Raw genomic sequence first — 72,089 nt, 5'->3', positions numbered from 1 at the left:
TCTACTTGAAAACTTGTTTAGATGTGCATTGTGAACTATTTGTATTAATTATGGGTTTCGAGAAATTTTGCATTGCCTAATTGTGAATTGAAATTTGAAATGAAAATTTGCTTAATGTTTGAATGCAATGTTTGAATAACTTAATTTTGAATTGGTTTTGGATTCACACTTAGCATGACAGTATCATTGTATTCCTCCTCCATTTATAGGGTTGAGATAGACTATTTTCCTCCCTCTCTGGCTTGCCAGTTGAGGTTGAGATCGGATGAGTACTCATATAACTAGCTAGCCACCTCTCTCATTGATTTCGATTAGTGGGGTTGAGATTGCTTTGTCGTGGTGTACAACATGGCATTGATCGAAAATTTTGTGTTATAACCTAAGTTGTGTATTGATTGGTAACCCTGTGATTTATAAATTATTTTAATGAAATGATATTGTAAAAGTTGACACTAATTTCATGAAATATGATTATGAAAGGATTTAAGGATGTGTTTCTCAATGTATGCTTTTATGTTCAGTTACTTTAAATTTTTATTGTGCACTACTGAGTAAAAGTTACTCAGCGATGGCTTTTATTTGCTATCGCAGATAGAGGAAAGGATAAAGCAGCAGAATGAGCTGCTCTGAAGGTAGGAGGATATTTTGAGGATTTTCGTACGGGTATATTGTTTATAGCCTTGTAATCACTTTTAATGTAAATATTTTTGTTCATATATATCTTTTGTATTAGTTGAGCAGTTGTACAGTAAAATTTGTAATAATATTATTTCTAGTTTTCTTTCTTTTGAACTGAGACTTTTGTATGTAAATTAAATTAAATAAAATAAATTTGATATTTATTCCAAATGTGTTGAATTAAGAATTGATGAGTATTGAAAACGTATTAAGTTGTATTGATTGAAATGAATTTTGTGTTAAATTGAGGATTTTTGGAGTTGGGGTTGTGAAATGAATATTGAAAGTGTTTTCTTTTCAGATTTTGAAGAACTGTTTTCTCTAATTACAGCCGGTACTCTACCGAAATTTTTATAAAATTTACGAAAAATTATAATTATGAAAATATTTGTTTATGACATAAACTCCAACTAAAGGTTTTTAAATAATGTTTTAAAATTACTTTATAATTTTAAAATGAATTGAATTTGTTTAAAATCCCTTGTAGTGTATTTAATGAGTTATCGGTAGGTGAAATTCGGTAATTCATTAGGTATACTACGAGATCATGTTGCGCTTTATGGAGGGGTAAGGTGTGACATATTTTAGTGGTATCAGAGCTGTGTTTTGAATGAGTTTTGAACTATGTATTTGAATTTTTTACTTGATTAGTACAACTGCTCAATGTCATTTATTGATACATATGATGCATTTACATCATGAATATGAACTAATGGAGATAATCCTCCTTGTGTTTGTTGTCAGGGAATAGATAATCTCTTGGAATTGAAATTGAAGAAGGGGATCATTCGGTTGAACAGTCTGTTGAGGCTGAGGCACAGGAAGAAGCCACAGCTCTCCAAAATGTGAGTGGGTTAGGCACTCCAGCTCCTCCAATGCCGCAGTTTCCTGCCCAGTTCGCTCAGCAGATGGATGCACTATTTCAGCAAATGGCTGGAGGTATACCTACCCAAGCCCCAATTCAAACCCCATCAGTACAACCATAGCCTTCAGTTAGGTAGTATGACAAACTAATGAAGTTTGGGGCTATTGAATTTAAAGGGACTGTGAATCCACTGGAAGCTGAGCAATGGATTGAAAGGATGGAGAGAGTATTCAAGAAATTGCATTGCACAGAAGAATTGAAATTTGAGTACTCCATTTCCTTACTGTAAGGAGATGCTTATGAATGGTGGAAAACCATCCCCCACAGCTTAGTTGAGCCTCCAATCCTCACATGGTCTGATTTTCTGAGGGAATTTCGACAGAAATGGGTCCCTGACATGTATGTTGATATGAAATTGCAAGAGTTCCTGAGCTTGAAATAAGGGGACAGAACAGTAGCAGAGTATGAGAGAGACTTCTCCAGGCTGAGTCATTATACTGGAAGCCTGCTTACCACTACCCAAGATTGGTGTAAACGTTTTGAGGCCGAGTTAAGGCCTAATTTTAGAATCCAAGTAGTGGAGTTCCGACATCAGAATTTCTTAGAACTAATCTCACAAGCCCTGGAATTAGAGAGGATTAAAAAGGAAGGAACAGTTAAAAAGGGTTCTGAAGAGAAAGAGAAAAGTGGAAAGGTTACTGGTCAAGCTCCTGATAGTGGATCAGGAAAAAAGAAATATTTTGGAGGATCCAATTCACACAAGTCGAGTAGAGGCAGATCTTCTGGACAGAGACCACTCCGATCTGATCAGCAAACCCAGCAGACACCCAGAGGTGCACTATCGGTCCGTTTATGTGAGACATGTGGCAGAACACACAGTGGAGTATGCTATAGAGCCACAGAAGCATATTTTAACTATGGAGGGACTGGTCATTTTGCTAAGGACTGTACAAGTACACACCGTTCTGGACCATCTGCTACATTCGAAGGATCAGCTCAAGTTTCTACCGAGGAGTTCACCATCAGTTAGTAGAGGCAGAGGCAGAGGTCGGGGTAGTACACCTGAAAGTCAGAGTACTGTGAATCAGCCAGAACAAGGTGATACTTCAGCCAGAGTGTACACAATGAAACAGAGAGAAGAGGCTGAGACTTTTGACATTGTTGCTGATAATTTCTCAATTTTTAATTAAGATGTACATGCCTTGTTTAACCCGGGGTCTACACATTCATATGTTAGTGCTAGCATTGCTTGTCTTACTGCTGTTCCGTGCATGAAAATGGATTTTGAGGTGCTGGTAACAAGTCCATTAGGACAAGAGGTTAGGGTTAACAGAATGTACAAGGATTGTCCTTTGGTGATCCAAAGATATACTTTTTTGTCTAATTTGATAGAAATGCCCTTTAGAGATTATGATATTATCTTGGGCATTGATTAGTTAGCCAGGCATCACGCTATGATTGACTGTAGACTAAAGACAGTCACTTTTGGTCTCTCTCAGTCTGATGATGTGGTAATAGATGGGGAAAGGCAGTTATTGCTATCAAACCTTATTTCTACTGCACTTGCTAAAAAAATTATCAGAAAGGGGCGTGAAGCTTACTTAGCTCATGTGATAGACACTCAAGTAGAGAGTCCCACAGTGAGGGATATTCTTACAGTATGCGACTTTTTAAATGTGTTTCCTGAAGAATTACCAGGGTTACCTCCGAAAAGGGAAGTACAGTTTGAAATAGAGGTTATGCCTGGTGTGGACCCAATCTCCATTACTCCATATAGAATGGTACCTGCTGAACTAAAGGAGTTGAAGGAGTAGTTGCAAGAGTTGCTTGATAAGGGCTTCATTCGCCCTAGTGTGTCACCTTGAGGAGTGCCAGTGTTGTTTGTTAAGAAGAAAGATGGTATTCTCCATCTATGTATTGACTACAGACAGCTAAATAAGGTGACAATAAAAAACAGATATTCGTTGCCCCGCATAGATGATTTGTTTGATTAATTGAAGGGTGCAGCTGTGTTCTCTAAAATTGATTTGAGATCGGGCTATTATCAGTTGAAGGTGCAAGAGCAGAGCATTCCAAAAACTACTTTTAGAACTCGATATGGCCATTATGAGTTTCTGGTTATGCCATTCAGGTTAACCAATGCTCCAGCTGTTGTTATGGACTTGATGAACACTATCTTCAAGCCATATTTAGATCAGTTTGTGGTGGTATTCATTAATGACATTTTAGTGTATTCGAGGAATTCAGAGGAGCATGATAGGCACCTGAGGATTGTGCTACAGACCCTAAGGGAAAAATAGCTATATGCCAAATTGTCGAAATGTGAATTTTGGCTGAAGGAAATCTCCTTCTTGGGTATATTGTGTTAGCTGAAGGGATTAAGGTAAATCCTAGCAAAATAGAAGTTATCCTTAATTAGAAGTTGCCTAGGACAGTTACTGAGATTCGTAGTTTTCTGGGTTTAGCTGGATACTACTGCCGTTTTGTTAAGGGATTTTCTATGTTGGCATCTCCACTGACCAAGTTGCTTCTAAAAGATGTGAAATTTAAGTGGACTGATAAATGCCAGCAGAGCTTTGATGAATTGAAGAGATGTTTGACTGAAGCTCCTGTCTTGACTTTGCCTACTCTGGGTACAGAATATACTATTTATAGCGATGCTTCTCACAATGGGCTAGGCTGTGTACTAATGCAAGACCGAAATATTATTGCTTATGCATCACGTCAGCTGAAACCACATGAGAGAAACTATCCTGCACATGACTTGGAGCTTGCTACCATTGTCTTTGCTCTGAAGATCTAGAGACATTATCTGTAAAGAGAAAAGTGTTATGTCTACACAGATCACAAGAGATTGAAGTATTTGGGCACCTAGAAGGAGTTGAATTTAAGGCAAAGGAGGTGGTTAAAACTGATTAAGGACTATGACTATCTGATAGACTATCAGCCAGGGAAAGCTAATGTGGTAGCTGATGCCTTGAGCCGTAAAACTATGGCAAGTTTGAAGATTTCTCCTTTGTTTATGGTGCATGAATTGAGAGCACTACATGCTAGTTTGGAGATTAATGATGAAGGACAAATGATAGTTGCATGGTATTTATAACCAGTGTTGGTTGATCAGATTAAAATGATAGTCCAAAATGATGAAAAATATCAGAAATTGATGGATGAAGATCGGGATGGCAAGAAGCCTGGATTTTCAGTAAATAATGATGCCTACTGTTGCACAAGGGTAGAATGTGCATTTCTAATGATGTAAAATTGTGACAATTCATTATAAAGGAAGCACATGAGTCTCCTTTTGCTATACACCCTGATGGGACCAAGATGTATAGAACCTTGAAAGAGCATTATTGGTGGAATGGGATGAAGAAAGAGATAGCAGAGTTTGTATCCAAATGCCTAACTTGTCAGCAAGTAAAGGCAGAGCACCAAGTGCCAGCAGGGTTGTTACACCCATTACCAGTACTTGAGTGAAAATGGGAAAGAATAATAATGGACTTTGTGATAAGACTTCTGAGAACACAGAAGAATCATGATGCAGTGTGGGTCATAGTGGATAGATTAACCAAGTCTGCTCACTTTCTGCCCGTGAGGATGGACTACAGTCTGGACAAATTGGCTAAAAAATACATTGATGAGATTGTGAGACTCCATGGGGTGCCAATATCTATTGTGTCAGACTGAGATTCTAGGTTCACTTCTAGATTCTGGGGTAGTTTACAAAAAGCCCTAGGAACTAGATTGAACTTCAGTACGACATTCCATCCACAAACAGACGGCCAGTCTGAGAGGGCGATTCGGATATTGGAGGATATGCTACGGGCTTGTGTAATTGACTTTGAAGGTAGCTGGGATATACACTTGTCTTTGATTGAGTTTGCCTACAACAACAGCTACCAATCAAGCATCGGGATGCCTCCATATGAAGCTTTGTATGGCAGAAAGTGCAAAAACCCTCTGTGTTGGGATGAGGTAGGTGAAAGGAAGCTGATAGGCCCAGAGATTGTTCAGCAGAGAGAGGAGAAGATTAAGTTTATCAGAGATCGATTCAAGGCTGCGTTAGACCGACAGAAGTCCTATGTTGATCTGAAGAGGAGAGATAATGAGTATACAGTGGGTGATAAGGTATTCCTCAAGATTTCCCCTTAGAAGAGGATTATGAGATTTGGCAGAAATGGGAAGCTTAGTCCTCGCTTCATTGGACCTTATGAGGTTCTGAAGAGAGTGGGTCCTTTGGCATATCGATTGGCACTACCTCCAGAGTTGGAAAAGATACATAACGTCTTCCATGTATCTATGTTGAGGAGGTATAGATCAGACCCATCTCATGTACTACCAGTAAAAGAGATAGAGGTGAATCTAGACCTCACATATGAGAAAGAGCCCATAAAGATTTTAGCACTTGAGGTGAAGCAGCTGAGGAATAAGCAGATGCCACTGGTTAAGGTGCTGTGGAACCATCATTCAGGCCAGGAGGCTATTTGAGAGCGTGAGGAGGACATGAGAAAACAACACCCACAGCTGTTTAGAGACTAATCTTAGGTAAAATTTCGAGACGAAATTTATTTTAAGGGGGAAGAATTGTAACACCCCTATATGCATAGTCTTGTATATTTTATTGTTTCGGTGACCAGTGTTGATCCGGACAATCAAGAGGCTTAGAACCAGAATTAAGCCATCTAGAAAAGCCAAAAACAAAAATTAATAGCCATTACATGAAGGTAAAATAGAAAACAAGAAAACTAGGTATAATGGGTTAAATGAGCCAAGGCCATAGCGATGGATGATCAAAACGGGAAGTGATTGCGAGGTCAGTCGCTGTCCTATTTTCGAGTGAGACATTGTGGCACCCCAGGCCTAAGAATTATTGCGAAGCTAAAAGAAATATGAAAACCATAGAAAAGAACCAATAACCAGCTCAAATACTTAAACTAGGATTCCAAAAGCAATTAATTGCTATTGGAGAAACGGATCAAACCAGTAATGGGCAATTTGGTCAATTCACTCTTAGAGGTGACTTTTGGCCTAAATGTCCAATAAAATGTAGGAAATTAAAATATTGAAAATTTAATTCAAAGAGAAGACGTGAGGGAAAGAAAAAGAAAAAAGAAAAAGGAAAAATTCAAAATAAAAAGTTTTATGACATCATGCATGACATAAGCATAATGCAATAAATATTAATATTTAAAATTAGAAATTTTGGGGATAAATTCTACCAATTAAAAAATAAAAATAAAAAGAAAAAAATTTGTGGTCTTCACTTTATCTCTTTGTCGTCTCCTATCTCTCTCATCTCTCTCATTTCTCTCATAAAAACCTCCATTAAAACACACTTGAAAGCTTCTTAAACCTCAAATTCAGCCATTAATCCCTTAGTTTCCCAGATTAAAACTTAGTTTTGAGTCTTGAAAAGAAGATTTGGAGCAAAAGAATTTGGAGAAATTTGAAGATTTGAAAGATTAAAGAGAACACCACTAAAGGTAAGTTGATTTAAGTTTTCTTGTTATATATTGATTGAAATTGAGTTCAAACATGTAGAAATAATTTAAGAAAGCATGAAAAATCACACCTATATAGAACCCATGAAATTTGGCCACCTTGAGTATGTGTAGGGTTTGAGGGATTTTGATAAAATTGAAAGTGTATTCAAGCTTAATTTAGTATGTAAATGAAATTGATATACTTTGATTTCATAATTTGATGCTATTAAGGAATTAGGGTTCTTAAACCATGGGAAATTGGGAGAAAATTTGGGGGAAATGGTAAATTGATGTAATTGACCTAATTGAGGTTGAAATTGGTCAATTGGTATGATTTAGAGCGTGATTGAATGCATGGAATGGAATTGAAATTGTGTAGGTGAAATGGCCAATTCTGGCAGCTTGACCCTTGCCCATTCAAATGAGTATAACTAAAAATTAGTTGTTCCAATTGATGTGAGGCCAATTGAAGATGAAAATTAAGACCCAAAGCTATAATTTTTATGTAAAAACCCAATCCTAAAACTGAACACAAAGTAGTGTAAAATTATATCAAATCCGAGTAATGCACACTGCCACTGTTTAAAAATGACCATATGAACAGTACTTGTTCAAATAGTTATAACTTGGTCTAAGAAGATCCAAATGACTTGAATTTTTATACCATTGGAAATCTATGACAATGTACTACAACTTTCATGAAGAAACAAACCCAAATTCTGCTCATAACCAAGTCAAATTGTCAACCAAAATTGGTTGCTCAAAACTGCCAAAACCAAGAAGGTACCCAAAATTTTGGGTTTAAACCAATCAGGCCAGCTACCTTAGAAATAGCATAATTTGAGCTACAAAACTTCAAATTGAGGGATTCAAAAAGGAAATTAAAGCTAAGACATTAAAGAACAACTTTTATGAAGGAAAGTTGGCCAAATTCCCACTGTAAAAAGACCAATGGAACAGTACAAGCAAGTGACCCAAAACTAAATTTTTGAAGTTTCACTTAGGGAGATTAGAAATTTAATTGGCAATCAATGCCAACATAATTGTGACAAAAAATGTAGTATGTGGGTGTAATTAGAGTTAACAAACCTATTTAATATGAAAAAGTCAACATTTTGACCAATTAGTCAAATGAATATTAATCATCAACATACCACATACAAAGAGCTCAAAACTTAGGGAAAAATTATAAGAGAAATTTAGTATGCATATAATTAGTGTTTAATTAATTGTGGGAAATGGTTTAGATGAGTATTGAGACGTTTCTAATTTTGTGTTTCAGTAGAAGAAGAGACCAGAAAGGATAAGGAAAAAGTGAGTCAAGGTCTAAAGGCAACTCGTAGGAGGTTTGTGCACAATAAATTTTGATTTATTGTTTTCTTGTGAAAACCCATATACAATTATTATTTATTATTATTTTATTTTAATTAGCTAGCAATAATTTAATATATTATAAAAAATATATATATTTTATTAGATGGTCTGCTTATTTATTTTTAGATATATAAATATATTATTTTTGAAATTAAATATATATCTGCAATCTGAACAACCCAGTTCAATAATAACTCTTATCCCATTCTACACCTAATAGAACTCTCGAAATATATATATACCCTAATCATCTCTGTCGACACCATATTTTGGTCGATCCCCAAAATCAATAAAACTTTGAAACCGATCCCCGGTACTAAGTCTCCTTTGGACAGCTAACCACATTTCCGATCCCTCTTTGATAGGCAGTTACAATTCCGATCTCTCCTCACAAAGAATTAAATCAAATTGTTAAGTTCTCGCATCAGTCAAAGTTTTACCAGTCTATCGCTCATCGATCTCTCAAACCCATTGTCGAAACTCAGGACCCGTCAAGTATATTCCTGATAAACGAAATGAACTGGCACTAGATCTTTTCTTACCAGTTTTATTGCCGATCTCCCTTTCGAAAGTTTAAGAGCTAAGGTTTTGGTTCGGTTTAATGAGGATTCCGATCTTAAGTGTTCGAGTTAAATTTTCAGTTTTAATCAAGTCCCATTCAGCATTTCTTCCCCACCGATCTCATGCTTATTGTGCTTTCCGATCTCTTATACTTAGATTAATAATTGCGTTTAGTTCTTGTTTCACTATGCTCATACAATCAAATACTTAGGCAATTCAGAGATTTTCCAATCACATCCATTCATTGAACAAAAGAGACATTCCATTTCATTTCATTTTTTGTACAAGTTATTCAGCTGGAGGATCACCCCCAGCCCGAGTTACATTTTGCTCACTCTCTCTCTCACCCTCGGCTTCCTCCTCACTGTCCTCATCGTCGCCCCCAGGAGCCAGGTCGGCCATCCAAGAGAAGTCCTCCTCTGGGTAACGCTTCTGGAGTTCGACCAAAAGGTCCTTGTGAGCATTCACATAGGCTCCGGCTATTCCCGTCACCATCTCTTCGTCTTTCTCCTTAAGCTCCTCGATGAGTTGAGCGACCTGAGCAGCTTCGTTGGCCTGTAGCGCCTGGACTTCTCCGAGAACCCGATTCCTTTCAGCCAGAACAAGATTCAGTTCGGCCAGCCTGTCCTCATAAAACTTCGCCCGCCCCTCAACTTGAGATATATAATCTTGAGCGGATGAGAGTTGGGATCGGAGGGAAGCCACTTCCTGATTTTTCTTCCCGATCTCCTTACCCAGACGCTGAACCTTTTCCCGAACCATGGTCTGATTCACCAGGCACTCCACGTTCAGGCTCATGGATTGAGTCAAGATATCATCAAGGCTGTTCGGGGATAGCCTGTCCCGATCCTCCTGAAGGAAGATAGAAGACCCCAAGACTTTGGCAAAACCGGGGTTCTCCCGAACAGTCCGGTTATTCTTCAGGGAATCGATCAGTATCTGAGCGCCACGAGAAGAGGCCCTCGCAGAAGATTGGGAAGGACCCCCTTCCGCACTAGAAACAACTGGAGGAGGTGGAGGCTGCTCTTCCGATCTAGGAGGAGATCGGACAGCTTCTGCGGTCGGCGGGCCCGAGGGTTGAGGCAGGTCCCCTTGTACTTCCCCAGGTTCATGACCAGGCGTTCGAAGCATTTCCGAACGCTTCATCTCCTTTATTTTCCGGGAGATCTCTTTGTCCTTCTTCCGCTTCCTAGAACCCTCACCGCCCGCCATACCTGCACAAAGAAAAGGTCAGTGAGATCGCTAAGGTCCTGAGATCTGAGATATAGAAAATACCAATGCCGAGGTCAGAGAGCGGAAGTTCGCGGTCTTGGCCGGTGAGCAGTTGAATATTCCAATGGTGCAGCTCGGCAGTCACCGCATCCAAACAAGAATACTTTTGAGTGGCAGCCTGACTCTTCAGATCCATCACTATTAAGCTATCCTCCTGGTTTAGGGTAAGGCGCTTCGGAAGCAAGGGCCCCTGGTGCCACCAGCTACGGGGGAAGTCCTCAAAGCAGCTCGGATCTTTGCTCCTCAGAATGAAGAAACGGTTCTTCCAATTCTTAAGGGACGAGGGCAGATCTGAAAAGAGCCCGCAATGAGGCTTCGCCTGAAAGAACCAGTGTTCGTCATCCTTTCGGCGAGTTAGCCTGTGCAGTTCGGCGAACACCTTAGCCGTAGGTCTGATTCCCTTAGCTCAGCATAGGCCTCGGAAGGCTACTAAGATCCTCCACGAGTTAGGGTGAACTTGAGCAATGCACACTCGGTGAAGTTTTAGGACCTCCTTGTAGAAGTCATCTAGAGGGAACCGAAGACCGGCCTTTAACTGTTCCTCGTACACCATAACTCTGTCATTCTCCTCAAAAAAGTAATCGGCTCGGTGATAGCCGTGACATCGGATAAGTTCATACGAATCAGGACGAATACTGTACTCCTGGCCAAACGATTGCAGATCGGATTCTCGAAGAACCGACGGTAGCTCGTCTATAGGGAGAGTCTCCCTCCCTGAAGGAGGTGCACGCCTTGATGGTATGACCCGCCCCCGACCTGGAACGGAGACCCTAGGAGGTTCTGTTTGCGCGCTCGGCCCGACCACTTCTTCTTCGTCAGACGACCACGAGAACTGAATCGAGGGAGGACTTGCCGCTCTTTGACCTTCGGCGCCGCTCATTTTCAAAAGAAATAAAGAACTTAAACTAAAAAGAAGATCAGAGCCCTTACCGGAGTCTGATCGGCGTCGGAAGAAACTTGAGAAAATGAGAGAACTTCGGAGTTGCGAGCAAGAGACTGAAAATGGAATGAAAGAACAACTGGCTAACCCTCCACCCCTATTTATACTAGTCCGAGCATTTAATGCTCGCGAGGTTCTAGGCAACGCATCGATTGGTGGGACTCGACAGCTGTTCTGACACTTCTCTCAAATATTCGAATGTTCCGAGATCGGTTAATTGGAGATCGGCATAATAAGTTGAATATTTTGAATAAAGGATCAGTTAAGTGTCATTCAGGTAAAGAACCAGATCGGATAATCACATTAGATATCGGAAAATAATCAATGCAAAAATAATAAGATGATAATCGACAAAATAAAGTCTTTATTTTCAAAAGATCGGATTACATCATTTGGGCGATCTTTAGGGATCGGATTACACTAAAATTGGATTACATCATTTCTGTGATCTCTAGAGATCGGATTACATTGAAAACAAAATACATCATTTGGGCGAACTCTAGGGACCGGAATGTCACATTGTGATCGATCAAAGGTGTCACCGACTGTAACCGAGGCGCTGTCGGAATACCCAATGTGGAGGAAAGCCGCTGTCGGAACACCCAATGTGGTGAGAAGCCGAATAAACTTGGGAGAGCAACCGTCAAGGGCCGGCGGAACATCAGCAATTTGCTCGGCCAAAATCGATTCACCGATTATGCCAGTTGAACGACTCGAGATCGGCACGATCGAGGTCCGCAATCCAGATCGGTTAATTGATTCAGTTCTCTCACCATCATCAGATAAGGTTATCGCTATTATCCGATCACCGGGATCGTAAATTTTCAGTCGAGGAATAAGGAAGTCCATCGGAGAGGGATCAAAAACCACCATCATGGTTTAACGATCACGAGCAGCTAGAACAGGAAAAGTAAGAAGGAAGAGAGGAAAATCAGATGAAGGAAATGTCTCTGTCGACAGGGGTATATATAGGGGAAAATGAGCATTTATTGCTGAGCAGAAAACGAAGCGAACGCCTCGAGAATCAAGGGGAAATTAATGCTTTGACCAGACCGGACCAGAGAAAAGGAGAGATCGGAATAATAGATCGGAAGACGGGAGATTAACATGAGAGATCGGAATAGGAGCGTGTCAAGAAGAGGGATCGGAAGACAAAAGGAATAAGACAAATCCCAAATAACCGTTGTCAGAATCAGAGCCGAGGTAGTTAAAGCGTTGCAGGCGAGATCTCCACCGCACGCCTAAGAATCGCCCGCAATGCTGACAGGTGCCAGGGTATGTCATGACAGTCCTGTACATCCCAATCCCCACCGTTGATCTCACTTGTAAGGACAAATCCGGAACCCTTGGATCAAGAGAGAAGACGACAATACCAGCGCCTTTCGCTCTTAGCCCTCAGATCGTTCCGGACAAGAAGATTTGGGACCGTTAGATCGAAAGAAGAAAAGGACAAATATTCTGAAGAGAGATCTCAGCCATTCATTTTGATTCTCTTTAGTTCCTGAACATCCGATCATGTCCTTCGAAATCTTGACCCTCCATCTCCCTCCAAATAAATCCTGACCCTTCATGGGGAGCACCCGATTCCTATAAATACCAGCATGAAAAACTGTTCAGGGGACGGGCAAAAGAGAGGCTATTATTATAGCGGAGGAACTCTGAAACTTCATTCAGTTTGTTACTCTCCTACTTAGAAGTGTTGATTAAAAAAAAAAGACTTTCGAAACTAGTTTTCTGAAGTGTTTTCTTGAAAATGATTCTGAATACTGGAACTCTACATTTTCAGTTTGTTCATTATCTGGTCATACTCTCATTTTCAGCCCTTTATCATCTCTGTTTTTATTCCCATTGTCCAAGCTCAACTTCATCCCACTCGGTTTTTATCTTAATCTGACGACATTTTAGCTAAGCACCCTCCAGTTCACGGTGAACATCAGCTCTTAGGCTAATCAGTCCACTGTCTTATCTCTATCTGCCACCCCGTAACTATTCCTATAGATTTGGCTCCTCACAGGTAAGAGCTCATATTACTGTTTTATTAAGTGTTTACGTTTACTTTTCGCAGTTTCTCTGTCCTTCTTAAGTATGCGATTTTCTCCAAGTTCATTTTGTGCATAAAGGACCCCAAAGAATGTTACTCTCGAGTTATCTCTTTAGTGATTAGTCTATCATTTTATTAATCTTTGTCATTTCTGAATGCAAGTTCTCTAGCTCCTAGTAGTGTGTAAACGGTTAGGTAAGACGTAGGTAACCGCAACTTAAGGGCCTCTTTTAAAAGAGAGAACCTGATTAACACGTCAGGAAAATAGCCAAACCATCAGGCTGATGTAAACAACAATTTGGCAAGATGCTATAAAGAGGAATAAAAAAAAGAAGTAAACGAAACAGAACATATCGGTCATTAATAGGTATTGGTAAAATGACCACATGGAAGGTTGGTAAATCGAGTCTAGGTATTCCCCATTTAGTCACAAGGTATCAAGAAGCCTTATCCCCAGCATCTTTGAATGCCAGAATCCTTAGTTTTAGGCTCTTATAATATGTAGCTGAAATTAAAATTCGGAGGATCGGAAAAGTCCTTTCCAGGCTCCTGTCAATCTGAAAGAGATCGGAGGAGAGTTCTTATCCGGTCTCGACTCAAAAATTTTAATAAACGTCTAGAGGAGATCGGAGGAGGGTTCTTATCCGATCTCCCCTCAAAATTTTAATAAACATTAAAAAGAGATCGGAGGAGAGTTCTTATCCGGTCTCAACTCAAAAATTTTAATTAACGTCTAGAGGAGATTGGAGGAGGGTTCTTATCCGATCTCCCCCCAAAATTTTAATAAATAACTTAAAAGAGATCGGAGGAGAATTCTTATCCGATTCCCACACCAAACCTTAACCTGTACGTAAAATAATCCCAAAACCAAGATGATTCGCGACACCAACTCACTAAGGTTGTCTCATTTACTTATGTATCTGGGTAATCTGAATTTAGTGAAAGATCAAATATTCCTTTTACTAAAAGGACTAACATTCCTATTCAAGCCCTCCTAACCAATTTATAAAGAACGCCAAAATTAAATCTACTTACCCTTATTAAGGGATGAGGTGGGGTGCCTAACACCTTCCCCACCCGTTTACGGACCCCGAACTTAGAATCTCTGTCTTGAAGTGGTTTCATTTTTCCTCCAAATGGTTTTCTTTAGTTTCCCTCAAAACTAAGGTGGCGACTCCTCACTCCTTCCCACTTCGGTGAGTGATCGTCTAGGCGACCGCAAAACCCCTTGCGACAATCTCTTCTGCTAAACTTTGCTCTCAAAACCTGTTTGTCACCTCCTTTTTCTATCAAATACTCTCAACAGAGAATCCCTAAATTTTTACTTCTCTATTCATCACATTCGATTCTGTTTTCAAGGTAAAAATTCTCATTCTTTATTCAATAATGGGTGAATTTGATTTTATTTTCTTTCATTAATTTGTTACAACTACCCTAGAAATTTATCTTTTTTTCTTTAATCATTAGTATTGAATTGGTTGATCATAATTGCTATTGGACAATAATTAATTATTATATATATATATATAAAGCCGTACGTCCCTCCCACCATTGCGTCCAGCTCACGTGTGTATATATATATATATATATATATATATATATAAGTTATTATATTTTATTATTATTTGATATTTTTCTTTAATATTTTGGGTGTGTAGGAGATTTGAATATTCAATCAGTCAGTTGAAATTGTCTCTCTTCTATTGAAATAACTATTGTCTTGGAGGTTCCAGGTGAGTGGTAATTATAGTACATGGCACCGTTTTAGTCCCTTTTAAAATTTCTTAGCATTAAGTTTGTTATTAAATGAATTTTAAATTAATATTTTAACAATTATTTCTTATGTGATTTTCTACAGTTTTATTTTATTATTGAATTTTATTTCGATTTTGATTAAATAATTGATTTTGTCAACTATTTCTGTATTAGACCCATTAGGATTCCGGGAACAGGCCTTTAATGTATTTATATTGATTGATATTTGACTATAAAATTTATTGATGTATTACTGAATTGATTTGAGATTGATTTGATTTTATTGAATTGATTTGAGATTGATTTGATTTTATTGAATTGATTTGAGATTGATTTGGTTTTATTGACTCTCTGAAACTATTGAAATACACTATTGGAATTGCACTATCAGTTATTATTTGCTATCTGAAATTTTTTATTGATTTTGATTGATTTGTACAAATTGATTTTCTTTTTTGAATTGGTACCTATGCCCAGTATCTGTTTCTGTTATCTGGCCCTGCCGTGTGGACTATCACGGTATTAGGTTGCATTGTCGAGTCATGCATCATTGCAGTTTATGATTTGCATTAGTATCATATGCATTGATATCTGTGAAGGAGGAGGAAGGTATCTGATATCTGGTAGCGCGCTTACTATCTGACCTTTGGTGATGTGGGGTATCATCACCCTGGTGCACTGTACCATAAAAAAATTTTATTAAATGAATTTATTTTATATATATGTTTTAAGAAATTATTTTATTAATGATTTTGACAGCATGAGCACAGTTTTATTGAATAGAAATTTATTGTGAAATTAATCAAGCGTCTGCCTGTTCCTATTCCGTTGTGTGCTATAATTATCATTCACTGAGCATCTAGCTCAAACCACGTTTTCTCATGCATTATCCTGTTTGGATCGAGAATTCTGCAGCTGATCCAAATATTCAGTCCATTTTCTAGAGAGGGACAACTTTGATTTTGTTCTCATGGTATGCTCGAATTCATGTTTTCTCGGGCTAATAATTAGTTAGTTTATTGAATAGTTAAAGTTTTTATTTGAAATCTGTAGAGACTCCGCAGTTTACTTATGGGATATTTATGATGTTTATTCAGCATTTTGTTTATTTGGATTTTGTCTATTTTTAGGATTAGTAAGTGACAATATATTCATTCAAAATACTCTGATAAGGCTTGTATGATTTAAGAATACTTAAATTATGCGCCGGTCACGGTTCAGAATTTTGGGTCGTGACAAAGTTGGTATCAGAGCTGGACTCCCTCTAGTACGGTGTGTGGTGCGAGGACGCACCAGGCGGAAGCTGGTGGGCTTGTCATGACCCAGGGATGGGGTTGGGACATGCTTGTTCAACCAACTACGCACTGGGGTGGAAACTTCGTGTCCCACATCGGAAATAGGAAGAAAAGATTTGGGCCATATATGTGGGAGCTTTCCTCACCTGGTCAGCGCGCTTTTGGGAATGAAACCTCCCAAGGGACAAATCCGTGAGACCCATGGGCCAAAGCGAACAATACTAACTGGAGAAGGATCGGGCTGTTACATTTCTACTTGAAAACTTGTTCAGATGTGCATTGTGAACTATTTGTATTAATTATGGGTTTCGAGAAATACTGCGTTGCCTAATTGTGAATTGAAATTTGAAATGAAAATTTGCTTAATGTTTGAATAACTTGATTTTGAATTGGTTTTCGATTCACACTTAGCATGACAGTATTGTTGTATTCCTCCTCCATTTATGGGGTTAAGATAGACTATTTTCCTCCCTCTCTGACTTGCCAATTGAGGTTGATATCGGATGAGTACTCATATAGCTAGCTAGCCACCTCCCTCATTGATTTCGATTAGTCGGGTTGAGATTACTTTGTCGTGGTGTACAACACGGCATTTATCATAAATTTTCTGTCATGACCTAAGTTGTGTATTGATTGGTAACACTGTAATTTATAAATTATTTTAATGAAATGGTATTATAAAAGTTGACACTAATTTCATGAAATGTGATTATGAAAGGATTTAAGGATGTGTTTCTCAATGTATGCTTTTATGTTCAACTACTTTAAATTTTTATTATGGACCACTAAGTAAAAGTTACTCAGCGATGGCTTTTATTTGCTGTCGCAAATAGATGAAAGGATAAAGCATCAGAGTGAGCTGCTCTGGTGGTAGGAGGACATTTTGAGGATTTTCGTACAGGTATATTGTTTATACCCTTGTAATCACTTTTGATGTAAATATTTTTGTTCATATCTATCTTTTGTATTGATTGAGCAGTTGTACAGTAAAATTTGTAATAATATTATTTATAGTTTTCTTTCCTTTGAATTGAGACTTTTGTATGTAAATTAAATTAAATGAAATAAATTTAATGTTTACTCCAAATGTGTTGAATTAAGATGAGTATTGAAAACGTATTAAGTTGTATTGATTGAAATGAATTTGTGTTAAATTGAAGATTTTTGGAGTTGGGGTTGTGAAATGAATATTTGAAGTACTTTCTTTTCAGGTTTTGAATAACTATTTTCTCTAATTACAGTCTTCACTCTGCTGAAATTTTTATAAAATTTACGGAAAATCATGGTTACCAAAATATTTGTTTATGACATAAACTCTAACTAAAGGCTTTTAAATAATGTTTTAACATTACTTTATAATTTTAAAATGAATTGAATTTATTTAAAATCCCTTGTAGTGTATTTAATGAGTTATCGGTAGATAAAGTTCGATAATTCATTAGGTATACTACAGGATCATGTTGCGTTTTACGGAAGGGTAAGTTGTGATATAAAAATTATGATAATAATGATAATAATATTTTTAATTAGTTAACCATAAAAATTGTTATAATAATGATAATAGTAAGAATAATTAATGGTAACAGTAATGGTAATAATTAATTACATTAATTAATATAATTATTAAATATAACTTCTCTATATATATAAAATAACGTGTTTTTCTTATATCTAATTAATTGAGGTTTCTACATCATAATAATAATAATAATAATAATAATAATAACTACTTATTATAATATTAAAGTAATAATTAAGTAAGTAGTTTATAATTTATATACACATAATTAGGGAATAACTTAATCATAATTTAAAAAAAATTATATTATTAATTAATTTTTCTAAATGATAATAAAATAATATAACATAATTAATATTAACCAAAGTAATAATATTAATTATTTATTAATATACTACAAAAAATATAAAAAAAATAAAAATTGAATATTGATATAAATTTCCTATTTGCCATAACTATGAAAATAAATTTTTATTTCATTTCATTTTTTTCATAATTCATTTTATATATATATATATATATATATATATATATATATATATATCACCAAGAATTTTGGTTTTAATTTAGAGTAGATATTTTAAAGGAAATTAAATTTAATTAAAACTATTTAGGAAATATAAATAAAATTTAATGTTGACATTTTATTTTTTTTTAAATTAAAGATTAATTATCTTTAAAATTTCAATCATTAATTTCTCAAAAGAATTCAAATATCCCCTGATTTCTGATTTTAATTTAAAGCATATATTTTAATGAAAATTAAATTTAATGAAATTTTTTATCATTAATTTTTTAAAAAAATTCAAATATTTTCTGATTCTTAGTTCTAATTTTAAACATATATTTTAAAGGAAATTAAACCTAATTATAGTAATTAATAATTTTTCATTATTTAAATTTGAAAGATCATGTTAATTAAGAATTTTATTTAGAAAATTAGATTGTATAATAATTATATATTACAACTATTTAGAAAATATAGATAAATTTTAATTTTGATATTTTTTTTAAATAACATTTAATAATTAGACATCTTTTACAAAAAAATTTAATTATTAATTTTCCACAAATATTCAAATATCCTTGATTATCGGCTCTAATTTAAAACATATATTTTAAATAAAATTAAATTTAATTAAAATTATTTATGAAATATAAATAAAATTTAATGTTAACCTTTCATTTAAAAAAATTTAAAGATATATAAATTTATAAGTTATATAATAATTATATATTTATACTCTTTAAAAAAATACTGAAAAGATTAGGTCCTAAAGGCAGAATCTTTTTTATAGTTATCATTCTTTTATTATTCTCTTTCATTTTATTAATGTTTTCTTTAAGATGACAATCTCCCTTGTGCTTCTTTGTGGATTCTCACTTCTTCTGGCACTCTTTATAGTAATTTTGCTATGTTTTTTTTTATTTGACTTTGTTACACTCGGTTTCGTGCTCTGTTTCTTGTTAGGATTGTTGATTTTCTACTTAATTTCTCTAAAAAGAAAAATATTTCAACTTTATTTTTAAAGAATATGGGAAACCTTCCTTACTAAAAATATTATTTTTTTTAGCTTATTCTTTTGCAAGAATATGATTATTCTATTCTAATTCCAATTAAACAAAAACTACTTTTATTTATTTATTTTTAATACTATCGGAGACATATTTTATTTGTTGAGATGAATCTTATGATGGATCTTCCTAGTGTTTAATTTATAAATTTGATATTGTAGTACTGATATAATAATATGTTTATGATACAACCTCAAAATGAAGACACATGATTGGCAGTGACTTCTTTGCCTCAATTCAAGTCTGAAAAATCATTACAATTCACAAATGATAGAATTTGAATAATAGAGAATATAATATTATTCCCTTAATTTCTTATACTCAATAAATTGAACTTTGATATTGATAAAAAAAATATATATTTAGGCATATTGAAAATCATTTTTATGTGTATTTAGACAGTAAAAAAGTTAAATTTGAATTATAACTTAAAAATTAATTAAGGAAAAAAAAATACTATCAAGAAAATTGACAAATAAGGTAAGGAAAAAAATTGTTAGCAATAAATTCAATATAATGTAATTGGCATATGTGGGAAGAAAAAAATATTTTTAGCAATAAATTCAATTTAATATTACCACTTGACGTTGCCACTTAGCACAAGAGAAAATTTAACTACTTTAAATAGTACCACGTGATATAAATATAATTATTTTAAAATCTTATGTGACAGTACCAGAAAAAAACCTATATATATATATATATATTAGCTACAAGCTAATTATCTATTTGTCCTCCCTTAACTATTTTTATTTTTAAAGTATGTATTTTTTTTTTATATAACAGCTTTTGATTTTAATTATATAAAATGAAAATTCAAGTTTATGAATTTATTGAGCAAAAATATATTTTATTTAAAATTAGATAATAAATATGAATTTATTTATTATCTAATAAAATTTAAAAATATGAATTTATTTTAATTTTATTTAAAATAATTTAAAAAATTAGATAATAAATAAATTAAAGGCTTATAGACATTTTTTATCTTAAGAAAAAAACTTTTTTTTAACAGAATCTTAAGAAAAAAACTTGGTTATTATTTAAAGAGACATGAAAATAATGATTTTTCATTCATATAAAAATACTATATTTTTATAAATTAAAAATCATTTATATATGAAAATAAAAATATTTTTCGTTATTTATTTATAATATTAAATTAATTATATATATTTATTTCATATAATGTATAAATGTGTTTTCATTTCAATAAAATTATCAAAATTTAAAAATAAAAAATAACTTTTTTTAAATGAAAGTTATTTTTTTAAAAGATAGCTTAGTTTTCTTTTTATTTATGAAAATATTTTTATTGATTAATTGTTTTAAGTGCTTAAAATATAAAAAAAATATAAATATTTTTCTTGAAACAAAAGATACCTAAATATATCTAATAATTTCATGCGATCTAAAATAATAAAACATATTCAAAATATAAAGTTTATAGAATATCAAACGAAAACTTTCATTGAATAATTTTCAAGTCTTAAATTCAGGGCGCAGTTACTTGGTGGCTAGAGGGTGCCATGGATTCCCAAGCCAAGAGCTCCCCGTAAAAAAAAAAAAAAAAAATATATATATATATATATATATATATATATATATATATATATATATATATATATATATATTTTAATTTATGAGTTTTTTTTTTGAAAATTTAAATAATTTTATATATATTATATTAAATGTTCTCATTATTCATTATAAAAAATATTTTTCTATATATTTTATGCCATTTTTATTTTATGAATTTAAAGTTTAACATAATAATTATTTAATGAAATTTTACTTTAAACTTTAGATAATATTTGTTGATTATGTTTTTTAGATATAATTATTTAATGAATAATATTAAAATTATTTTAAAAAATTAATAGAGCATTTTTTAATTATTTTTATATATTTTAAAATATTTTCTAATAAAATTATATATGTTATTTTTATATTTAGCCCTATCCAATTATAATATATATCTCCATCACTGCTTAAATTTACCATTTACTCATAATGGCATTAATAAATATATTCAATTTTTGTTTAATATCGTATTAATTGTTTTATATAATTATTAATCTTCTTAGCAATGTGAATTATAAATGATTTTTTAATATTTTGCTAATGAGAATAATATAAACTTCTAAAAGGTCGATAAATTAATAAATTTATTTAAAGATTTTTTTTATTTTTTTAAAAAGGAAGGAATATCATTGGAGAATTGAAGACTCATAGAGCCAAATAAAAAGGTGATTTGAGACATAGGGTCACAAATAAAAGAAGAGTCATGCAACGCTTTTGCAACTAAATTGTGAGCTGCACCATTACTAGCTCTTCTAACAAAATTGAAAGAAATTTGCCTAAACCCTGATGTCAGCAGAGAAATGTCTTCAACTACACCTTCAATAGCTGTAGGAGGGGGATGACCTTGAAGAGATTGAATGACTGTGAGAGAATCACCTTCCACTATAATTTTTTTGAACCTTTTTGTTTGAGCTAGCAGCAAAGTCTCGCGACGTGCCAAAGCCTCAATAATCAGAGGATCTGTCATGGCTTTGAGTCTGTTGCAATACCAACCACAAACATTCCCCAAGTAATTCCTGGCCACCACCGCTAGCGCTCCAAAGTTAGCTTTAGAAGACGTCGCCCCATCACAATTGATTTTGATAAAGCCAGCAGGAGGAGTTGTTAAAGATTGTGGTACCACAGGTGAAACAATAGCATTGTCCGATTCTGGGGATTGAGTTGAGGCAAACTCTTCATGTTGGTGCAAGGTAGCAATTAATAACGTCCTGAAAATTAGAACTCTGGCGTCTGAAAACAAATGCATTTCTGCTTTTCCAGATACATAATAGCAAAAAAACCAATAAGGGAATAAACATATCTCCTTGAGCAAGACTTGCAATTGGAGTAGTGAGTTCTGTCCAACAATCCCATCGAACTTTCTTGAATGAGGGTGGACCGAATGCAAAAAGGGGAGTGAATCCAAATCTCAACAATCCTTGGGCATTGGAAAAAAAGATGCATAACTGTTTTTCTAGCACCACCAAAGATACAATCCCGGGGGGGGGGGTGTTGGTTGGGGGGGTGGTGTGTGGGTGGGAGCGCGGGCTTGAATTCGTCTCTCGTGTATAAGAGACTTGGTGGGCAGTCGTTCTTTCAAAAGACTCCAAAGAAAAATTGAGAGCTTCGGGGGGAGACTAAATTGCCATGTCTTTTTCCAGAAGGATGAGATGCCCAGAGAAGAGCTTGGACCCCATAATTCTTGAATAGAAGTGGAATGATTCTGTTGGAGGAAATGAGCTATGAAATAGTCTAATTTAGCAGAATAAGTTCCCCATTTATCATAGTGCCATATAAGATGATCTTCCCTTCGAAAAATACTAACTGGCAAAGATAAAATATCAGTAACCTCTTATGCATTGAAGCTATCTCTCAAGATCCCCAAATTCCACTTATTAGTAGAATTATCTAACAACCAAAATATGTATTTTAATAAAATTAATTACTTATTGTTTATATATTTTACTTTTATTAAATATTTAATCTCTCTTTAAAAATTTTTTTAATTAATACCAGTCAAATTACTATTTAATCTCTCTATTTTATGAAAAATAATTAGTTGATCCTATATTTTAAAAAGCATTATTATTTAATTCAAATTACGGGGACCAAAACTGTATTTAACCTTGCAATTACTTTCATTAAAATATAAAAAATAAATAATAATTTTTTCTTATTTAAATTAGTAAATAATAATCTCAAACTAATGTGTATTTCAAAAATATAGGCGCCAATTAATTAATTTTACTAAAAGAGACAAATTAAATAGTAACTTGATTGGTATTAAAATTTTTTAATTAATATAAAATTTAATAAAATAATTAAATAATATATTTTTTAAAATACAGATATCAAGTAATTATATTCATTAAAATATATGTATTAAACAGTCATTTTTTTTTGTATATAATGGATGCATGTGAGAGGTAAACTTATAATTAAAATTTTAATAATATTATTATTTTTTATTTATTCTTAAATTAATTAATTATTTTAATTGTGCATCATTTTAATTTTGACATGTTAGGTAGACTTAATATTAAAATTTAAAATTAAAAGATGCAAAATTATAAAAATATAAATGTTTTCAAACCAATAAATTAATTAAAAAACTTAAATGTCAGGATTTACTTAATTCTTTTTTAAAATAATGATATTATCTTTAATGCCATTAACTCTTTCGTAAATTTTGTTTATGAAAAATCATTTTTTTAGCATTTAATTTCAATGTTGAAAATTATATATATGTATTCATGTTTAGAGTTTAAAAAAATAATAACTATTTCATTTTTTTTTAAATAACAAAACTCTTTCAATTTACAATATTATAAAAGTATTTAAATTATTGATAATATTTATGGATTTTTTTGCGGGTATGAATTTGAGACATCGCTGGGTGGATTACATTAAGCAACCTCTTCAATGATTAAATCAATAATTTAGAATTAAGTTTAATATAAAATTAATTAAAGATAGATTATAGAGGTTTGAGTTTGCATCAATTAGACTCTTATTTATAGTAGATTTAATATTAATTCAATTATAGTAAAGCCCAGAATTTTAATAAAGTGGGATATTTATCTGTAATGTTATTGTATCAGTTACAAATATTTTTTTTTAATTATAGGAGGATAAAAATATATATATATATATATATTATAAATTATAATGACCATTATTAATTGTCGATTTCTAATAATGACTGCTTATGACTACGTATAGTCTATTATTGCCATTTATAATTATTAAAAACTTAATTTATGTGTATTTATACTATATACTTCCATTATTTTTTTTTACAGTTTAATAAATTTATTAAATTTTAGAAAATATTTAAAACAGATAATTAAATTTTCTTTTGATAAAAAAATATATTAATTGATCAATTTTCTTTTAATGCCATAAAATATTTTCTAATTTTTTTCCCTAAAATAATCAGTCTTCATCTTAGGAGCTTTAATAATTTTTTTATTAAAACTTTGTCTTATTTAAATTTTTTTTTAGGTAATGTTTTTTTTTTAATTTATTAAAATCTTAATAAAATAAATTTATTATATTATGTTTTATAATTTTAATAATATCATATATTTTTACTATTAGGTTATTGTATTTTAGTCCTTTTTTTAAAAATTAATTAAAACATTCCTATATTTTATAAGATAAAATTCTTTAATTTTTTTTATTAAATTTATTTAAAAAAAAATTAATTAACTTATTTTAATTATAATTAGACGAATAAAATAGTAAATCGTATGAATAATTTAAACTATATAAATTAAATGGTATAAATATTAAAGGGTAAAACATGTTATTTGACAAAAAAATTAAATAATTTAATTTTATAAAATACAAGTTGTAATTGAAGTTCCGATTAAAACTTCTAATGCAAAATCATCTTCACAATCTTATTATTATTATTATTATTATTATTATTATTATTATTATTATTATTATTATTTTATTATTGTTATAATTATTAATTATTTATTTTTATTGTAAAAATATAAAAAATTTAATAACGTTTTTATCCGTTCTAAAATTCGCCACTTATTCATATTTTTATATAGAATTTATTATATTATATATAAATTATTGATTATAATTAAATTATTTTTTTATTTTATTAAATTATTTTTTATAAAATTTTATATTTAATTAAAATTAAATATAAATAAAATTAAAAATTTTAAATTTATATAAATGTTAAAATTAATTTAAATAATAAAAATATAATTATAATAATTTTAAAAAATAAAAAACATTTTTTAAAAAGCCGATATTCCCTCTCACATATAGATATATGTGTTTTAATTGAGCTAAATAAAGGACTAATTAATTAGGTTTGATAACTTACAGGACCTGATAGTAATTTACCCTTCGCAAATCCGACAACTCACATCTAGGTGACCCAACTCGCAAGTCAGTAGCGGTGGTTCATTAGGGGTTGCTACTTTAGGAAAATAAGGGAAGGAAAATCTAGTGCCAATTTGAACGATGAGCAGCAGCGACGGAGAAGATGCAGCACGGCGTCGTAATGCCGTAGCGGACTATCGCAAGAAGTTACTCCAGCACAAGGAGCTGGAATCCAGAGTACGAGCTGGTCAGTCGAGCAAATTACTAAAAAAACCTATATATCAGTTTTACAATTGCTTAATCGATCTGATATTACCTTGGTTTTATCTATTTCTATTGTTATTCCTTCAATTTTTGGGATCAATTATTTAGATTGGGTCGATTTAGCTTTACATATTATTGGAATATTTTGTCTATAAATGAAAAGGTTCCAAATTTCGTTCGTGTATGCTAATTCGGTTTCTACGGAATTTAGGTTTCGCAATTTTGAAAGCTGCAATTTCGAATAAATTGTCCTTTCTTTTAAAAGAATAAAGCGTCGTGACTTTAATGGGATGATAACTCAATTAGATTTCACTCGTGTAATATTAATTTTTCAATAAAAGAAGGAGCTAAAAATTTTTCATTTCAGGATATGCTCTGTAGGCACCTTAGTTGGGTTTTTACTTTTTAGTTTCATCATTGATTCACAAGGAACCATAACCATTATCAGATTATGCGTTCTGTTCTTATTGCTTTGTTGTTACAATGATGAAATGCTGGTTTCTTTACTTGTTTCTGTTCATTGATGATTAACTACATATGTTAAAAGACTGTGAATGGCCTTTGAAACTTGATCATATGTCATTGCTTTGGGAGTTGATAGTCATGGACTCATGGTGTGGTAAAAGTTTTTATGTGGTACTGAGTTGGAAATTATGTTCACGCAGTGAGGGAGAATTTGAGATCTGCTAAGAAAGAGTTCAATAAGACAGAGGATGATTTGAAGTCCCTTCAAAGTGTAGGGCAGATCATTGGAGAAGTTCTCCGACCTCTTGACAATGAGCGCTGTAAGTACTCCTGATTCTTGTATTTTCTGCTGGCCTTTTCTATATATGTGCAATTTCTGGTTGTATTGTATGTTTCAAATTGCTGAGAATTGGGAATAGTTTCTTAAATAGGATTCTTCATGATTCCTCAAACTATGTTGATTTTCAGCTGGATTTTTTTTACAGTCATCTCTTGTGGATACGGTTCAAATTGCACAATTTTTGCTTTTTAATCCTTTGATTCCATCTGCTCATTTTTACCCCGACTTCCTTTGTTTTGTTTATGTGGCTTTAAGAGATAGTTGATGATCAAGGAGTAATGGTTGCTTCTATTTCTTTAATGTTTCAGTAATTGTTAAAGCAAGCAGTGGCCCTCGATATGTGGTTGGCTGCCGCAGTAAGGTTGATAAGGAAAAATTGACTGCCGGAACTAGGGTGGTTCTTGACATGACAACGCTCACAATCATGCGGGCTCTTCCACGTGAAGTAAGTTATTATGATCCTTTCTTTCGAGCATCATTGAAAGCCTGAAAGCATAATAAACAATGCCATTTGCTTTTCTACTAGCTGTCGCTCTAATTGAATTTCTTGTTCATTATCACATCACACATAATGTGTGTTATTGTGTGTGCCTCGGGCTGGCAGGTAGATCCGGTCGTTTATAATATGCTTCATGAGGATCCTGGTAATGTGAGCTACTCAGCTGTGGGTGGTTTATCTGATCAAATCAGAGAATTGAGGGAATCCATTGAGCTACCTCTTATGAACCCTGAGCTTTTCCTTAGAGTGGGGATTAAACCTCCGAAGGTGATCATGCGGTTTTTTATTTTAGTGTCTCATCAAAGTTGAAATTCTTTTAGAAGTTGTTCGAAGAAATTCTATTTGCTCAAAAAATTTCCCTTTCCTTTTTATTCTTTTCCCCCTATTTTCCTTTGTTGCTTCCTTTAAACCTATTAGTTATTTGTCCCATTTGAATGAAGTTATTTAATGTTCTTTTCAAATTTAAATTTTGTTTCAGGGTGTCCTTCTTTATGGACCTCCTGGTACTGGAAAGACATTACTGGCTCGGGCTATTGCAAGTAACATAGATGCCAACTTTTTGAAGGTCAGTTTTTGTTTTCTCTAATCAGCTTTTTGTCTTTTACATTCTATTGCTTGCAGTTGGTTCCCTTGGTTAACGTATACTTTTAAATTTGAAAAAAGGTTGTTTCAAGTGCCATTATCGACAAATACATTGGAGAAAGTGCTAGGTTGATACGAGAAATGTTTGGATATGCTCGAGATCACCAAGTACGAGTCTTGGATTTTGGATTTGTTTTCCTACGGAATTCATACCTCAACTTATATTACTAATTTCTTTTGTTTGTCTAGCCCTGCATCATTTTCATGGATGAGATTGATGCCATTGGTGGACGCCGTTTTAGTGAAGGAACGAGTGCTGATCGTGAAATTCAAAGAACGCTGATGGAGTTACTTAATCAGCTTGATGGATTTGACCAGCTTGGGAAGGTATTTTAATTATGATTACATACCACATGCCAATTCATATTTTTTTTTCAAAGCCCAAAGGATTGTTTTCGGAATGATGCCTTGGGTTTTTTCTACTGATCATTTTTACATGGTCATGTAAGGGTTCAACTCAACTCAACTTAACTAAACATTTATCCCAAAAATTTGGGGTCGGCTATATAGATTTTCTTTCTCCATTCTAAACGATTTTGGGTTAAATCATCGGAAATGTGTAATGCTTCTAGGTCATGTTGTACTACTCTCCTCCAAGTCAGTTTAAGTCTACCTCTTCTTTTCTTTCTATCCTCTAACTTAATGTGCTCTACTTGTCTAACTGGAGCCTCCGTATGTCTACGCTTCACATGACGAAACCACCTCAATCTCTCTTCTCTCAACTTATTCTTAATTGGCACCACTATTACCTTTGACTTTATCTAGGCTAGTATGACCACTCATCCACCTTAACATTCTCATCTCCGCAACTCTTATTTTGGGCACATACGACTCCTTCAGTGCCCAACACTCATTGCCATATAATATAGCTGGTCGTATGGCTGTTGGGCATTTACTGGAACACTATGGCATGTTCTTCACATGTGACCGTTAAAATTGGAGTTTTAAAACCCTGCTGAAATCTGTGTGCTTGGGTGCCTAACCTTAAAATTGAATTTCTAAAAGCTTTCTAAAATTGGATTTTTACTGTTGACATTATGGACCTATAACCAGTGTTTAGCTCTGCAGCTTATATATTATTATCATGCAAGTGTACGTGACTTCAAGAAAACATAATTCATCCTATTGCATAATGCAGGTTAAAATGATAATGGCAACAAACAGACCTGATGTTCTCGATCCTGCACTTCTTCGTCCTGGGCGATTAGACAGGAAGATAGAAATTCCACTGCCAAACGAACAATCAAGAATGGAAATTCTTAAAATTCATGCTGCTGGCATTGCCAAGCATGGGGAGATCGACTATGAGGCTGTTGTGAAACTTGCAGAGGTGAGCTAAACGGTGGTTATCTTTGTTTTATGCATTTATTGCCTTATTTTAATGACTGTTGTCTGTTGCAACTATCGTAGGGTTTTAATGGAGCTGATCTCCGCAATGTTTGCACCGAAGCAGGAATGTCAGCAATCCGAGCTGAACGTGATTATGTCATCCATGAAGATTTTATGAAGGTATTTTATGTTCTTAGCACAATGTACTTTAACAATGGACCTTATCTCGCAAACCAAGCACAAATGTGTTATTTTGCCTTGATATTAATACAAACAAGAAAATAACAGTTTATGTGGTCTGTCCAATTTATAATTTGCGGGATGTGTTTAATCTTATTTTGCTATAATACCACAGGCTGTCAGGAAGCTTAACGAAGCAAAGAAACTTGAATCAAGTGCACATTATAATGCTGATTTTGGGAAGGACTAGAATCTCGCTTGCGTTGCCATGGAGATGGAGGCAGTGCATTTATTTCAAAAATATATGGTGCATTGTTTGTTTTTTGGCCATGACAAACAATATTATCACAGTTTATGGATTTCACTCTTCAAGTTTTCAAATATTCTACTTCATCGGTCTTTTGAACATGTTGAAAATGAATTTCACTTGTTTCTTTCTAGATGACATATTTGTAGTTATTCATAGGATTCTACATGGCTTTTCTAATTCCTATGCCTATATTCTTCAGTGGTTGTTTTGAAGCATGGCAGTGATAGAACTGCCACCATCAAGCTATCATTGTGAATTCTGTATTTACTTTGCTTTTAATTTCGTACTTTTAAAATGAGAGTACGCTACCTTCGCTGTCAAAAATTAATCGCAAAATACACAGAAAAAGATATCAGGAAGTGTTTTTTGTTTTGATAATGAAGATTAATTTTCCGCTAAAACTATGTTTTGTCTCCATTGCAAGGGGGGCGTAGCTATTTCTCCCAGCATTCTGTTAACCAAATTTAGAACAGAGACTCAAATGAAGATGGGAAAAGGGATAAGATGGGAGATTCAAAGTTGGTCTTGGATTTTGCTTTTGTTTGAAAATTACCCTTCATTTGTCCATGGAAAACCTGTACTACATAAAAGTAGTAATTTTAAAGTCTTTGCTATTTTGGCCTGTAGCCAATTTCACCTACGGTTATAAATAACTAATTTAATCATATTATATATATATATATATATATATATATATATATATAATTATTTATTTCAATTTATTTTTTTATTACCATCATCAATTAATAATCGTCAATACCATTATTGCAGTTATTATTATTATTATTATATCGCTTGACGATCATAATCATTACTTTGCATCATCCGTCATTGTAATATTGTCACTCTTTATTAGTATTATTATAAATTAATTAAATATTTAAATAATTATATCAACATATTATATTATATTATATCATATCATATATTTTATTATATAATTAATTAAATCGTATTGATTCTTATCATTCTCGCAACTCAATCTCAAAGGAAATTGAAGTACTATCGACTTAAACTTTATAGATGCACATGAATTTTGCACAGGCCTAATTCAATTTTTCAGCTTTGTTGGCCGTGGTTTTGGTTTTGTTGGCGAGCTTGTATTTCACCATTCTCACAATCTTGTAGAACCAGAAAGCACTGACCAGCTGTAATCCGACCGCCATTACCTAAACAACATTCCCAATCCATTAATACAACATTTTCTGAATTTTAAAAGAAAAAAAAAAAAAAGACCAAACTTAACAATTACCTTAATAATAAGTGGATTATCAGCTTTCAGTGTCACGTAAGCAAGGTAAGGCCCACCAACCATTCTCGCACAGGTGAATATTAGTGCGAATGAGATCTGCAATATAATAAGATTTAGATCTAATCAAGATTCTTAATTAATTTTTTTTAACTAAGATTTAATTAATTACATAATTTCATGTATGATTTTTCTCCACCTCATTAATTAAACTTTGACTTTAAACTATATCAGATGATGTATATAAATCTCCTAATCTTTGCATATATATATATATATATATATATATATATATATATATATATATATATATATATATATATTCTAACGGCTATCAGATTTTGAATCATAGTGAAACTTAATCATTGACCATTAAGACTAATACATTAAAATGAGAGCGTAGAGAGAGAACTTACATCGGCTGCCAAATTAAGGGCAGTGTCCCTGTAACCAAGATCCTTAAGAAGCTCCCTTAAGTGGAGGAAAGGGCTTGACATCTCTGTTATCCACACTGCCGTAACCAGCTCTGATCCACACTACACCAGAGAGTTACCCATCAGTCACCACCAGCATCATTTTTGGAAAGTTGGAACAAGTTGTTTTTGGCTTGAAATCAATAAAATTGTATATTATTACAACTAAAAACTTACACACATTAAAAAGTTAAAAAAATCAAAAGTTAAATATTGTTTTCATAAATTTTAATTTTTGAAAAAGTAATTATTAACTACTCCCCAAAGGTAACATTTAATATCTCAAAAAAGGTAAAAATATTAATAAAGTAAAAATATTAATAAAGTGATGTACTCTCGATCTAAATAAGGGTAATAATTTGGCATAAGTGGGACATTCTTGACGACCTGTTAATTAAATCTCCATTTAGGGACGGAGATTGTAATTTGGCATATGCGGCGTCTTACCATAAAGAGAAAAAGAAATGGTTTACCTAACTGTGTGCTACATTAATTTCAAAAAAAAAAAAACCTAAATCAATAAAAAAAATATATAATAAGTAATGATGGGAACACTTTTTTTATTAATTAATATTCAATTTTATTAGAAAACATTTTAGAAGTAACAATTCTGTATATACAAGTTCATCATCTTATTAAGAATGGAAACCCATTTTCTTATTGGTTAGAGTTCAATTTTATTAGAAAAATCTTCAGGAGTAATAATTCTGAATACATTAGATATTAACTAGAATTCAGCTCTGGTGGAGAAAAGGGGAGGGGGGGTGTGTTGTTGAGGCAGTGGGTGTAGAATAGGCTTTGAGGCGTGATGAATCACTATCTTTAAGGTATTAATTGCCCCTACTAGATTGCTGCAAGGTTATGGCAATATACCTCCAGTATACAACAAAGCCTGAAATCTGCGAACAGCAACTCCTGAAGATTTCCCTTAAGAACTCTTTATATGAACTGAATTTAGAGAGACTAGAAAAAAAGAAGAAAAGAAGTAGAAATAGTATATATCTGGATTGAAAAACTCATCCATATTTATAAAGAATGAAAAGTCATGGAACCTTTTCTAGATAGACACATCTGTTTATCTTGTGTAATAGACATGTCTGTTTATTAAAAGATACCTATACAAATAGCTGTGACTGTTTGTATAGAATAGACATGTCTTTTTATTAAAAGATACCTATACAAATAGTTATGACTGTTTGTATAGACATACCTGTTTATTAACAGACATCTATATAAATAGTTATGACTTTTTATATAGAATAGATATATCTGTTTATTAACAAACACTTATACAAACAGTTATTACTGTTTGTATAGAATTAACATGTCTATTTATTAACAGATATATCTACTTGTTAATAAACACATCTGTTCATAATTTATTTACGAAAATTATAATATGATAATTATTTTATTTCACACATATACGTGTCAAGTGCCATAATAGAATAATATATATTGAATTATATATATATAATTCTATACATATTTCACCCTTGACATTCCTTTTCTTTCTCTCTATACTATCTAACATACAAGTTATTTATAACAATCCCTCGCTTAGCTTGTATTGTTAGATTCCATTGTTTTATGCATAATGAAAAGTATCTTTCGATTTAAACTTTTCCTTAGTCTCAGTACTTCAAAGTTTTAAAGAAATCATGATGGTTTTAGCTTAAACCTAGATTCCTATTAAATAGAACCGGAAATACTACACACACGAATCAATTAGTTCGACTTAAAAAGTTCACCACTTCCTATGTTCATATAGGTGAAGTTTCTTTTGTATTAATATTAAACTTCATTAAGAATATAAATACTCATCCTCATTCCATTACCTTAGTACACTAAGTACTTAATTACAATATTTACTAATGACTTGTTATTACCCTTTAAACTTTATTTAGTAATAATACTATAAAGTAGGGTTCCCATCAGTAGTAAATTTAATGGAATATTCTAAATCCTAATCAGCACATGTACTTATGATCATAACTCTCGAGAGCCCTTTTATTAAAGGATTTGCTAGATTATTATAGGATTTAACATAACATGGTAATAACACCATTAGAGACTAATTGTCTTACATTTTCATGTCTTAAGCTTATATGTATATACTTTCAATTGTATATTTTACTATAAGCTTGAGCCATCATTATTTTGACTATCACAATATAAAGAAATAGATGGCACAGGTTGTGGCCACAACTTAATATCCGGTAATAAGTTTTTTCAGCCATTCTGCTTCTTTACCAACATTTTTCAAAGTTATAAATTCGGATTCCACCGTAGAATGAGTTATACAAGTTTGTTTCTTTGATGCCCAAGAAATAAAACCTCCACCTAAAGTGGACACCCAACCAAAGGCTGACTTATTATCTGTAGTACTACTTATCCAATTGGCATTTGTATAACCCTAGGATCTCCACCATATTTGTTTCACTAGTCAACCATATAATCACATGTTTATAACATGAACTACATAAATAATTCAAAGTTTAGATTTATACCTTATTTGTAGAAATAAATTACTCTATAACTTGTTTAAAATGAGAGTATCCAACAATAAAGAACCAAACTAAACTTTCACATACACACAAATGCATACTTATTTGTCCTTTTGTCACTTCTTACAAATGACTTGTAAGGCTCTTATGTTTACTACTCAAAATGTATCAACCGTTTGGCCAATAAATTCATCTCTTCATACATGTAACTATTAAGAAGAATTGCATCTTTTTATTTAGTTACATCTTTTGGCCAAGAGACACAACTATTTACATTAATACAACTCTTTATATAGTTTTAGCACATTTGGAAATTTATCACAGAATAATCTATAGTTTACAATTCTTTTTTTTTTAATATCAAAAAACCCTTGAAATTTCTTTCCAGTATTTCACACTAATATTACTAGTATAACTTGATAATTTAAATACTGCGAAAGCAATATCAGGTCTAGTGCAATACATAGCATAAATTAAGCTATCAATAGCATTAGTATACTCAATTTGAGTAATTATTCTACCAAAATTTCTAGTCAATTTGCAATAAATACATATGAAGTATTTGCTTCCCTCAATATAATGAAATTGATAAAGAGTAAAACCCCCACTATGTTACAGCTAGGTAGTTTAGGCAGATCCCTCAAGGATAATAACCAAAATATAAATCTAGACAGTAATTTTAAAATTCTTCCAAGAATAAATTAAAGAATAATAATATTGATTGTAGTTAAAAATGAAGAGAAGAGAAAAAAAAAAAAGAAAAGTTAATAGATTTTTGTTCCAAACTACTATTTATAAAGCATTTGCATCTCTTCAAACATATACAATAATTCACTTTGTATTTATTAGAATAATTATATCTGTTCACTTACACCTTTTAGAATAGATATAACAGATCACTTCGTATCTCTTATAATAATTACATCTATTCTCTTATACCTTTTACAACAGATATAATTGTTCACTTTGTATCTCTTAGAATAATTACATCTGTTCACTTTTTCTTAGAATAATTACATCTGTTCACTTATACCTTTTACAACAGATACAACTGTTCACTTTGTATCTCTTAGAATAATTACATCTGTTCACTTATACCTCTTAGAACATATACAACCGTTCACTTATACCTCTTAGAACAGATACAACCATTCACTTATACCTTTTAGAACATATACAACCATTCACTTTGTATCTCTTAGAATAATTATATTTGTTCATTTACACCTTTTAAAACAGATATAATTATCGGTAATAAATAGTTCATTTTGATATCTTTTAATGAATAGACATAACTCTTTTGAAATAAAATAAATTTTTCTATCACTAATATTTTAACAATATCCCCACCTAGTTAGTGATAGACACAATCAATATGAATTAGGATTTATGCATATAAAAAGTGTTTTTCTACTTATGCATATAAATCTTATTATCTTCTTTAACACATTCACCATGAGCTTTAGCATAACAATATAACCTTATATTTCTTCTAATTATAAGCATGTCATCAACATAAATTAAATTATCACATAAAAAACTTTTAATGTGTATGTATTTCTGAATCTATTTAAGAAAAAAGTCGTATGTGGCATACAGTAATTTCTTCCTATAATCATTCAAACTATAAGTATGATGTGCTATTATTCCTCCTAATTGCAATGATTTAGAAACTACCACTTTCAAATCCTTAAACTTTGAAACAAAGATATGCAACTCATGGACTTATCCATAACAAGCATATTATCAAGTATTTAGAATTCAAAATATTTCATAATGAGAAATTTATCCATACCTTTTTTTTTGTATTATATTCGATTTCTAATGAATTCCAGATTTCATTTAGAGACTTGACAGAAGTAAACAAATCTTATGGCCTATCTGATGAGTTATTGAGAATATGACCTTGGCATGTCAATTCATCTTCTTTTCTTGATATGCTTTCACCTTCTTAGTGAACATAATTTTTTTCCTTAAAATGATCAAGTTTCACGAACTCTTGATTCATCACGAAAATAGCCTTAGACTCTATTGCGATTAATACCTTAAAATTGTTGAGGCAGTGGGTGTAGAATAGGCTTTGAGGCGTGATGAATCACTATCTTTAAGGTATTAATTGCCCCCACTAGATTGCTGCAAGGTTATGGCAATATACCTCCATGATACAACAAAGCCTGAAATCTGCAGACAGCAACTCCTGAAGATTTCTCTTAAGAACTCTTTATATGAACTGAATTTAGAGAGACTAGAAGAAAAGAAGAAGAAGAAGTAGAAGTAGTGTATATTTAGATTGAAAAACTCATCCATATTTATAAAAAATAAAAAGTCATGGAACCTTTTCTAGATAGACATATTTGTTTATCTTTAATAGATACAATTGTTTGTGTAATAGACATGTCTGTTTATTAAAAGACACCTATACAAATAGCTGTGATTGTTTGTATAGAATAGACATGTCTTTTTATTAAAAGATACCTATGCAAATAGTTATGACTGTTTGTATAGACATACCTGTTTATTAACAGACACCTATATAAATAGTTATGACTTTTTATATAGAATAAACATATCTGTTTATTAACAGACATTTATATAAATAGTTATTACTGTTTGTATAGAATTAACATGTCTGTTTATTAACAGACATATCTACTTGTTAATAAACACATCTGTTCATAATTTATTTACGAAAATTATAATATGATAATTATTTTATTTCACACATATACGTGTCAAGTGCCATAATAGAATAATATATATTGAATTATATATATATAATTCTATACATATTTCACTCTTGACATTCCTTCACTTTTTTATATTTTAACAATATAAGAATTCTTTCTCTCTATACTATCTTACATATAAGCTATTTATAACAGACGCGGTTAAGTTACCTTTTGATAGGCAAGGCCAGCTCCCAATCCAACAATGCTAACCAAATGGTGAATTGTATTGTCCAGATTGAATCGCTTGTCGAAGACGCAACATATCAGATCATATATCAGGTAAGAAACGCTCACTGCCAGCGTTCGCATCTGCTCCATTCGGCAACAGTTAATTCATAACTCCAAAGAGATCTCGAAATCTAAAGCATTGCTCAAAAGAAGAAGCAAAAAAAAAAAAAAAAACCTGATTGGGTGAAGGTTTTGAAGCCAAAGGACATGCTGGGCACCTCCAATCTTCAACTGAGAGAAAAGCTAATGTCACAGCTAAAATGGCATGGATTGAAGAAACCAGGCGATTGCAGAACTCGAAAGAATAGTTTGGCAGCAACTTTCTGGTCAACACAAATGCTATTGCCCATGAAATCGCTCCCACGATTATTATATTCCAAACATAGTTTTCCATTTACTGTTCGCGATCAACCCAATTCTTGTGAAAGCAAATCAATACTACAAGCGAAAGAAGTCAATAAAATAATGGATGGGTTGTATCTATGAACGATGATTCGAATAAAATTGAAGATGAGCCTGTATACAGGGCAGCAATGATATGGAAAGGCTTCTTCTGGTTGTAGATGGTGTTTAATTGAATCTAGTTGAACAACATTTATTTTGTGTCCAAGGATTTAGGTGGAAGTTAAGTTAATCGTTTTAATTATTTTTTTAATTTAATGAAGATTAAATGAGCACATAGTAAGGTTATACGACTTCCTTTCTTAGAAAATTTTCATAATAAACAATAATTAAAGCTTGATAAACGTTGTAATAGACAAATGAAGGGATTTAAACTTGAAATATTTATATTTTATATTTTTTTTTAAATATTAATTAAGACTCATTTATTTTATAAAAGTTAATTTATATATAAAAAATATATTTTATTATTTAATTACAATATTAAATTAATGATATGTGTTTATCTATATAACTGTTTTCATATTTTAACATGATTATTAAAATTTATAAAATAAAAAATAACTTAATTTTTTTATTAAAAATATTTTTTATTAACATATTTTTTTAAATACTCTAAACATAAAAAAATATTTTTAAAAAAATATTTTTCATAAAATATACATAACTTAAATTATTCATTTAATTATTTTTTTTTTTGCTTTAGATTTCACTGTAATATTTTGTCTTGGTCAACATGGCATTCAATATCAATTAAAAGAATAATTATCCTTATCCTTGAGTTAATTAAGTTGATCATCTCCAAATTCTCAATGGTTTTGTCAATGCAACAAGTCATTTGTAATACAAATCCAGAATTTATAAGCTTTGTTTGGATGGAAGATAGAATATTTGTTCATATCCACTTTATAGCGATTTATCTTTTAAAAATTTTCTATTTTATTGAAGAATATTTCAAATGTAAAGTCTTTTTTTTTTTATAACATTTGCTATGAACACAATTGGCTACGTCATTTTCAATTGGTTTCTTGTGATTTTCAGCCAGAACAAAGCAGGAGTTGCGAGGGAAAATATGATCGTGATGGATGGTGACAACTCGAATGACCCATAATTGATGACTGGAGGGGCCAGAAATTTAGTCAGTGGGGGTAATTTTTTTTATTTACAAAATATTATTCCATAAATAAATATTCTTAATATAGCATACTATATAACAATTGGAATTAATTTTCATTTTACAAAATTGCATCTTCAAAAATAAATTTATTATAATCTTATCAAAAATAAACAAAAATTATCAATGGGTTAATAAGAGTAGTTAAGGATTCTGTATCTTTCAATTAAGGTCGAATATTCAATCCTTAAAAATAATCGCCACTGAGAATATTTTACTCCTATAATGACTTTCTCCGGTGCAAATAGTCTAATCCAATCGGTATACTTGTGATTTATTTAAAAATTTTAATTATATATCTCTAATTATATATTAGATAAGGTAATACTCATAATTTTTAAATTAATTATTTTATGATTAGATATTAATATTTTATTTTATTTAAATATTAAGAAATTATTTGAAATTTTTCGAATTTTTGAAATCGGGTTCAATTTTTTAAAAATATAAAACTTTGATAATTTTTAAAAATTTATTTAAAGACCACGTGGCAAAACTAAAAATATATTTAGACTATGAATTTTTCTGAGTTTTCTGAAATTTTTTCGAAATTTTTAGGTCTCGTTTTCAGTCCCAAAGCATAGTCAAAATTTAATTTTGGGTACTCTGAATCGAACTGGCCGAATCAAATCGGATCGGATTGGACCGGTCGAATCAGACCGACCCTTTTTCCCTTATTCTTTTCTTCCCTGCGTGCCCCTGACACCCCCATTTTCCTTCCCTTTTTCTCTCTCCTCCCTCCTCCCCTCACCTACCAACCACCGCCCCTCCCTGCCCAGCTCGCTGGCGCACCTCCAGCACCCTTCCCCGCCACCAGCCGACGCTCCAAGCCACCAGAAAACGTCTCAAAAACTTCCCTTATGCACCGCGCGATGTTTCACTTTCCCGACCAAAATTCGATCGATCCGGCCACCAATCAGACCGGGTCTTGTTCCAAAACACATTTACACCTCGAGAGCTTTCCATAGACACCAAGAACACAAAAATCCATCTAGCAGTTTGTCCAATTTTTGCTCAAAAAATTTTAGCCCATTTTGACTTTCGAGCTAGATTTCTCGAAAACCATAAACCCAATAAAAAAATCCGAGAGTACCGGAGTGCTCCACTCATCGAGAGCTTTGCGGCAATACCCATTTCAAATTTTTTAACACCGTTTTCTGATAGGTCCTGCGAAACTTCGCAGTATTTTTCTGAGCATTAAATGAGTTTAAAAATTTTCGTAAAAATTATATGATAAATCCCGTGTTGTGGGCTTCGCGTAGGTATATTCAATTCGCGGAAATTCGCCGGTTGCTCAGGTCTGCAATTTTGAGCTAGGCAGACAGACTACGGGGAAAGCTTTAGAATCGGGTTGCGAGTATAGGCTACCCCACCATTTTCAGACGTCTCGAACGCATCTCTAGAGTCGGAATTGGCATTTGTAAACCCGAACCCTACATTTTCTTAATTATCTAGTGCCTGATTTTGATTAAAAATCTATAAAATATTAGTGGTAGGTTAGAAAAATATAATTCATTTTGCATTAGCTTAATAATATTGCTAAGGACCGCGGGGCAAAGTTTTAAAATTTTTAAAACTCATTTGGATAGTATTTGCAAAAAGGGGTAATTGTGGGGACTAAATTGTAATTTTTTAAATTATGGTTGTTGACTGTTGGATGGGCCCAGGAGGGGCCATGTGATGTGATTGAGTTGTGGATGTATAACTTGTGGATACAGAAATGCATTTTGAACCCTTTTGCAGGTTGGGTAAGTTCCAGGTATAGGGGAGACTCTACTCGATTTTCGGCTCGACTTAGGGTGTCTTTGATCTTTTTCAAACTTGTATTGAGTTAAATATATTAAATAATTATAATAAAATTTGTCAGGTGAGCCGGGATAACCGTCCTCCTCCGTCCAGCCACCACAGTGACCTCGATTTAATTCTGTGAGTAAAATATTAATTTTAATTAGAATTTCAATATTATTCTATGTTCAAGTATGCCCATGTATCACTTATAAATACGTATCTACGTAGTTAAACGCTAGGCATGTCTTATATTACATTCTTAATTGATAAAGTGTCATGGATGTTGTTTGTAGTAATTTGGAGCTGTGTGCGTGTGTTGGTGTACGTGTAGTGTGTGGTATTGGATATGGACAAAACAGGTAGACACGACTTGAGAGACACTCGCTGGGACTCGGTCCTTTATTGGTAAGTCGGGGTAGGCATGGCTTGAGAGACACTCGCTGGCCCCCACATTTGGTTTATTAAGCGAAAGTCCGGCTTGAGAGACACTCACTGGCAGAGGTGGGATTAAAAGAGCTGTATAGGGGATCAGCTCCCATATATGTACTGTTTAAACATTATTGGGTGTGTGAATGCTCCAAATTGCCTTTTTACTGTTATGATGTAATTTGTATGAAATTTATGATGATGTTGCATTCCACTAATTAGAATGCATTAGCTTTAGATAGCTATAGAAATTGTTATTAAAATTGATATTTTACTTTCTGAGTCGAACGCTCACTCCTGTTCATCTTATTTTTTCAGACTATAGGAGGATTACTTGTTGTGACTAACCTACTCTTCTTCTTCACAGGTCAATTAGTAATATCTAATGTATTTTGTATAATTTAATCAAATTTTAGACTCCGCATGTGTTAGGAGTGTTTTAATTAGTTTAGGACTGTAATATATTTTTATATTAAATTTGTAAACCTATTAAATGCATGCATGACTGTATTAGATGAAGGAGCTGAACTCCCATTGAATTTTATGATATTATGAGTATACTTTTATGTCATTAAATCATGAGGAAAAGTGGAATGTGGCTTCTTGCTTGCATTTTGCAGTACTTTCGTGACCATGACATGGGCAAGTTTTCCAGTGGACATGGGTGTTGGGGATGATTCATTCATAATAATAAATTTTAGTAAATATTATTTTAATCAGGAGATAGACAACAATGTCAGGATGGCCGAGTGGTCTAAGGCGCCAGACTCAAGTTCTGGTCCTCGTGAGAGGGCGTGGGTTCAAATCCCACTTCTGACATTTCTACATTTTTTTAAAATTATTATTGATTATTTTCTGTTTTGGACTATAATTAACTACTAGAAAGGGTGGGTGTGTTCCTTTTTTTATTTTTTAAAAAATTGAAAACTGTTTATAATTTTTATTTTTAAATTTTTTTAAAGAATTTTTAAAATTTTTGTGTTAGAATAAATAAAAATACTCATATATTTCTTTTAAATATTTTAAGAAAACAAATTTTACAATTAAAAATAATATAACTATAATATTTCAATTTATTATATTTAAAATATTATAAAAAATCAAAGAATGATAAAAAATTAATCAATGATTTATCTTCAGAAAAGCAAAATAGAAATCATTATTGAGTTTAATTATTTAAATTAATTTTATTATTATAACTGTTAAATGATATAAATATGCTTATAAAAGTTCCATAAAAATTATAAAAAAAAAAATTGTTCTGCAGTATTGAATTAGCGGGCTCGTGGGCATAAAATAAAGTACTTGCGAGTGGCGACAAATAAATCCAAGTGAAAGCTTTTTTTTTTTTTTTCCTGTATTCCAAAAATAAACAAAATAAAAAGGAAAAAAAAAAACACAATACTAAACCCAACAAGTTTTCATATTTTTAGGGGAAAAAAAAACTGCAAACGAAAATATTCAGAACGAGAAAATTTACGGCTACCAGTAATAATTTTGACAAAAGAAAAAGCACAACTTAATATATTTGTAGTTTTAATTACTTTCCAGCAAAAAATCGAATCGTACTGCAATTGTCTAACTAATGAAATTTGAATTATTCAAATCAAAATAAATTATAAATAAAAAAAAATTGACAGTATTTAGCGAAAACAATAGTAGATTGCATATACAAATGGAATTTTCTTAGTTGGTTATCCACCAAAAATAATCGTCCACTGGATATGATACATAGCAGGCGTCATTCACATCACACTTGGGGGAGAAGAGACGATTTCATTTTTGTTAATTAGAATGGAATTCAAAATTGCACCCCACTCAATACCCACGATTGCCCTGTGAGGGTAATTATAACTACATCATCTACTGCAAATTAACCAATATTCTTGGGAGACACACCAGGTCACAAATATTTTCGCAGATTGAATTGACTGACGGCACATACAAGTGGCATACATTGTCAAAATTAATAAAAGTCCATCCCATGAAGACCGAGAACAAGGGCTCCACTGGCCAGAGGGTTCACGGTGGACTATCCTATTACTAAGATTGCGGTCGGATCAGCTGCTTTTTTTCCTATTTTCGGCAACCAAATAACGACAAATGAGTGAGGTGAAGGAGGAATCACTGGAGACAGCCAAGCATTTTGGCTGCCGGCCTGGGTGGGATTGCTCGCAACCCTTACATACAGCTTCACATTGATAATTATATCTCCAACATATCTGCTAAATCACAAAACAACTATAATTGATTAGCAAAAACAGCATATCTTAAGGAAGAAATCTTTCAAAATACTGGCATAGCAACCAAAATAATTAGGGACAAATTCTTACCTTGTTATAGTCAAAGAGCTCAATATTTGCGATATCTTGCCCAAAATCCTTTTTTCCTGCCAGAATCCTTCTCTGACAGGGACCTAGTCCATTTGGACCCAAATGAAAAATGCCGTCTCAAGAACGGCTTTGTGGAGGAGCTTGCTGCACTGGAACTAGGCTCCATCTTTGAAGCTCCTCCCCAGATGACATTTTTTTGGTAGTCAAAATCATCAGAATCACTGTCAAGATAACTATCTATAATACGGTTTCTTGAAATCTTATGGCTTCTGGCCTTCAATTCTGCTTCAGCTCTGAAACCCCTTTTGGACATCTTTGAGACTTGCTTCTCTCCTCCCATGCATATTGGGCAAGCTGGGTCATACCTGTCAACCTCCAGTGTCATGGTCTCCAAGCACTCGGCATGGTACACATGACCACATACCAGCACAGCAACTACTGAGAGCTCATTGCTGGCAAGAATTCTCTGGCTGCTCCAAGAAGATCTCTCTGTCAAGAACTTTGAACAAGCCCCACAAGTTTGAAGATCTAATGAAGGCGAACATGAAAACCTGCTACTGCATCCACTTACTTTGTTCCAACCATAGCCCAGGTGCTCACTGTCAAAAGACCACCTCTCCCTTTGTGAAGAAGCCACAAGCTCAGAAAAGGTTCGCATGGACCAACCATCAGAAGAACCACCATGGGATCCCACTGCTAAGTCATGGCTGCAAGTGGAGAGCACAAATGATGACCTTCCTTCAGATAAAGAGTAATTGTTTGGCGACTTCAATCCCATAATTTGACTATCAGAAATCTGCCTTAATAGCCGATGCCCAGGTGAACGCCGAGTCCTTCTTGAAGGGGTTGAGTTTGGGGGAAGTGGATGACCACAGGGAGGCAAAGGATTAGCTCCCGGTGTTGAAAATGATGAATGTACAGAAAATGAAAGCTTTGGGGCAGGTATCTCTGCAATATCAGGAGACTCTGAAGAGTTCTTTCCCTGAAGAGAATCAGAAAGAAGTCCAAGGATATTAAACCATAAATAGGAAGAAGAAAAAACACAAACAACGAAAACTACAATAATAAATTTCAATTCAACTAGTTCAATCTTACATTGACAGGGTAATTGTGTTCCATGGATAGGCCTGCATCAAGAATGCAAAAAGATATCACATACAACATAGAAAAAGGTGGACATCAAAGGACTGCATTTCAAACAGCATAACTAAGAACAGTTTGCAGCAAAATAAAAAAATATGGAAGGAAACCGGCAATCAGTTCACAACATGCTTGTGACAATTTCAGATGGTATAAACTAACAATTAACAGTAATTCAAAAGCAAAGCCTCACAATTATCACAAGAAAGTCACAACTACAAGAAAACCTGAAACGTTCACTTCAGATCAAAACAAGACTTACTTGATGACCTGGCACCACACACCAATCTGCCACAAGAGCAGTGGAATAACAGGAAGAGAAACGGTGTTTCCAGGTTTCAGTTTCACAATTGATGAACTTTTTACAATACAAATGGATATCTATAAACAAAAATTAAGCATCACCGTCACTAAAAAGATTCATGGAGAACATAGATAAGCTGAATGATTTCACATAAAGACAAGGGCAAAAATTCATATTGGAAATAGCAACAAACGGGCAATTATTCAAATCCAAAGGAGAACTAGAAAGTTTTCATACAAACATATTGACAAATAGAAATAAAAAATACTTTTTTTGAGACTGATGTGTCAAAAATTTTGGGTTTACATGGAATGGAAACATGATATTCCAAGCTTCAACTCAAAAGAATGTTGAATGCTAGCACTCCAAAATAATGAGGGCCAAAGTAGAGAATAAGAAATTTAGGGAAATGAGAAACCATAAATGTTATAAATTAACATTGAGCACTTTGTTATGTGTATATGGGTGGGCTTGAGCCGTATCAAGATACAAAATACGAATACAGAATAAGTACATAACATGTTTGAGCCATGAGTCCATGATTCAAAGAAATGGAAGTGTAGCATTCCAAGTACATGATGTATCTCTGTCAATTAATTTATGCATAATCATCTTGGGACGATTTTTCATGGATAACGAATCACCTGAAGAATAAAACTTATTCAGATGGAAAAAAACAAGGCATTTAGAATAAGACGCATTCATAATTCTGTCTATGTCAAAGGGGGATGATTTAACTCCACAAAAATTATATGAATTACTTAGCCTTAGAATGGAGTTAAGATAATAGTACAACAATTTACCTGAAGGTTGAGCTATAAGATTTGTTACAGTTCCTTCCTGTACAGGAGACTTTAGAGAGACGGGTGATCCAAAACTCTCATGCAGACTAACCTCATCAGAAAGATTACCTCTATCAGAGCCTAGCAGCCCCTTCACCTCCGCACTAACATCTCTGCTGAATCTATGAGAAGTTTGATATGGTGAATCATCAATTTCACCAGCCACACGCCTTCGATTTTCCCAATGGAAGCTCCATGTTGGAGAGCATCTGACATTCCTATGCAAAGTGTTACCTCCAGTTCTGTTGGGCAGGTCCTTTTCTCTTGCAGCAATACAGCAAGCTGACCCCATAGTCAGTCAAATAGAACAGAGACCACTTGACACCACAAACAAAACTCAAGAAGAAGCACTTAGCAGAGAATCCTGGTGAAAAGGTAAATGCACATAGCATTATCAGAATTTATTAACAAAAAATAGCTCCAAATAAAAGCAGGAAAAGAAATCAATACAAACCTCAAACTCAAACCATGTCTCCAAGTGAAGAGTCACACTATTACATCTTCCTAAAGAAAGAGGAAAAAGAAAATATTATAGACCCACAGTTGTGCAATCAAGTGTATCTCCAAACATAAAATAAATTAAAAACTCAATATAATTCATCCTTGTAAATGGCCAAAGCATATAGTATTCATATTCTCAACAATTTGGAGACTATCGTAAAATAGTCACTGTTAAAACATTTTGCATCAGAACTTCTAAACCTTGCACCTGTCTGAGTCACCTGACCCTTAACCACTGAAAATAAAGCTCAAAGATAATTTTGCATTGATCTTGGGAAGGCTTTCTCTCTTCTTACTAAGAGGCTCTAGTCAACAGGAAGCAAAACAAATAAATTCCAGCATCATTAATATAGACATTTATTACAGCTAGGTGAATATTTCTTACATGAATCCTAACTCCAGAGTTACTAGACATATAGCCTCCAATGGTAGTCAGATTTACTAGGCCTCGTTTCATATTAAGGTCAATATCATTTAATGAACCTTCGTAAGAGAAATCAATATTTAATGCTTAAAAAGATAATAAAATCTGGTCCATAAATACTGTTCCCGCTTCTCTGAATAAGATTTGAACTTATTCTTCTATGAAAAAAATGGTAATAGGGCACCATTGCACATAAATGTCTGTTGCCAAAGAAAAAGAACAAGGGTCACCATTTCACGAAAACCCTTCTACAAATTGTCAATCTGATTTACTGATACCATAGATATCACTACCACTACTACCACCATTTCAAAGAGCCCCACGGTTAATAAAGTAATCACTTAAGAGATCCAACAAACCCTCTAATTAATTCCCAGACAGCAAAGACCTAAATTGAGAATTCATTGATAATTACTTATTAAATGCATACGCATCCTATTATATGAATCAAAACATAACTATGTACTCTACAACCGAGTTAAACTTCTGCATTAATACATAATCTAGCAATTCTGTAATCATTTGCGGGGATAATGCGGAAACGAAAATCACTATCTAAATAAATCAGCACATATTTTTACACATAAAGGTATGTAGCTACTGGCCGACAGAAAGCGAATATAATTTTTTAATAATAACAACACATAAATATACAAAAAAAAAAAAAAAAACACAAAAATCAAATGAAACACCTTAAAATGCAAAAGAGCATTTATATTAAAAAAAAAACACATCGAACTAAAATCTGAGAAACAATGGAGAAGTACATCAATTCGTGATAAAATCAAACTAGGGTTTATGAACTAATTGTATAAAAAAAATAAAAAACACGAAAAAAAATATGAAAAAGAAGCAACAAATTCTCACCGCTGAAAAAAATAATATGAATTAGCGAAGTCAAACAGAACACAAGATAAGAGAGCGCTTCTTCTTCTTCTTCTTCTTCGTCGTCGTCGCGGTCACTGTACCTTATGAGAGAGAATAAAAATGGAAAAGGCCAGACAGAGTGGAATCAGACATTTAAACGCTGTGCAGCATAACGTCGCTAGGAGAGGCTCCGTTTCGTTTGGCGGCAGAGAGAACGGCCGATCGTTATAACGGAGCTGAGGAGGATGTGCGATTGAATTATAGTGAAGCCCACATGGGGAATTGTGCCACGCACCATAATCCGCTTTTTGCCCTCCTTTTTTCTTTACTTTTTGAGCCAAGTCGGTTCTTTGATCCTTGAAGGGCAAAAGGGTAAATGAAATGGGGTGTGAGTGGTGCTTTTTTATTCTCTACCGCGGGGAGTGCGCAGTCCGTGTGGTGTGCGCTTTTTCCAGGGCGAGTACAAAAGGCTGCAATAGCTTGACTTTTATTTTATTGAAGCCGGGGATTTATCTTAATAACTACGGGGAAAAAGGATTTCTTATGTGAATTTAATTAAAGACTTTATAATTGTTAAAATAATTTAAGTATTATTAAATTAAATTTCATTAATACTTTTTTATTTACAATATTTAAAATTGCTATCACAACTACAGTTAAATTTTTTAAAAATATGTTAATTACAAAATATTAAAAATTAATTTAAAATTAAATTTAAAAACAAAAAAAGAATTGCCCCCTCCAATGTTGTGTTTTTGTTGATTAAAATATATATACTTCAATGTTTTTTTTTTTTTAAGTATAACACCATAAATTTTTAAATTTATTATTTTATGAGTAATATTAATATTTTATTTTATTTAAATTTTAAAAAATTATTTGAAATTTTTCAGATTTTCAAAATCAGTTTGATTTTCTGAAAATATAAAATTTGATGATTTTTAAAAATTAATTTAAAGACCACGTGGCAAAACTAAAAATATATTTGAAGTTTATGAATTTTTTTGAATTTTTTATAATTTTTTCAAAATTTTTGGGTCTCATTTTCGATCCCAAAACAGATTAAAAAATTTAAAATTTTGTATCCTAAATTGGACCGGCCGAATCGAACTAGACTGGATCGGATCGGACCGGCCTTTCTTTTCTTCTTCTTCTCTTCCCCGCACGTCCCGACCCTCCTTCCTCTCTCTCCCGTTTTCTCTCTCCTCCCTCCTCCTCAGGTCACTCCGCCGCCACCCAGCCCTCCCCACCTCGCCGGCGTGCCGCCTCAGCCTTTCTCCATTGTTGGAACACCAAAATTCATAGAGCGTTTTGCCCAATTTTTGTCCAGGAAATTTTAGCCTATTTCGATTTTTGGGCTAGATTTCTGGTAAACCGTGAACCCCACGAGAAAATCAAGAGTATCAAAGCGCTCCACTCATCGAGACTTCGCGGCAATATAAATTTCAAAATTTTCCGACACCGTTTTTTGGTGGGTCCCATGAAACTTCGTAGTATTTTTCTGAGCATTAAATGAGCTTAGAAAATTTCGTAAAAATTATATACTAACCCCCGTGTTGTGGGCTTCGTGTAGGTACCTTCAATTCACGAAAATTTGACGGTTGCCCGGGTTTGTGAATTTCCAGCCAGACAGACCGGCTACCGAAAAAATCTTGAAATTGGATAGAGATTTTAGCTACTCCACTGTTGTCAGACATCTCGAGCGCGTCCCTTGAGTCAGAATTGGCATAGGTGAACCCGAACCTTACTTTTTCGTAATTTTCTAGTGCTTGAATTGGATTAAAATTTCATAAAATATTTGTAATAGCTCAGAAAATTATGATTCTTTTTGCACTAGCTTAGTAATATTGCTAAGGACCGCGAGGCAAAGTTTTAGAATTTTTAGAGCTTATTTGGGTAGTTTATGCAAAAAGAGTCAATTATAAGGACTAAACTGTAATTTTACATATTGTGATTGATGACTATTTGGATGGGCCCTGGAGAGGCTGTGTGATGTGATTGAGTTGTGGATATATGGTTTGTGGATATAGAAGTGTGTTTAAAGCCTTTTTGCAGGTTGGATAGGTCCTAGGTATAAGGGAAACTCTGCCGGATTTTCAGCACGACTTAGGATGTATTTGGTCTTTTATTGGTTTGTATTGAGTCAATTGTATTAAATAATTGTAATAAAATTGTCAGGTGAGCTGGGACAGCCTTCCTCCTCTGCCCAGCCACCACAGTGACTTCGGTTGAGTCTGTAAATAAAATATTAATTTTAATTGTAATTTCGATATTATTATATGTTCAAGCATGGCCATGCATCACTTATATGTAAATATCTATGTAGTTAAACTCTAGGCATGTTTTATGTTGCATTCATAACTGTTAAAGTGCCATGGATGTTATTGTGATAATTTGGAGCAGTGTGCGTGAGTTGGTGTGGTGTCATGTTGGCGTGCGTGTGGTGTCATGTTGGCTATGGATAGGACAAGTAGACACGGCTTGAGATCTTCATTGGGACCCGGTCCTTCGGGGTAGACACGGCTTGAGTTCTTTGCTGGGACTCCAATTTGGTTTATTAAGTGGAAGTCCGAGCTTGAGTTCTTCGCTGGCACAGTTTGGATTAAGAGATCTGTATAGGGGATCAGCTCCTATATATGTATTGTTTGACATTATCGAATGTGTGAGTGCTCCAAATTACCTTTTTGCTGTTATGATGTGAAAATATTATCGATGTTGCATTTCACTCTACAGGGTGCATTAGCTTTAGATAGTTATAGAGATTATGGTTAAAATTGATATTTTACTCTCTGAGTTGAACGCTCACTCCTGTTTATTATTTTTTCAGGCTACAGGAGGATATTTATTGTGGTTAACCTACTTTTCTTCTTCGCAGGTCGTTTATTAATATTTGTATAATTCTGTTAACTCCTAGAATTTCTGCATGTGTTAGAAATATTTATTTGATTTGGATCTGTAATATAATTATCATGATGGGCCTGTAAACTTATTATATGCATGTATGTTGGACTGGATGAGGGAGCTAAGCTCCTTTTTTTTTTATGGCATATGAGTATGTGGAGGGTGAGCCGAGCTCCCCAATTGATTATATATTGTGTTTACAGGTCGGGTAAGTCAAAAACTCCCCATTGAAAGGTCCATTTTATGGTTGGACTCTATCCGGTTGAATTCTTAAAATTGAGCCTAAATGGGCCTTAAAATTGGGTTGAGGAATAGTTAGGCTTACTATGGGCCTCAGGGGCTTTAGGCTAGCCCAGGTCCTAGTGCCGGTTTGGCCCATAGGTTGGGTCGTGGCAAATGTGGTATTAGAGCTTAGGCTCTAAAGTGTTGGGAAGAGTCTAATAAAAGTCACATGCGGAAAATAGGATCCACATTCGTCTTGCATTGTCATATTTGCTTCTAGTTTCTGCTTCATATATTGTGTGTAAATATGAGTCTATAGAGTTATGTAACATGCCGTTTTGAAATTTTGTGGGCTACTGCTGTTGAATTTCAGAAAAATGCGTAGGAGTAGGAGAGCTACCACTGCACCAGAACCAAATGTGCCTGACGAGGTGTCGGCATAGGATGAGGCGCTCACCCCGAGGAGGCGGGGTAGGAGGCCTAGAGCTGCTCAAGTAGAGGAGCAGCCACCACCAGCTCAGGAACAGTCTTTTATGGCCCCGGGTCCCATGGACCCTATGGCAGCTACTCTAGCTGGTTTGCAGAGAACCATCGATATGATGGCATAGTATATGGTCCACCCTCCCTAACAGCAGCAATCCACCGCACCAAGAGGGGAACCTTACAAACAGATAATCAATTTCAAGAAGTTGGTGCCTGGTGCTTATGATATGTCAGACGATGCCTATCGATTTTTATATTCTTGCAGACAGGCAAGAACAGAGTTGCAGTTGACTGATAGGAGACTTATAGAATATGTGCAGCATGTCATGGGGCCTATGCCTAGGCAATGGATGAATGATTACATATAACCCCGGATGGAAGGTTTGTCAAAGACCCAGTTTGTGGAATTGTTTATCAACCGGTTTGTACCAGAGAGTTTCAGAGATCAAAAGCAGTGGGCCTTTGAGGCCTTAAGACAGAATGGCAGGTCTATATATAAATATGCTACAGAATTTCTGGAACTGAGCAGGTATGCCCCTACAGCAGTAGCTACAGAAACTATGAAGGTGAAGAGGTTCCTAAAGGGGCTGGATAGGAGATATGCAAACCTGGCCATGATGTCTGATCAGTCTTTTGATGTGGTAGTCGATCGAGCTCGACAAATTGATATTAGCTACACAGGAGATGACAGTGGAAGAGCAAAGAAAAATAGAGCAGAGAGTTCTTTCAGGTATTCCCCATATGGGCGCTCCGGATAGTGGAGGCCAGAGTAATTATAGAGGAAGAAGTAGGAACAAGAGGAGTGGTTTTAGACACAAATCTCGAGGATTTAGACCAGGGTACGGATCCAGCAGTGGTCATAGTTTGGGATACAGCAGTTCTGGGTCTAGTTTAGGATCCTCCTTGGCACCTTGCGCACAGTATGGAATAGGACATTCAAGACCTTGTCTGATGGGTTCAGGAGTATGCTTCAGGTCTGGCCAACCAGGTCACTTTGCTAGGGAATGCCCCGTGTTCAGCGAGCCACAGATGGGGTCACAGGGTTCTATTACAAATGTTCCTCGTCAGTTGTATCCTGGTGCTTCCAACATGGCAGGTAGTCAATTCAGTGGCCAATAGGGCCGAGGACAAGGGGACATGGATTTGGAGGCAGATCAGGAGGTAGAAGTCAATATCAGGATTCTACAAAGAAGGGTAGGGGTCAAGCTCGGGTTTTCACCTTGACCCACCAGGATGCTCAGGCTTCCAATGTAGTTGTGGTAGGTATTCTTCTAATCTGTTCCTATAAGGCTCGTGTTTTGATAGATCCGGGTGCTACGCACTCATTTGTCTCTCCAGTGTTTGCCATAAGATTCGGTAGAAATCCTATAACTTTAGAATGTCCTTTGTCTGTAACTACCCTGCTTAGTCACAACATAGGTGTAGTTATGGTTTTTTCAGGTAGCCCAGTAGCAGTGGATGGAAAGATCCTCCCAGCAGATTTGGTTCCTCTATCAGTAATGGATTTCGATGTAATCTTGGAAATTGATTAGTTGGCAACTCATTATTCCACTTTAAACTGCAGGAATGAAAAGGTGTATTTTCACATACCTGGTGTGGAAGAGTTTAGCTTTGATGGTGACAAGAGCGTGGCTCTAAATAATTTAGTGTCAGCAATTAATGCTAGAAAAATATTGAGGCGTGGATGTCAAGGGTATTCAGCATTGGTGAGGGATATATCTGTAAAAGGTGTCAACATGGAAAATGTTCCTATTGTTAGAGAATTTATGGATGTCTTCCTTGAGGAGCTTCCAGGGTTGCCACTAGGAAGGGAAATAGAGTTCTGTATTGATGTTGTGTAGGGTACAAACCCCATATCAATGCCGCCTTACAGGATGGCACCAGCAGAGTTGAAAGAGCTAAAGGAGCAACTACAGGAGCTTTTGGACAAGGGTTTCATAAGTCCGAGTACTTCACCGTGGGGTGCTCCTGTTCTATTTGTGAGAAATAAGGATGGGTCCTTGAGGTTGTGTATTGACTATAAACAGCTGAACAAGGTGACTGTGAAGAACAAGTATCCACTTTCTCGGATCGATGATCTGTTTGATCAGCTCCAAGGAGCTAGATTCTTTTCCAAGATAGACTTGCGATCAGGCTACCATCAGTTAAGAATCAGGAATGAGGATGTGTCTAAAACAGCATTCAAGACAAGATATGGTCATTATGAGTTCTTGGTGATGTCTTTTGGACTCACTAATGCACCAGCAGCCTTCATGGACTTGATGAACAGAGTGTTCAGGCTATTCCTGGACTGTTTTGTCATCGTATTCATAGATGACATTTTGGAATACTCTTGGATCGAGGAAGAACACGTGTGGCACTTGAGCATGGTGTTGCAGACTTTGAGGAAGCACCAGCTATATGCCAAATTTTCAAAATGTGAATTTTGGCTAGAAAGCATCTCATTCTTGGGACACGTGATTTCTAGTGAAGGCATTCAAGTGGATCACAAGAAAATTGAGGTTGTAACTGATTGGCTTAGACCTACAACAGTCACTGAGATATGAAGTTTTTTGGGCCTAGCTGGCTACTATAGGCATTTTGTGTAGGATTTTTCCCGGATAGCAGCTCCCCTAACTTTCATTTGGACAGATGATTGTGAGGAGAGTTTCCAAAAGCTTAAGGAGTGTCTAACCACCACCCCTGTGTTGACACTACCGATGAGTGGTGAAGGATATACCGTGTACTGTGACGCCTCTAGAGTTGGCTTAAGGTGTGTTTTGATGCAGAATGGAAAAGTAGTGACTTATGCTTCAAGGCAGCTAAAGAGGCATGAGCAGAACTACCCCACCCATGATTTAGAAATGGCGACTGTAGTCTTTCACTAAAGATCTGGAGACACTACCTGTATGGTGAAGTGTGTGAGATATACACTGACCACAAGAGTTTGAAGTACATTTTCCAACAGAGGGATTTAAACTTGAGACAAAGGAGATGGATGGAGCTTCTGAAGGACTATGATTGTACCATCCAGTACCACCCTGGGAAGGCCAATGTAGTAGCAGATGCTTTGAGCAAAAAATCTTCTGGCAGCTTGGCGCACATATCAGCGGATAAGAGACCATTGATTCAGGAAGTACATGAGTTGATGGATCAAGGTTTGATCTTAGATCTTTCAGATTAGGGGGTATTGAGAGCTCATTTTTCAGTGAGACCAGACCTGCGAGACAGAGTTAGAGTTTCCCAGCACAGAGACCAACAATTGATGAAGATCATAGAAAGAGTACAGCAGGATGAACGTGGTGAGTTTGGATTTGCCAATGATGGTGCCCTTATGCAAGGTTCCAGTATATGTGTGCCCAATGTGGACAATCTCATAAATGAAATCATGCGAGAGGCACACTATACACTGTACAATATCCACCCAGGCTCCACCAAGATGTACCATGATGTGCAAGATAGCTATTGGTGGAATGGCATGAAGAAAGACATAGCAGACTTCGTGTCCAAGTGCTTGACTTGTCAGAAGGTGAAGTTTGAAGACCAGAGGCCATCAGGGAAGCTTTAAGAGCTCCCTATCCCAGAATGGAAGTGGGAAATGATTACTATGGATTTTGTGTCTGGATTGCCTCGTACTACGCGGGGATATGATTCGATATGGGTGATTGTAGACCGTCTAACTAAATCAGCTCATTTCTTGCCTGTGAAGACCACATATTCTGTTGCACAGTACGCCCGGCTCTACATTCGAGAAATAGTCAGATTGCATGGGGTTTCTGCTTCCATAATATCTGATAAAGGGCCCCAGTTCACTTCTCGGTTTTAGAGAAAGTTACAGGAGGCACTTGGCACGCAGTTAAACTTTAGTACTGCTTTCCACCCTCAGACAGAAGGACAGTCTGAAAGGACAATCCAAACACTAGAAGACATGCTCCACATGTGTGTTTTAAATTTTAGAGGTCAATGAGATGATCAGCTACCTTTGGTGGAGTTTGCCTACAACAACAGTTATCACTCCAGCATAAGGATGGCACCCTATGAGGTATTATATGGCAGAAAGTGTAGGTCTCCTCTGTGTTGGATGAAAATGGGAGAAGCGAAGGTGCATGATGTAGACCTAGTGGATTACACTTCAGAGATGGTTTCTTTAATCAGGGAATGATTGAAAACAGCTTTTAGTAGGCAGAAGAGTTATGCAGATCCCAGACGGAAGGATGTAGAGTTTGCAGTAGGTGACTACGTATTCCTGAAAGTTTCTCCGATGAAGGGAGTCATGAGATTTGGAAAGAAGGGCAAGTTGGCACCTCGGTATATTGGACCTTTTGAGGTTACTGATAGAGTTGGAGTAGTTGCCTATCGGTTGAAATTACCACCCAACCTTTTCTCATGTTCATCCTATATTTCACATCTCCATGCTCAGGAAATACATTCCTGATCCTTCTCATGTACTACAGCCGGATGTAATAGAGCTGAAAGAAAACCTGACGTTTGATAAGCAACCTGTAGCCATAGTGGACTATCAAGTGAGGCAGCTAAGATCAAAACAGATCCCTATGGTTAAGGTTTTGTGGAGGAGTCAGTCAGTGGAAGAGTGCACCTGGGAGTCAGAGCGAGACATGCGTAGCAAGTACCCTTATCTATTCAATGTGTAATTCTGTACTTTATTTTGCCATGTATAAAATTCAAGGACGAATTTTCTGTAAGATGGGAAGAATGTAACACCTCAAATTTTTAAATTTATTATTTTGTGAGTAATATTAATATTTTATTTTATTTAAATTTTAGGAAATTATTTGAAATTTTTCGGATTTTCGAAATCGGGTTTGATTTTCCGAAAATATAAAACTTTGATGATTTTTAAAAATTAATTTAAAGACAAAACTAAAAATATATTTGGAGTCTATGAATTTTTTTGAGTTTTCTAGAATTTTTTCAGAATTTTTGGACCTCGTTTTCGGTCCCAAGGCAGAGTAAAAATTTAAAATTTTGTATCTTGAATTGACCAGCTGAATCAAACTGGACCGGATCGGACCGGTCGAATCGGACTGGCCTTTCTTTTCTTCTTCTTCTCTTCCCCACGCGTCCCGACCCTCCTTCCTCTCCCTCACGTTTTCTCTCTCCTCCCTCCTCCCCAGGCCGCGCCGCTGCCACCTAGCCCTCCCCACCTCTCCGGCGCGCAGCCCCAGCCTTCCCCCATCGTCGGCCGCCTCCTGGAATGCTGGGAAAATGCGCACGAAGCCGTGCGATGCGCCGTTTCAGCTTCCCAGCCGAAATCCGACCGATCCGGCCACCGATTGGGCTGGGTCTTGTGTCAAACACTATCTACACCTCGAGAGCTTTCCATTGACACTAAAAACACCAAAATCCATCGAGCGATTTGCCCAATTTTTGTCCGGGAAGTTTTAGCCCATTTCGACTTTTGGGCTAGATTTCTCACAAACCGTGAACCCCACGAGAAAACCGAGAGTACCAAAGCGCTCCACTCGTCGAGAGCTTCGCGGCAATATAAATTTCGAAATTTTTTGACACCGTTTTTCGGTGGGTCCCATGAAACTTCGTAGTATTTTTCCGAGCATTAAATGAGCTTAGAAAATTTCTTAAAAATTATATACTAACCCCCGTGTTGTGGGCTTTTTGTAGGTACCTTCAATTTGTGGAAATTTGACGGTTGCCCGGGTCTGTGAATTTTTGGCCAGACAGACCGGTTACCAAAAAAGTCTTGAAATTGGATCGAGATTTTAGCTATCCCACCGTTGTCAAACGTCCCGAGCACGTCCCCGGAGTCGAAATCAGCGCAGGTAAACCCGAACCTTACTTTTTCGTAATTTTCTAGTGCTTGAATTGGATTAAAATTTCATAAAATATTCGTGGTTGCTCAGAAAATTATGATTCTTTTTGCAATAGCTTAGTAAAATTGCTAAGGACCGCAGGGTAAAGTTTTAGAATTTTTAGAGCTTATTTGGGTAGTTTTTGCAAAAATGGTCAATTATAAGGACTAAACTGTAATTTTACATATTGTAATTTATGACTGTTTGGATGGGCCTAGGAGGGGCTGTGTGATGTGATTGAGTTGTGGATATATGGTTTGTGGATATAGAAGTGTGTTTAAAGCATTTTTGCAGGTTGGTTAGGTCCTAGGTATAGGGGAGACTCTATCGGATTTTCAGCACTACTTAGGACGTATTTGGTCTTTTCTTGGTTTGTATTGAGTCAATTGTATTAAATAATTATAATAAAATTATCAGGTGAGCTAGGACAGCCTTCCTCCTCCGCTCAGCTGCCACAGTGACTTCGGTTGAGTATGTGAGTAAAATATTAATTTTAATTGTAATTTCGATATTATTATATATTCAAGCATGCCCATGCATCATTTATATATAAATATCCATGTAGTTAAACTCTAGGCACGTTTTATGTTGTATTCATAACTATTAAAGTGTCATGGATGTTGTTATGGTAATTTGGAGCAGTGTGCATGAGTTGGCGTGCGTGTGGTGTGGTGTTGGCTATGGACAGGACGGGTAGACACGGCTTGAGATCTTCGCTGGGACCCGGTCCTTCGGGGTAGACACAGCTTGAGTTCTTCGCTGGGACCCCGATTTGGTTTATTAAGTGAAAGTCCAAGCTTGAGTTCTTCGCTGGCACAGTTTGGATTAAGAGAGCTGTATAGGGGATTAGCTCCCAGATATGTATTGTTTGACATTATCGGGTGTGTGAGTGCTCCAAATTACCTTTTTGCTATTATGATGTGAAAATATTACCGATGTTACATTTCACTCTACAGGGTGCATTAGCTTTAGATAGTTATAGAGAGTATGGTTAAAATTGATATTTTACTCTCTGAGTTGAACGCTCACTCCTGTTCATTATTTTTCCAGGCTACAGGAGGATATTTGTTGTGATTAACCGGCTTTTCTTCTTCGCAGGTCATTTTAATATTTGTATAATTCTGTTAACTCCTAGAATTTCTGCATGTGTTGGAAATATTTATTTGATTTGAGTCTGTAATATAATTATCATGATGGGCCTGTAAACTTATTATATGTATGTATGTTGGACTGGATGACGGAGCTGAGCTCCTATTTATTTTATGACATATGAGTATGTGGAAGGTGAGCTGAGCTCCCCAGTTGATTATATATTGTGTTTACAGGTCGGGTGAGTCATAAACTCCCCGTTGAAAGGTCCATTTTATGGCCGGACTCTGTCTGGTTGAATTCTTGAAATTGGGCCCAAGTGGGCCTTAAAGTTGGGTTGAGGAATAGTTAGGTTTACTACGGGCCTCGGGGGCTTTAGGTTGGCCTAGGTCCTAGTGCTGGTCCGGCCCATAGGTTGGGTCGTGACATTAAGTGTTAATGAGTTATATGAAAAAAAATATATATAGTTGGTGTAAATATATCTTACCGTTAAAATATTAAATCATTTTAATAAAAATTTAATAATTTAAATTACTAAAATATTTAAAATCTCCATTAACATATAAAAATAAAAAGAAATCACAATATCATAAATCATAATTATCATAGTCAACCTCATCTAATCATAATAATGTTTATATAATTTTCTATTTTTTTCAACTGGAAAAAAAAAAGAAATGAAAGTATAATTTATATGTATAATACTTAAATTTTGATGTGATAAATAAATAAAATAATTAAAATTTTGAACTGAATATAATTAAATTTTATAAAAATAAATATATTTTTTAAAAAAATATAGCACTTTATAAAATAATAAAAGTTATAGACTTTATTAATTTATATTTTCTGTATATGTCACGACCCAACCTAAAGCCCCCGAGGCCCGTAGTAAGCCTAACTATTCATTAATCCAACTCTAAGGCCCATTTGGGCCCAATATCAAGAAATCAACCGGACAGAGTCCAACCATAAAATGGACCTACCAACGGGGAGTTTATGACTCACCCGACCTGTAAACACAGTAAATACTCAATTGGGGAGCTCAACTCACCCTCCACATACTCATCAATATAAAAATAAATGGGAGCTCAGCTCCCTCATCCAATCCATCAAACATGCATAGAATATAAGTTTATAGGTCCAAAGTAATAATTTAGTTTACAGACCCAAATCAAATAAATATTTCTAACACATGCGGAAATTCTAGGGGTAAATAAAATTATACTAATACTGATAAACAACCTGCGAGGAAAGGAAGCAGGTTAACCTCAAAAATATCCTCCTGTGGCCTGAAAAAATATTGAACAGGAGTGAGCGTTCGACTCAGAGAGTAAAATATTAATTTTAACCATAATCTCTATAACTATCTAAAACTAATGCACCCTATAGAGTGAAAATGCAACATCAACAACATTTTCACATCATAACATCAAAAAGGTAATTTGGAGCACTCACGCACTCTGTAACATCAATCATAATATATGAGAGCTGATCCTATCTGACTCTCTTAAATCCAACTCGTGCCGATGAAGAACTCACTCGGACTTCCACTTAATAACCAAATCGGGGTCCCAAATAAGAACTCAAGCCGTGTCTACCCAAGGACCGGTCCCAGCAAAGATCTCAAGCCGTGTCTACCCGTCCTATCCATAGTCCACACCACATCACACGCACGCCAACGCACGCACACTGCTCCAAATTACCACAACAATATCCATGGCACTTTCACAGTTATGAATGCAACATAAATCGTGCCTAGAATTTATCTATATAGATATATGCATATAAGTGATGCATGGGCATGCTTGAACATATAATAATATCGAAATTACAATTAAAATTAATATTTTACTCACAGATTGGTGGTCACCGAGGCGATCAAGGAGGAAGAAGGTCATCTGCTCACGACAATTTTATTACAATCATTTAATAAATTTGACTCAATACAAACAAAGAAAAGACCAAATACGTCCTAAGTCGTGCCGAAAATCCGGCAGAGTCTCCCCTATACCTAGGACCTACCCAACCTGCAAAAGGGCTCAAAACACACTTCTATATTCACAATCCATATGTCCACAACTCAATCCCATCACACAGCCCCTCCTGGGCCCATCAAATCAATCATCCATCACAATATGTAAAATTTCAATTTAGTCCTTATAATTGACTATTTTTGCAAAAACTGCCCAAATCAGCTCTAAAAATTCTAAAACTTTGCCCCGCGGTCCTTAGCAATATTACTAAGCGATTGCAAAAAGAATCATAATTTTCTAAGCTACCACGAATATTTTATGGATTTTTAATCCTATTTAAGCACTAGAAAATTACGTAAAAACAAGGTTCGGGTTTACCTTTACCGATTTCGACTTCTGGGACGCGCTCGGGACGTCTGACAATGGGGGGGTAGCCAAAACCTCGATCCAATTCGGAGACTTTTCCGGTAACGGGTCTGTCTGATCGGAAATTCACAAACCAGATCAACTGTCGAATTTCCGCGAATTGAGGATACCTACACGAAGCCCACAACACGGGGGTTAGTACATAAATTTTTTAGAATTTTCTAAGCTCATTTAATAATCGGAAAAATACTGCGAAGTTTCGTGGGACCCACCGAAAAACGGTGTCGAAAAATTTTGAAATTTATATCCCCGCGAAGCTCTCGACGAGTGGAGCACTCTGGTACTCTCGGTTTTCTCGTGGGGTTCACGGTTTGCGGGAAATCTAGCCCAAAAGTCGAAATGGGCTAAAAACTTCCCGGGCAAAAATCGGACAAACCGCTTGATAATTTCGGTGTTCTTGGTGTCTATGGAAAGCTCTCGACGAGTAGATGATTTTAGACACAAGACCCGGTCCGATTGGTGGCCGGATCGGCCGAATTTCGGCCGGGAAGACCAACAGCCGCGCGCGAGCGTCACTCAACTTCGGGCGACGTTTTCCGGCGTTCCAGGCGGCGGCCGGCCGTGGGGGAGGGCCAAGGTGGGGCGCCGGCGAGGTGGGGAGGCAGGGGAGGCGGCGGCGCGGCAAGGGGAGGAGGGAGGAGAGAGAAAAGAGAGAGAGAAGGGAGAGAGGTCGACGCGCGCAGGAGGAAGAAGGAAGAAAAAGAAAAGGCCGGTCCGATTCGACTCGACCGGTCCGATCCGGTCCGGTTCGATTCGGCCGATCCGATTCAGGATACAAAATTTTGAATTTTTTTACTCTGCCTCGGGACCGAAAATGAGGTCCAAAAATTCCGAAAAAATTCTAGAAAACTCAGAAAAATACGTAGATTCCAAATATATTTTTAGTTTTGCCACATGGTCTTTAAATTAATTTTTAAAAATCATCAAAGTTTATATTTTCAGAAAATCGAACCCGATTTTTAAAATTCGAAAAATCTCAAAAAAATTCCTAAAATTTAAATAAAATTAAAATACCAAAAATGCTCATAAAATAATAAAATTTAAAATTTTGGGGTGTTACATTCTTCCCCTTTTACAGAAAATTCGTCCTCGAATTTTACACAAGATAGAATAAAGCACATGATTATACATTGAACAGATAAGGGCACTTGCTACGCATGTCCCGTTCTGACTCCCAGGTGCACTCTTCCACCGACTGACTCCTCCACAAAACCTTAACCGTAGGGATCTGTTTGGATCTTAGTTGTCTCACTTGGTAGTCCACTATGGCTACAGGTTGCTCCTCAAATGTCAAGTTCTCTTTTAGCTTTATTACATCTGGTTGTAGTACATGAGAAGGATCTGGAATGTATTTCCTGAGCATGGAGATGTGAAACACGGGATGAACGTGAGAAAGGTTGAGTGGTAGCTCCAATCGGTAGGCAACTGCTCCAACTCTATCAGTAACCTCAAAAGGTCCGATATACCGAGGTGCCAACTTGCCCTTCTTCCCAAATCTCATAACTCCCTTTATTGGAGAAACCTTCAGGAATACATAGTCGCCCACTGCAAACTCCACATCCCTCCGTCTGGGGTCTGCATAACTCTTCTGCCTACTGAAAGCTGTTTTCAATCGTTCCCTGATTAAGGGAACCATCTCTGAAGTGTACTGCACCAGGTCTACATCATGCACCTTCGCTTCCCCCATTTCTGTCCAACACAGAGGAGACCTACACTTTCTTCCATATAGTGCCTCATAGGGTGCCATCCCTATGCTGGAATGGTAACTGTTATTGTAGGCAAACTCCACCAAAGCTAGCTGATCATCCCATTGACCTCCAAAATCCAAAACACTCATGCGAAGCATGTCTTCTAGTGTTTGGATTGTCCTTTCGGACTGTCCGTCTGTCTGAGGGTGGAAGGCTGTACTGAAGTTCAACTGTGTGCCAAGTGCCTCCTGCAACTTTCTCCAAAACCGAGAAGTGAACTGGGGCCCTCTGTCAGATATTATGGAAGCCGGAACTCCATGCAATCTGACTATTTCTCGAATGTAGAGCCGGGCATACTGTGCCACAGAATATGTAGTCTTCACAGGCAAGAAGTGAGCTGATTTGGTTAAGCGGTCTACAATTACCCATATGGAATCATATCCTCGCGTGGTACGAGGCAACCCAGTCACAAAATCCATGGTGATCATTTCCCACTTCCATTCTGGGATAGGGAGCTCCTGCAGCTTCCCTGACGGTCTCTGATGTTCAAACTTCACCTTCTGACAAGTCATGCACTTGGACACAAAGTCTGCTATGTCTCTCTTCATGCCATTCCACCAATAGCTATTCTTCACATCATGGTACATCTTGGTGGAGCCTGGGTGGACATTGTACAGTGTATAGTGTGCCTCATGCATGATTTCATTTTTGAGATTGTCCACATCGGGCACACATATCCTAGAACCTTGCATAAGGGCGCCATCATTGGCAAACCCGAACTCACCACCTTCACTTTGCTATACTCTTTCTATGATCTTCATCAATTGTTAGTCTCTGTGCTGGGAAACTCTAACTCTGTCCCGCAAGTCTGGCCTTACTGAAAAATGAGCCAATAATACCCCCTCATCTGAAAGATCTAGGATTAAACCTTGATCCATCAACTCATGTACCTCCTGAATCAATGGTCTCTTCTCTGCTGAAATGTGCGCTAAACTGCCAGAAGATTTTCTGCTTAAAGCATCTGCCACTACATTGGCCTTCCCAGGGTGGTACTGGATGGTGCAATCATAGTCTTTCAAAAACTCCATCCATCTCCTCTGTCTCAAGTTTAAGTCCCTCTGTTGGAAGATGTACTTCAAACTCTTATGGTCGGTGTATATCTCGCACACTTCACCATACAGGTAGTGTGTCCAGATTTTCAGTGCAAAGACTACAGCCGCCATTTCCAAATCATGGGTGGGGTAGTTCTGCTCATGCCTCTTCAGCTGCCTTGAAGCATAAGCCACTACTTTTCCATTCTGCATCAAAACACACCCTAGGCCAACTCTGGAAGCGTCACAGTACACGGTGTATCCTTCACCACTCATAGGTAGTGTCAACACAGGGGCAGTGGTTAGACACTCCTTAAGATTTTGGAAACTCTCCTCACAGTCATCTATCCAAATGAATGGAACATTCTTCCTAATTAACTTAGTTAAGGGAGCAGCTATCCTGGAAAAATCTTACACAAAACGCCTATAGTAGCCAGCTAGACCCAGAAAACTTCGCACCTCATTGACTGTTGTAGGCCTAAGCCAATTAGTCATAGCTTCAATTTTCTTGGGATCCACTTGAATGCCATCACTATAAACCACGTGTCCCAAGAATGAGATGCTTTTTAGCCAAAATTCACATTTCGAAAATTTGGCATATAGCTGGTGCTCCCTCAAAGTCTGCAACACCATCCTCAAGTGCCACACGTGTTCTTCCTCGGTCCGAGAGTATACCAGAATGTCATCTATGAATACGATGACAAAACGGTCCAAAAATGGCTTGAACACCCTGTTCATCAAGTCCATGAAGGCTGCTGGTGCATTAGTGAGTCCAAAAGACATCACCAAGAACTCATAATGACCATATCTTGTCACGAAGCCGTTTTGGACACGTCCTCATTCACGATTCTCAAGCGATGGTAGCTTGATCGCAGTCTATCTTGGAAAAGAATCTAGCCCCTTGAGGTGATCAAACAGTCATCGATCAGGAAGTGGATACTTGTTCTTCACAGTCACCTTGTTCAGCTGTCTGTAGTCAATACATAACCTCAATGACCCATCCTTCTTTCTCACGAATAGAACAGGAGCACCCCAGGGTGAAGTGCTCGGACGTATGAAACCTTTGTCCAACAGCTCCTGTAGTTGCTCCTTTAACTCTTTCAACTCTACTGGGGCCATCCTGTAAGGTGGCATTGATATGGGGTTTGTACCCGGAACAACATCAATACAAAACTCTATATCCCTTCCTGGTGGCAACCCTGGAAGCTCTTCAGGGAAGACATCCAAGAATTCTCTAACAACAGGAACATTTTCCATGCTGACACCTTCTTCAGATGTATCTCTCACCAATGCCAAATACCCTTGGCATCCACGCCTTAACATTTTTCTAGCACTAATTGCTGACACCAAGTTATATGGAGCCACGCTTCTGTCACCATCAAAGCTAAACTCTTCTACACCAGGTATATGGAAATACACCTTTTTGTTCCTGCAGTCTAAAGTGGCATAATGGGTTGCCAACCAATCCATCGCTAAAATTACATCAAAATCCATTACTGGTAGAGGAACCAAGTCTGCTGGGAGGATCTTTCCATCCACTACCACTGGGCTACCCGGAAAAACCATATCTACATTTATGTTGTCACTAAGTGGGGTAGCTACCGACAAAGGGCATTCTAAAGTTGTAGGGTTTCTACCCAACCTCATGGCAGACAGAGGGGAGACAAATGAGTGCGTAGCACCTGGATCTATCAAACACGAGCCTCATAAGAACAGACCAGAAGAATACCTGCCACAACTGCATTTGAAGCCTGAGCATCCTGGTGAGTCAGGGTGAAAACCCGAGCTTGACCCCTACCCTGAGTGGCAGAACCACGATCGACTTCTACCTCTGACCGCCTCCAAATCCACGTCCCCCTTGTCCTCGGCCTGTTGTGCCAGGCCCGATCTGCCATGTTGGAAGCACCCGGATACAACTGGCGAGGAACATTTGCAACAGAACTCTGTGACCCCATCTGTGGCTCACTGAAAACGGGGCATTCCCTAGCAAAGTGACCTGGTTGGCCACACCTGAAACATACTCCTGAACCCATCAGACAAGGTCCTGAATGTCCTCTTCCACACTGTGCACAAGGTGCCAAGGAGGATCCTGATCGGACCGAGCTGCTGTACTGAACTATGACCCTTCTGGATCCGTACAGTGCGAACCCTCGAGATTTGTGTCTGAAACCACTTCTCTTATTCCTGCTTCTTCCTCTGTAATTAGTCTGGCCCCCACTGTCCGAAGTACCCATGTGGGGAACACCTGAAGAACCCTCTGCTTTGTTTTTCTTTGCTCTTCCGCTGTCATCCACCGCATAGCTAATCTCTATCTGTCTGGCTCGATCAACTACCACATCAAAAGACTGATCAGACATCATGGCCAGGTTTGCATACCTCCTATCAAGCCCCTTTAGGAATCTCTTCACCTTCATAGTTTCTGTAGCTACTGCTGTAGGGGCATATCTGCTCAATTCGAAGTGCAGTAGCATATTCATCTACAGACCTACCATTCTGTCTTAAGGCCTCAAAGGCCCACTGCTTCTGATCTCTGAAGCTTTCTGGCACAAACCGATTGATGAACAGTTCCACAAACTGAGCCCATGTCAAACCCTCCATCCGAGGTAATACGTAGTCATTCATCCATTGTCTAGGCATAGGCCCCATAACATGCTGCGTACACTCTATCAGTCTTCTATCGATCCAATGCAGACTTTCTGCTGTCTGCAGGAATCCAAAAACCGATATGCATCGTCTGACACATCATAAGTACCAGGCACCAACTTCTTGAAATTGATGATTTGTTTGTAAGGTTCTCCTCTTGGTGCGGTGGACTGCTGCTGCTGTGGAGGGTGGACCATATACTGCGCCATCATGTCGATGGTTCTCTGTAACCCAGCTAGAGTAGCTGCCATGGGGTCCATGGGACCCTGTGCCATGAAAGACTGTTCCTGAACTGTGGGCAGCTGCTCTTCTACTTGAGCAGCTCTAGGCCTCCTACCCCGCCTCCTCGGGGCAGGCGCCTCATCCTGTGCCAACACCTCGTCAGGCACATGCAGTTGCAGTGCGATGGCGGCTCTCACCTTCTACGCATTTTCCTGAAATTCAGCAGAATTAGCCCACAAAATTCAAAGCAACATGTTACACAGCTCTATGGACTCATATTTATACATAATTATTTGAAGCAAAAACTAGAAGCAAAGATGACAATGCAAGACGAATGTGGACCCTATATTTCCGCATGTGACTCCTAGTAGACTCTTCCCAATACTTTAGACAACATTCCCTAAGAATCTGGAGCCTAAGCTCTGATACCACATTTGTCACGACCCAACATATGGGCCGGACCGGCACTAGGACCTGGGCCAGCCTAAAGCCCTCGAGGCCCGTAGTAAGCCTAACTATTCATTAATCCAACTCTAAGGCCCATTTGGGCCCAATATCAAGAAATCAACCTGACAGAGTCCGACCATAAAATGGACCTACCAACGGGGAGTTTATGACTCACCCGACCTGTAAACACAGTAAATACTCAATTGGGGAGCTCAGCTCACCCTCCACATACTCATCAACATAAAAATAAATGGGAGCTCAGCTCCCTCATCCAATCCATCAAACATGCATAGAATATAAGTTTACAGGTCCAAAGTAATAATTTAGTTTACAGACCCAAATCAAATAAACATTTCTAACACATGCGGAAATTCTAGGAGTAAATAAAATTACACTAATATTGATAAACAACCTGCGAGGAAAGGAAGCAGGTTAACCTCAAAAATATCCTCCTGTGGCCTGGAAAAATTTTGAACAGGAGTGAGCGTTCAACTCAGAGAGTAAAATATCAATTTTAACCATAATCTCTATAACTATCTAAAACTAAAGCACCCTGTAGAGTGAAATGCAACATCAACAACATTTTCACATCATAACATCAAAAAGGTAATTTGGAGCACTCACGCACTCTGTAACATCAATCATAATATATGAGCCGATCCCTATCTGACTCTCTTAAATCCAACCTGGTGCCAGCGAAGAACTCAGCTCGGACTTCCACTTAATAACCAAATCGAGGTCCCAGCGAAGAACTCAAGCCGTGTCTATCCCCAAGGACCGGGTCCCAGCGAAGATCTCAAGCCTTGTCTACCCGTCCTATCCATAGTCCACACCACATCACACGCACGCCAACGCACGCACACTGCTCCAAATTACCACAACAACATCCATGGCACTTTCACAGTTATGAATGCAACATAAATCGTGCCTAGAATTTATCTACATAGATATATGCATATAAGTGATGCATGGGCATGCTTGAACATATAATAATATCGAAATTACAATTAAAATTAATATTTTACTCACAGACTTGACGGTGGTCACTGAGGCGGCTGGGCGGAGGAAGAAGGCTGTCCCGGCTCACCTGACAATTTTATTACAATCATTTAATAAATTTGACTCAATACAAATAAAGAAAAGACCAAATACGTCCTAAGTCGTGCCGAAAATCCGGCAGAGTCTCCCCTATACCTAGGACCTACCCAACCTGCAAAAGGGCTCAAAACACACTTCTATATTCACAATCCATATGTCCACAACTCAATCCCATCACACAGCCCCTCCTGGGCCCATCAAATTAATCATCCATCACAATATGTAAAATTTCAATTTAGTCCTTATAATTGACCATTTTTGCAAAAACTGCCCAAATCAGCTCTAATTTAAAACTTTGCCCCGCGGTCCTTAGCAATATTACTAAGTGATTGCAAAAAGAATCATAATTTTCTAAGCTACCACGAATATTTTATGGATTTTTAATCCTATTTAAGCACTAGAAAATTACGTAAAAACAAGGTTCGGGTTTACCTTTGCCGATTCCGACTTCGGGGATGCGCTCGGGACATCTGACAATGGGGGGGTAGCCAAAACCTCGGTCCAATTCGGAGACTTTTCCGGTAACGGGTCTGTCTGGCCGGAAATTCACAGACCCAATCAACTGTGAAATTTCCGGGAATTGAGGATACCTACACGAAGCCCACAACACGGGGGTTAGTACATAAATTTTTCAGAATTTTCTAAGCTCATTTAATGATCGGAAAAACATTGCGAAGTTCCGTGGGACCCACCGAAAAACGGTGTCAAAAAATTTTGAAATTTATATCCCCGCGAAGCTCTCGATGAGTGGAGCGCTCTGGTACTCTCGGTTTTCTCGTGGGGTTCACGGTTTGCGAGAAATCTAGCCCAAAATTCGAAATGGGCTAAAAACTTCCCGGGCAAAAATCGGACAAACCGCTCGATGAATTTCGGTGTTCTTGGTGTCTATGGAAAGCTCCGACGAGTAGATGATTTTAGACACAAGACCCGGTCCGATTGGTGGCCGGATCGGTCGAATTTCGGCCGGGAAGACCAACAGCCGCGCGCGAGCGTCACTCAACTTCGGGCGACGTTTTCCGGCGTTCGGCCGTGGGGAGGCCAAGGTGGGGCGCCGGCGAGGTGGGGAGGCAGGGGAGGCGGCGGCGCGGCAAGGGGAGGAGGGAGGAGAGAGAAAAGAGAGAGAGAAGGGAGAGAGGTCGACGCGCGTGGGAGGAAGAAGGAAGAAAAAGAAAAGGCCGGTCCGATTCGACCGGTCCGATCCAGTCCGGTTCGATTCGGCCGGTCCGATTCATGATACAAAATTTTAAATTTTTTTACTCTGTCTCGAGACCGAAAACGAGGTCCAAAAATTTCGAAAAAATTCCAGAAAACTCAGAAAAATACGTAGATTCCAAATATATTTTTAGTTTTGCCACGTGGTCTTTAAATTAATTTTTAAAAATCATCAAAGTTTATATTTTCGAAAAATCGAACCCGATTTTTAAAATCCGAAAAATCTCAAAAAAATTTCTAAAATTTAAATAAAATTAAAATACCAAAAATGCTCATAAAATAATAAAATTTAAAATTTTGGGGTGTTACAGTATATGTGTTGGAATGAATACATAAAAATATTAAAAAATCATATACTCTCTTACATATTATCTAATTAATTTTTAATCGTTCACATGTTTATATTAATTTTAAAATTTAATTTAGTATAAGTAAACAATTTTCTAAAAAATTAATAAATAAAAGTATGGATTAAAGAGATAAAATATTTAATATTAATAAATTTTAATTCAATAATATTATATTCGACTTAAAAATTATTAAATTTATGAAATTTTGAGTTGAATCTCAAATAGATTTATTTATATATAAACTGAAATATTTAAATAAGTAAATAAATATGTATTAATGAATGTATTATGTAAATAATTGAATACGTGTAAATTATTATAAAATAAATTTTAAATTTGAAATGAAAATTTATTATTTAATTTTTCTATTTTAACTAAATAAATTATTTAGTTTTTTATTTTAAAAATATGTTAATTAGTCCATTTATTTTAATTTCATTTATTATTTAGTTTTCCTGATATTTTAAGTGTTAATTAGTCTATATATAATCCCTCTATTTTATAAGCCTTAAATAATTTGATCTCTTAATATTTTTTTTTGAATATATTAAATAATAAAAAGCTTGATTTAAACTATACGGAGAGACTAACGAGTAAAAAGAATAAAAATGATATATTTTTATAATAAAAAAGAGTAATTATTTAATTTCATGAAAATACAAACAATAAATAGTAATTTTCCATGTTGAAAACTTGCACCTATTCTCCCATCAACATTATCCTCCAGTCCCCTCCTCTCTATTCGAACAAAAACGATAGAGATACCACAATTTCCTCTCTCAATACCCTAAACAACTCTTCAGCTATCACACCATTATAAAACCACTATCATAACTTTTGTTAACAATTGTTGTTCTTACTACTGTTGTTATCGTTGTCACTCTTGTTTACCACCACTTTGAAGCCATGGTGATCCACTAAATATCTATCTAATCTTTTCCTCGTGTTTGTAACCGTCGCTATATGTGGTAAATTTGCTTTCTCTATAAAGGGATTTCCCATGAAATTTGTATATAAGTGGTGCATATTTATGTGACACCCATCATCCGTCTACAGTGTAACCAAGCAAGGTATGTCACACTTGGTGTCAGAGCGCCTTAACTTAACTTATTACATTTTCTATTGTTCATATTATATTTTATTAATGTAGGGCCAATTTATCAACCGGATAAACTGGCAGAGTTTTTCCTAAATTATTCACAATTTTGACGATTTTTACTTGTTAAAAATCTTAACAATAATTTTAAATATATAAAATTTTACCCAATCTCAAATTTCATCTCAATATCTCAAACTCAAATTTTTATTCATTCTATCATAAATAAATTTATCATCACATTCATAAATAAAATACTCAATTTCATTAATTTATAAAATTTACAAATAATTACATAAGCTCATAATTTACATGATAAAATGAAAGTCTAACTACAAAATACAAAATTACTGACAGGCCTAGTGGATCCTACCAAAATGCACTACACTGATGAGTTGACACAGTCTGACACCGATGCAGATCCAAAATCTTAGACTCCCAGTCTATGGTTTACTGGGCTCTCTCTCAATATCTCCAGTACTACACGTGGCAAAAAGCGACGCGCTAAGCATAATACATAGTGGTGTCAATATAATATAAAAATAAACTAAATAATTAAATATGCAGAAATTATGCTATTATTTGGAAATTATTTGTAATATCCTTAATTTGGTGATTTTTATGTTCATTATTTAGTTTTATATATATATATATATATATATATTTTATCTTAGACTTATTTTAATTACCTAAGTAACTTATACCGGTTGACTGTACTGGATAAACGGATAAACTAGTACTGGATATCAAGTACCTCGGGCCGTTACACCATCGGTCACATAGTGTCTGTCAGGTGTGCAACAGAATGGCTAACAAGCCATAATAATAATCGGGCATAAAGCCGAGCATGTTAGAGAATATCAAAATGGCCAAAAGCCTTAACATCACAAAATGGCAATAAGAGCCACAAATTACAAAATGGCACGAAGCCATAGGCAGTACTACAATTGAAACTCTATTGGCATGCCAATTTATCTAAACCAATCATATTAGGCATACTAAAGCGTATTAACAAAGTTAGGTTTTGGTTCTTTGCATTTGATGTTATTGGGGTTACTATTCATGCAAATCTTGACTATCTCATAAATAATAGGTATACAAGTTCTAAACACATGGTCATACGACATTTTGAGTTCTAAACTTGTTGGCATTAATTGCCAATTGAAATTCAAAGCTTCCTATAAGAAATTTCATAATTTCAATTTTTGTCACTCATATTTACTGTTCCGTTGGACCAATCTATAATGGGAATTTGGCTAAACTTTCTTTATTAAAGTTGTTCCTTAATATCTCTACTTTAATTCCCTTTTTGAATTATTCCATCTGAAATTTTGTAACTCAAGTTATGACATTTTTACTATAACTGAATGGATTGGCCAATGTCCATAATTTCTGGGCACATTTTAGTTCTGGCAGTTTTGATGAGCTAAATTTGGTTAGCAATTTGATTAGGTTATGATCAGAATTTGAGTTTCTATTCTTCATGAAAGTTGTTCTATTATGTCTAAGCTTTTCATGGGTTAAAGAATCAAGTCATTTGAATCTCTCTACACAAAGTTATGGCCATTTGAACAAATACTGTTCATATAGTCATTTTTCCATATCCAGATTTTGGATACCCAGATTCAATAAAATTTTAGGTCACTTTAGGTTGGTTTTCTAGGCAGGGTGTCTTCATGAAAAATGTGGCATTATGTTCCTAATTTCATCTTCAATTTGTCTTATACCAATTGAGGCTACACAATTCAACTTATGGCTGCCCAAACTCACTGGACTCAAGTCCAGAATTTCCAGCACATAGGGTAGCTCACCTAATTCACCATTTAATGCCACAATCACTTTCATTTTAAGGTCAAACCATATTAAATGGTCACTAATTGATCTTAAGAACACCAATCCAACAACAATTTGGCAAAACCTTAATTTTAACTCAAACCCTAATTCCCAAAGTCTCAATCTCATACTCCACATTGAAATTAAAGTTATAATCTATGTATACTCATTAAACTCATCACTAATCAACTTTAATTTAATTGAGAATCATCATAACCCTAACCTAGCCATGGGTGTCGAAATTCTTGGGTGTACATACATGTGGATTTTATTTCATTTTCTTGCAATTTTTAACTCAAACTAAGTTTCTAAACGAGAATAAAGAGAGAGAGAGAGAGAGAGAGAGAGAGGTAAGAATTGGCACTAACCTTGAGTGAGAAGTTCCAAAGCTTGTAAAGACTTTAATTTCTCCTCTCCCTTTTTCTCCCAAATTGTTAAGCATGCTTAAAAATCAAGGTTTTGTATTGGAAGTTATGGAAATTATGGAAAGAACATAGGGTTTCATGAACTTGAAAAGCTCAATAATGGAGGAAGAGAGTTTGCGTATGGTTCAGCCAAGAAGGGAGGTGAGGAAGAAGATAGCTTTTTCAATTTTTTTAATCTTTATCTCCTATTTATATTTAGTTGTCTAAGTTCAATTGATTAAAATTTTTAATTACATCATCATTAGGTCATGCTTATGTAATAAATATTATTCAAATTTCATTTCATTTATTTTCTTTTCTTATTTTCTCTACTCTTTTCTAATTAAAATTTTATCAATATTTATTTACATTTTATAACATAAATCTCGCTTACTTAAATGGACAAGTTGG

At 35.3% G+C, this 72,089-nt stretch overlaps 3 protein-coding genes and 1 non-coding gene across 9 annotated transcripts; 2 read left to right on the top strand and 2 right to left on the bottom strand.

Moving 5' to 3' along the window:
- Positions 1 to 25,330: 25,330 nt before the first annotated feature.
- LOC110649257 (26S proteasome regulatory subunit S10B homolog B) lies at positions 25,331 to 29,943 on the top strand. 3 transcript variants are annotated; one of them, XR_002493737.2, is made up of 11 exons: positions 25,331 to 25,521; positions 26,204 to 26,323; positions 26,652 to 26,788; positions 26,948 to 27,109; positions 27,321 to 27,407; positions 27,506 to 27,592; positions 27,674 to 27,811; positions 28,623 to 28,814; positions 28,895 to 28,993; positions 29,169 to 29,300; positions 29,738 to 29,943. XR_002493737.2 is itself a non-coding variant. In XM_021803757.2 (10 exons), the coding sequence occupies exons 1-10, from the start codon at positions 25,416 to 25,418 to the stop codon at positions 29,241 to 29,243; spliced, it is 1,203 nt and encodes a 400-aa protein (XP_021659449.1). In that variant the 5' UTR covers positions 25,331 to 25,415; the 3' UTR covers positions 29,244 to 29,501. The 3 variants fall into 3 exon arrangements, 1 of the variants encoding a protein (XP_021659449.1); XR_002493736.2 differs by having other exon boundaries at positions 29,728 to 29,943; XM_021803757.2 differs by lacking the exon at positions 29,738 to 29,943 and having other exon boundaries at positions 29,169 to 29,501.
- A 288-nt stretch (positions 29,944 to 30,231) lies between these two features.
- Positions 30,232 to 37,060, bottom strand: LOC110649255 (uncharacterized). Its single transcript, XM_021803753.2, has 5 exons — positions 36,665 to 37,060; positions 36,430 to 36,570; positions 30,969 to 31,088; positions 30,556 to 30,651; positions 30,232 to 30,472 (listed from the first exon to the last, which is right to left on the bottom strand). The coding sequence occupies exons 1-5, from the start codon at positions 36,881 to 36,883 to the stop codon at positions 30,350 to 30,352; spliced, it is 699 nt and encodes a 232-aa protein (XP_021659445.2). The 5' UTR covers positions 36,884 to 37,060; the 3' UTR covers positions 30,232 to 30,349.
- A 3,954-nt stretch (positions 37,061 to 41,014) lies between these two features.
- Positions 41,015 to 41,098, top strand: TRNAL-CAA (transfer RNA leucine (anticodon CAA)). The gene has a single exon. It is a non-coding gene; the product is annotated as a tRNA-Leu (tRNA).
- A 937-nt stretch (positions 41,099 to 42,035) lies between these two features.
- On the bottom strand, positions 42,036 to 47,136 carry LOC110649256 (uncharacterized). Of its 4 annotated transcripts, none has more exons than XM_058130821.1 (6): positions 46,691 to 47,136; positions 45,353 to 45,402; positions 44,860 to 45,262; positions 43,708 to 43,739; positions 42,613 to 43,594; positions 42,036 to 42,504 (listed from the first exon to the last, which is right to left on the bottom strand). In XM_058130821.1, exons 3-5 carry the CDS (start codon positions 45,188 to 45,190, stop codon positions 42,632 to 42,634), a joined length of 1,326 nt encoding a protein of 441 aa, XP_057986804.1. In that variant the 5' UTR covers positions 45,191 to 45,262; positions 45,353 to 45,402; positions 46,691 to 47,136; the 3' UTR covers positions 42,036 to 42,504; positions 42,613 to 42,631. The 4 variants fall into 4 exon arrangements, with proteins under 4 accessions (XP_057986804.1, XP_021659447.2, XP_021659448.2 ...); XM_021803755.2 differs by having other exon boundaries at positions 42,036 to 42,501; XM_021803756.2 differs by having other exon boundaries at positions 42,036 to 42,490.
- Positions 47,137 to 72,089: the final 24,953 nt, after the last annotated feature.

The sequence above is a fragment of the Hevea brasiliensis genome, chromosome 12 (genome assembly GCF_030052815.1).
Source record: "Hevea brasiliensis isolate MT/VB/25A 57/8 chromosome 12, ASM3005281v1, whole genome shotgun sequence".
NCBI lineage: Eukaryota > Viridiplantae > Streptophyta > Magnoliopsida > Malpighiales > Euphorbiaceae > Hevea > Hevea brasiliensis.
Note: the sequence above shows the minus strand (reverse complement) of the source record. Positions and strands in the feature narration are given on the sequence as shown.

Bases quoted from the DNA above. Each gene is read 5' to 3' on its own strand.
- LOC110649257 (XM_021803757.2), top strand. From the start codon at position 25,416: ATGAGCAGCAGCGACGGAGAAGATGCAGCACGGCGTCGTAATGCCGTA. The intron at 27,408-27,505 runs GTCAGTTTTTGT...ATTTGAAAAAAG, and splicing joins TAGATGCCAACTTTTTGAAG to GTTGTTTCAAGTGCCATTAT. The intron at 28,815-28,894 runs GTGAGCTAAACG...CAACTATCGTAG, and splicing joins CTGTTGTGAAACTTGCAGAG to GGTTTTAATGGAGCTGATCT.
- LOC110649255 (XM_021803753.2), bottom strand. From the start codon at position 36,883: ATGGAAAACTATGTTTGGAATATAATAATCGTGGGAGCGATTTCATGG. The intron at 36,571-36,664 runs GTTTTTTTTTTT...CGAATGGAGCAG, and splicing joins CAAAACCTTCACCCAATCAG to ATGCGAACGCTGGCAGTGAG. The intron at 31,089-36,429 runs GTAACTTAACCG...TCTCTGGTGTAG, and splicing joins CTGGCCTTGCCTATCAAAAG to TGTGGATCAGAGCTGGTTAC.
- LOC110649256 (XM_058130821.1), bottom strand. From the start codon at position 45,190: ATGGGGTCAGCTTGCTGTATTGCTGCAAGAGAAAAGGACCTGCCCAAC. The intron at 43,740-44,859 runs GTAAATTGTTGT...TTCTTGATGCAG, and splicing joins TCTTATAGCTCAACCTTCAG to GCCTATCCATGGAACACAAT. The intron at 43,595-43,707 runs GTAAGATTGAAC...GATTCTCTTCAG, and splicing joins AACACAATTACCCTGTCAAT to GGAAAGAACTCTTCAGAGTC.